Here is a 62,671-nt window from a genome sequence, read left to right as displayed (position 1 = left end):
CAAGAAGCTGTTACATCTTTGAAAGGGGATTCCATTTCAGCACAATGATAAACGACCAGCATACCAAGCAGGGGGAGAAAGACATTTTTAAAAGTCATCCTTTAAGTTGTTTACGGCTTGTGTTCATAGGATTTCTGAAAGCTTCCCAGCTGAATGATCCAGTCTTGCTCTATTTTCTAGCCTGTGAGAGAAGTATTTTGTTTGTGCCATGGCATTGCTTGTAAGCAGAACCATTTTCCCTTCTTCTTACCAACACCCAGCAGTGACCCGCTGATGAAGCTCAGCTCTCTCACCCGCTGTGCCTCCCTCCTGGTGCCCGATCCCCACAGAGTTCTCAGTGAGGATTAAGGAAAAGAGAATGCATTAGGAAAGTTTTCCACATGAGACTCTGGTAATGACTTGATTCCCTACAGTAACTCCTGGCACTATTAGCACAACTATTTCAAAACTAAACTGCATGTAATAAATCAACAGAACCTATTTTAGAGAACTCTAGGGATTATTAGAAAAACTGACAAACTTCTTTCTGTTGTAGCCTTTCCCCTACTTTCTTCCTTTTTTCAGAACAAAATGGGAAGAAAAAGGGACAAAGGCAACAGGAAGTTTAAGATGCATATTAAGAATATCCAAGATTTTTCAGTAGAGGTGATTTTAAAATTAAATTGTTTTAGAATAATTAGAAGAAAAAATAAGAAAAATAAATCAAATTTCTTTTCTTTTTTTTTTGAGTCAGCTCAAAGAATTGTGCTTATTCCCACTCCCAGAGAGCTGGTTCAGTTATGAATTTAGGAACATTTTGCCTTTGACCAATGTGAACTGCACACTGAGCTCCCTAGTCCAAGCTGAGGTGTCCTTAGCTGGGTGATGTCACCTCAACTCACACACATGTGAATGCTCTCTTTCCACGCACTAGATAGCCCTGTTGTGGTGTTGTCTCCATGGCATCACTGTAAAATACAAGTCTTTAAACAAATAAATCAATAAATGGGTTTGCTGAACCAGCTTCATTTGTTTATTCACCAAAACTGGAGTCACACCAAACTAATCAAAAATGTCCATAGACATAGTTAGCTTCTCCTAAGAGCCTTCTGCCTACATCTGAGAGCCATGGATCATGGATGGGAACATCACTGCTCCGACTCCTGCACGTATTCCCACTCTGTGCTTTGATCAGCTTGATGCTGAACTGGAAAAGCAACTGCTGGATGCACAGACAGACAGAGAGATCCTTTGGAACTAGACTGCCAGGAAACAGCTTCATTTTCCCTGCTGAACAACCTGGACAGAATTCCATTAACTCAGAATCTGAAGGATGGTTTCTACTGCTTTTCCTCAGCTTTTGAGCAATACATCTTATGCCATGGGGGGAACAAAAGGCCAGGAATAATTGACAGCTTCCAGTCGTGAGTTTAGAACTGTTTAATTTCTCTCTTATTTACTGAGATTTGGAACCTAAACCAGATGAATGTCACCAAACACACGTTGTTTCTATCACATTCTTAACCCTCTCTGGGTAATATAAATCTGTATTTTTCATCAGTCTGTGTGCACACACACTTCTCACACAGTAATTCACTGACCTTCCACCCTCAGAGAGGTGGAGGTAATGTATATACTCCTTACCCCATGTTTATGTTTAAATAATTTCTCACTCAGGAGAAATCTTAGCTTTGATTAAAGGAAACAAAGTAGAATAGTGAAACAGGTTATCTCCAAAACTCTATTGTTTGGATTACATTGTCTGAGAACACTAAAAGGGATAATTCAGATACATATTTACAGATTTTATTAAGTCAATAGACTTCATAGAGAGAGATGATAGGCATCACATTTTAAAAAATCCATATTAAAATTACAGAAATATAGAAAATGTATTTCATCAGTCACTATCAATAAATCACCCTGATGGCATTTACATACATAGTAATACATCACACCCAATTGAATACCAAACCATACTTTGGACGGAGCTGCTTGCTGGAATTTCCAGAACTTTTGATGAACAGGAAAAAGGCAGCCAGGTAGGTCGGATATTGTTATTTACAGCCTGAGGTAAAGCGCTGGTTTAGAGGCACTGACAGGACTTCAGCCCCTCCTGTGCCACAGAGGAGCCCAGCCTGTAAGGGCAGGAATTACTTTTCATGACTGTTCCAATGAAACCACAGGAAAACATTCCTATTTAACTGCTTTGGCTTCCAGAGCGCTGGTGAACGCCAGATCCATGGCACTGGCTGTCTCCAGAGCGCAGCCCAGGGCTCTGCAGCCTGCCCAGCTCTGAGCCTGCCACACGCTCCAAGGGCTTGACCCCGCTGGCACAGCTCAGCCTGGGCTCTCCAGGCCCTCTTACACCTTTTTGCCTCTTTTCTTGACTTCAGCTTTCTCCTCCCTCCCAAGTTCCCCTGTTGCTTTTAGGAACCATTTTGGGAACTCCATATCCAAAGCAACAGTCCAGGATTGCTTTGTTTTTCCTGTTCAAGAGCTGTCACACCTTTTGCCAAGGAGCCCTACCTCCTGCTCCCAACAGCTGTATCCCTGGGAAGCCATGCCTGAGGAACTGAGCTGGGAAAGCTGCTGTGGTGATAAACTACCTACAATATCTTCTGCTGTGATTTCTGAAGATGAGCTACAAAATCCACTTGCATCCTTGTGCTCTGCAGGGAGCTGCTGCAATAGGGGAAGATGGCTGATGCTGCTTTATCCTGTTAAATTGAACAGAGGAGCTCTATACCACACTGAAAAAGGGCTCTGAGTGCAAGTCCGGTCTTGTTCTGAACTCTTGGAAATCTACTTTTCCTTCATTTAATTGACAAAATCTGTAGATCATACGAGGAAGACAGTCCCTGCCAAAAATCCAACATCACTTTTTTTTAATAATACAATGGGAATAACCCCTCAGAACATATGTAATTATGGGAATGAGTCATTCCGATGGCATCACGTAACCACATTCACTGGGATTTGACAAAGATGAGGCCACATAAAACTCAAAATTATTTCATTTCAGCCCTGGTCAGGGCAGTGGTGCTGAGGAGCTGAGGCCACGTAGCAGAGGCGATGGAGAACAATCTGTGACCCTGTTGTCCTGGCTGGCTGTGGCAGACAGTGTCCTGCTGCAGCCAGTGGTAACAGAATGAGAAAAAGCTGAAGATTGAAATGGGGGTATGCATCAATATCAAAAGAAAAGCTGTGAGTCATAGAGCAACAAAACATCAGTGGAGCAAAATATCTGGCTCACATGTTATCAGATACACAATAAGCAGCTGCAGCCTCAGGGATGCTGCAAGTTAAACACCAACTGCTGATGTTAAACATCACTGGCCCCAGTGATAGAATCTGGGTCAGGGAATATGTGAGAGTGAGCAAAGTGCTGCAGGAAGGTGCCAGTTGGAATGCAGGTCCCACACATTTCAGTAGGATCTTTCCTTATGACAGAAAATCCAGGCTTGTAGCCCACCCCAATGGAGATGTGGTATGGCTGGGTAAGGGGCCTGTGCTCTCCCACAAATGCTTCCAGCCTGGGAATTCAGCATTCAACTCTGGGGCATCCTCAAGACAAGTTCTCCCTGCCACAGCCTCCTGCCCAAAGCTGGCTGGGTCTGTTCTCTCACAGAAAGAGACGGAGACTTTCTGGCTGCACCCCAAGATCTCCTGATAACAATAAAGAGGGAGTTTTCTTAAGGGAAAGGAGGAAAGAGTTCGGGAGAGCAGAGCAAAAGTATTACTCAACTATTTAGTCTAAAATTTTGAAAATCAAAAGGCTCTTCTGACAGATTGATATCGACTCTAATAGAAAACACACTTGTCCCGGGAAAACTCTTCTACATGAGCCTCGAGTCTGATAGCTTAAACAATTATCTACAATTTGGAATTGATTTTTTATGCCCACATCAATGTGTACTTTTTCAATGCCCAAGGCACAGATAATTCTATTAAGACAAAAACCAGAACGTGTAGGCTTAAGCCAAACAGCCTCCAACTTCAGACTCATTCTTACAAAACATGTCCCAAGGCCTGACTCATGGCTCCCTTGTACAGCAGGGACTCTACACCTCACAGCAAAACGCTGAAAATCATTAAAAGAACAAAATCCCAGCAGCTCTGTTATTGTTCTGGGTTTAAAGGAGCATTAGCAGCACCAGAAGGACATTGCACTGGCTGGGAACGGTCTGCTGCTAATAAGTGTTTAGGCAGGATGGGCCAGAGCTGTGTTTTGGGCAAGTATTCCCCAAGGTGCTGAGCTTGGCCCTAGTCCAAGCTCTGGTATCAATTAACACTGTTTCAGCTCAGCTTTGTTCATTTCCCCTAGGTGAGGAGCCTTCAAATTGCTGTTACAATCTGGCAGTAACATGAATGTGGGCTTATGCTTTGGACACACAACTTGCACAGATTTGACTTGTTAGTGCACCATCCATGCAATTCTTTACACGCACATAAAAACAGTGTTGTTATTGCTAATTTTTAAAATTCTTTGCCAGTAACCCAGAAAGAACAGCCCCGTGCGCCTGTAAACACCCACCAGCCCTGCCCTGTGCTCGAGTTGCTGCTGGGGCAGTGCCCTGTGGCATCCCCGGTGTCCCTCCGGCAGCCCCGGTGTCGCTCCGGCTGTCCCAGCGTCCCTCCGGCCGCCCCCATCCAGCAGCGAGAAGCAGGGAGCGTTCCTGACGCTCTCCCGAGCTATTTCCATTATGAGCCTGTGAACAAACACCATTTCCCAAACAATGGGGGCTCCCGTGCCAGCGCCCCCGCCGAGCCTTCGAACCAGCCCGCGGCCCCGGGCCGGACCCGGGCAGACCGCAGGCGCTCCGGGGCGGGCTCCGCCATCCCCGGAGACGGGCGGAGACACGGAGCACGGGGGGTACACGGGGGAACGTGGGGGACACGGGGGGACATAAAGGGACCCTCGGCAGGGCCGAGCCCACGCGTTGCCGTGGCAACCGGGCCCGACGATGCCGCCTGCGCCTGCGCCGCCGTGTGGTGGCTCCCGGAAGTGCGTCACTCGCTGCCGCGCGCCGGAAGTGCCGCGCGCGTGTCCCCGGCCCGTCCCGAGCGCTCCGGACCTGGCCCGCCACCGGCACCAGCACCAGCACTAGCACTAGCACTTCCACCGGCACAGGCATCCTACCGGCACCATGGTGAAGCCACGCTACAAAGGCCGCTGCTCCATCAACCCCTCCCGCGCCAGCACCAATCCCGGTACGAGCGGGGCCGCGGGCCGGGCCGGGCCGGAGCGGAGCGGAGCGGAGCTGATATTCTCTTGTCTCCGCAGATCGCGTCGGGGGCGAGGGAGGGAACAACATGCGGGACCGAGCTACCATCCGGCGCCTCAACATGTACCGGCAGAAGGAGCGGAGGTGAGCTCGGCTCGGCCCGCGGCGGGGCTGGGTCGTGACCTGGCCGCGTTCCCGGTGCCGCCAGCGACAGGCGATAAGATGCCTCGTTACTAGCCCGGTGTCGCTCCATCGTGTGCTCCGTAAGCCCGTGAGCTGGGGAGCCTGATCCCAAACCTGTTCCCAAACCTGTTCCCGAGCTCTCAGCAGTCGGGCGGTGTACCAGGGACACAGCTGGGAAACACTTGGTGCATCTGTCGTGAGACCCAAAACACACAGAATTCCCGAATTTCCCACAGCAGCATAGATCAAAAGCTCCCCCCAGAATAACTGAAGGGCCTCAGCTCCCCTCAGCATCTTCACAGAGGGTCCCCCTGTTCCCCTCTTTGCCACACTCAGGGATCACTGGCAGGAGAGCAGCACCCACCATGTCTGTGCCACGGCAGCTCTGAAAATCCTGTTTCACATCAATGTGTTTGGTTTCTTTTGCCAAATTTCCCACTGTTTGGAGAGCAGACTGGGAGAGGGGGTTTTGAAATATTGCTGAATTCAAACTGGGTCTCATCTTGCAAATCCTGTGTGGATGAGCCCTGCAGAGCTGGTGGGCAGAACTGGTTATAAGGCTTCATGAGAGAACATAGTGGGATTTGCTAGAAAATGCTCCTCAATGCCTTTTGCAGCCCCATGAGCCCTTCCTGGGCTGACACAAGCAGCTGCAGGGAGGGTCTGGCCAGACTGGAGTGAGACCAAGGGCGATGAGTGCCATCATTGCAACTCAGGTTGGACTAACTCACCCTCATGGAATGTGTGGCAGCACTGGCTGTAGGTGAAGGGTCTCTCTGCATTTTGTGTCTCTGGCCTGGTACACACAAGGGATGGAGAGGTCACTGCTGCCCTTTGTGCACTGACATATCTTCATTTGTCCCTTAGGAACAAACGTGGCAAAGTGATCAGACCTCTGCAGTATCAGTCAACTGTGGCACCAGGCACCGTTGCAAGAGTGGAACCAAATATCAAGTGGTTTGGTGAGTTTTTCCCAACTTCCAGATTTGGCAAGCTTCAAAACTATTGAGCTTTATGTGTTTAAAGGTGTTTGTTTCAGAATGGTAGTCTGAGAGCTGTGTGGGAAGGTGCTGAAAGGGAAGGTGAGGGACCCCTGCTGTTGTTGATGCCTTGTTGGGACTACCTAAAAACAGAGGCCAGACAAAATTAAACGAATAAAAACCAGTTCTGTTTATTGAGGGACATTTCAGGCACACAAAGCCCCTCCAGGGGCTGCACCCAAAATGGACCACAGGTCACAGGTTTCACACTTTTACATGTTTGGCCCATTTGCACATTGGGGTTAATCTCCCAGTTCCAGCTTCAGGTAATGAAGTCATTTACCCCAAGTTTGCTGCCCCCAACTCCCTTTTGTTTCCATCTCTGGGGCCTGAGGCAGTGAGGTGTCCTTGATTGCCAGGCCTGGAGAGGAATTGCTGTGTGTGACCCAAATGGGAAAGCAGCAGCTCACACTGTGTGTGGAGTTTGGAGTTATACACTAAAGAATTCTAGGGTTACAAGTAGATGAAAAATGTAAAAACTAAAATCTTAAGGCATCACTGTTACCCCTTGCCTGTACCTGTGCTTTGGGTCTGTACTTTCCACACAGTCCCCTAAGGGTAGTTATTTTGGCTCCTGTGGCTGTTCCTCATGCTTTGCCCATGTGTATGGCTGTTGAGTGTCCTAGAGATATTTGTAAAATTTCCTGTAAATGATGAGAAAGAAAGGGATTGGCTGCTTGTTTGGGCTTGGTGTCAAGTAAAACCCTTTGGGTTTGTATTTTTGTTCCTAAATGGAAAAGTCATGTTTTATTAGTGTCCTCAGTTGGAGCAGTTTAGATCAGGAATGGCCAGGTGCGATGTTTGTTTTTTACACTCAGGAAATACTCGTGTGATCAAGCAATCATCCCTACAGAAATTCCAGGAGGAGATGGAGACTGTGATGAAGGATCCTTACAGGGTGATCATGAAGCAGAAGAAGCTGCCCATGTCCCTGTTCTATGACCGGATCAAACCACATGTGGGTATCACTTGCTGTGCAGGTGTGTGCACATGGTGATTTACCTGTCAACAGTTGTGCTGCTTCTGCTCAGCCTGGGGAAACACTGGGTTCTGGAAGCCTTGGGAGGGGCAGCTGTAGTGGATTCCTTGGGGAAAGATGGTTCTGATTTTCTGTCACTTTGGGCATCAAGTGTGAGGGCAAAGAAAGATACATTATTTAATAAAAATTCTCATTTTCCAATAGGAAATTACCCCAAAAATTCTTTCCTGTGAGGGTTGGGAGGCCCTGGCACAGGATGCCGAGAGAAGCTGTGGCTGCCCCATCCCTGGCAGTCCAAGGTCAGGTTGGACAGGGCTTAGAGCATCCTGGGGTAGTGGAAGGTGTCCCTGCTAATGATAGGGGGTGGCACTGGATGGGCTTTAAGGACCCTTCCAGCCCAAAGCCTTCTGTGATTCTGTGATAGGTTATGATACTGTCATACTGTGATCTGATTTTTGATACACTGATCTGATCAGTGTGCCAGCTGATGTTCTAATGCCTCTAACAGGTCCTGGACCTTTCTTTGAGACTGCTTCACCCTGCAGAAACTCACATGATGAATTTGAACTCAAATACGTGCGATTTATCCTGTATCAGAAATTCTTCATTGCGCCTTCATTTCTAATACATCAAGTTTTAGTTATTGTTATATTATTTAGTTATTTTTTTTTTCACAGTGTCTAAACCATTATTTTGGACTATTAGTAGCTGTTTTGTCATATGGGAACTTTCTAAGTTCATGTCATAAGAACGTTATTTAAATTAGGGAAAAATTGTGTTAAAACATGCATTACAAAAACAAATAGCTGCTTTCAGCGATGGATTGTTTGCTGTTCCAAGACAAGCTGGCTTTCATTGCAAGCTTGAAAATCTACAGTTTTGATTGTAATTATCCCTGACAAAAATCTGAGACTTTGGCGAGATTTGTGCTCTTGTTAGAAAAACAAGAAATGATCAAAGATAGCAGCTGAATTTTCATCACAGTGCTTGTAATTGCATTTGACACCATTTATGGTGGAAGAACTGAAGCGTGGTTCATTGGCAAGTGCAGAATGTTTTGTTGCTTATTAAATATCCACTCTTGTGTTTCTCAAGGCTTGAGCTGGAAAACTCAAACATTGTTAGGGAAGTGCCTGTCACTTGTTAAAGGCTGCCAGGGCTGTGTTGAACTTGGGGCTCCTTCCCTGTGTGTCACGAGAGATGGGGAAAAAACGGTGCTTGGGGTTGTTTTTTTTTACCAACCTGTTTTTCTTCAGACCTCCAGAGTTCACATTCTTGACACAGAAACATTTGAAACAACGTTTGGCCCCAGATCACAAAGGAAAAGACCAACTCTGTCTGCAAGTGATGTGCAATCTCTGGTGGAGAATGCTGAGGCCTCAACAGAGTCTTATGACCAGGGCAAGGACCGAGACCTAGTGATAGAGGACACTGGTGTAAGGTGACTGGAAAGGAGAAATGATTCATTGTTTACATGTATGAAAAGCCAGCCTTGTTTTGGTAGTATCTGGTACCTCCATCAGTGCTGTTACTGTGTGAGGAGGAGGGGAAAGGAGATTATCTGAATTTGGGATTTTGGCTAAATACCAACTGTTACTTGGTCTTTGTCCCCTGTTTTGTCTGTAAATGGCTTAAGAGAAAAGTAGTAGATCCTGACCCTGTATCTGTGGTTGCTGATCTTTCTGGTGATGTTTTTCAGGGATGAAGCACAAGAGGAAATCTTTAAGAAAGGACAGTCCAAAAGAATCTGGGGTGAGCTCTACAAGGTAAATGGCAGTTGGAATTTGCAGCAGTCACATCTGTCAGCCTTTACACAGCTAGGGGCTTCAGCACAGCACTGAAATCCTGTACAGCAACAATGAGAAAAACTCAAAAAAAGTACATTTTGATTTCCAAATCTCTGCCTGACTGAGCTTGATTCTTGAGCTCTTGTCCTACAGGAATAAACATTCTTAAAACACATAATCTAGAAGAGGACTGTCAGAGTGAGGGTGTTAGTTTCTCTTGGATTCCTCTGTCTTCACCACAAGTAAAAGAATCATGTTTCCTTAAGTTTCTTTAGACTAAACTCATCTGGCATGTTGATGGGATCTTCTTGGGAGAGCTCTGACCCTCAGTTCTCCATGAGCCACTATGGCTGCCAGAGAAATGGAGACTGAGTGAATTGGGGTGGCATGAGCAGTTTGTGTGCTCTCAGTGACTCTTAGGTATAAAATGGCTTGACTTTCTGCTCTGAATTTCTGAATGCAGCTTAAAACCCTTTCATTTGGATCTAAAAGCACTGGGAATGGTTGAGCAAAACAGATTTCAGTAAGAGGCTGCCAAAACTGCAGGAAAAAGCTGTGAAACAAATTCACTTGGCTTGAAGCAAGATGTAAAATGACAGCTCCCTGCTGTAGTTGCTTTGTGGACTAACAGCAGGTTCCTGCTTGGTTGTGTGTTTCATATTGGTCCAGAAAACATCTTTTATACCCTGATCCATTAAGAAATGGCAGAAGGGAGTTGTTGCTGAATGGATGACAAACACTGGGAGTTTGTGTGCTGCAGCACTATAGTTTTCCCATTTGGATGTAGTGTTTTCTTTCCCTGGTGCATAAGAACAGGTAAAAGTCATTCAGCTGTCCAGGCTGAATTTGGAGGGGATTAAGAAGAGGAAAGAGTAGAGCATCAATGGATGTTAGTCTGAACTTCACCAGTCTGTGGGGAAGTAGCAGTTTGTGAGGGATACAAGGTTTTTAAATTAATGATGTAGTTTCAAATATGACTAGTTTCATTTGGGAGGTATATTTTGCTTTCTGCAAAATCCTTTACTTCTGTGTGATTTTTTTTTATTTTTCAGGTGATTGACTCATCAGATGTTGTTGTTCAAGTTCTTGATGCCCGGGATCCCATAGGCACTCGCTCCCCTCATGTGGAATCCTACCTTAAAAAGGAGAAGCACTGGAAACATCTCATTTTTGTCCTGAACAAATGTGATCTCATTCCTACCTGGGCCACTGTAAGCACAGTCCTGCCTGTTATTCTGTGGACCTTCTTCGTTCCTGTTGCGGCTGTGCTGCAGCTCGGTGCCAGTCCCCATGCTGGTCTGGAAGGCCGTACTGCAGCTGGGGCGCTGGGAGTTCTCTGCTTGCCTGCAGTTAAAGTAACAATTACCATGTAAATCTGTCCAAGTTTGGCCAAGTTGAGCAACACACGCCAGCCACAAATTCCCTACTTCCTCTGTCTGGATTTAACAGTTCAGCTGTTGTCTCCAGAGTGCACTAAATGTTAGTCTGCCTAGGATCCATATCCACCCCAGCTGGTTTGCTTTATGTCATTAAACTAATGAGTTTTAGCTAGCAGTGAAGGCGTTTTTGGGAAATTGTTTGTCTTTTATACAAACAATACTCAGGGCTTTTAGCTGTTGGATTGGGGAAGTGCTTCAAAGGTTCTTCCCTAGCAATGTTCATGGCCAGTTGCATTTGTGAGCCCAGTGCAGATGCTGTATCATCCTCTCTGAACACAGAGTGTCACTCTCCAGCCCTGGGTCTCTAACTTAGACCGTTTTGCCTCTCCAGAAGCGCTGGGTTGCTGTCCTTTCCCAGGAGTATCCAACACTCGCTTTCCATGCCAGCCTCACCAACCCGTTTGGCAAAGGTGCTTTCATACAGCTCCTCAGGCAGTTTGGAAAGGTACAAAACAATTTTGGGGATCTGTGGTTGGTTTGGGGGGGTTACTGTGTGTGGTCTTTTGCTTTGTTAGCATTTGGGGTTCAGGACTGCAGTGGTAATTCTGTCCCTCACTCCAAGATGTGAAAGCACATGTTATTTCTCACCAGTTACACTCTGACAAGAAGCAGATCAGTGTGGGATTCATTGGTTACCCCAACGTTGGCAAGAGCTCAGTGATCAATACCCTACGGTCCAAGAAGGTCTGCAGTGTGGCCCCCATTGCAGGGGAAACAAAGGTAGGAACATCTCTGTGTTAAAGATACAAATGTGATTGCAGGCAGAATTCACGTGAAATCAGCCTAATGACCTTGTCAAGTTCTGCACTGACCTGCACAGGTTGTGTGACCCTGAGGAGGGGCCAAGGGACAGTCCCTGCTCTGAGGCACTGCTCTGGCAGCATTCCCAAATTACCACTCTGCCATACTGCAGGGCTGTGATGGGAATGGTCAGCTGCCCTTCCTCCCTATCCATGCTCTCCTGGTCCAAATGCTGGGTTAGGCTCTGTTTGTCTGACTTCTGGTCTTCAAAAATGAAACAGGGACTGTGTGGAAGGTGCTGATGGGGAACTGCTGATCTCTTCCAGGTGTGGCAATACATCACCTTGATGCGGCGGATTTTTCTTATTGACTGCCCTGGGGTGGTTTATCCATCAGGAGACTCAGAGACAGACATTGTGCTGAAGGGAGTGGTATGTGTCTGCACTGGATGCTGGAAAGCTTTGCTTGTTGTCACTGTGATGGTCTCAGAGGGTTTGATCCTCTGCTGTGCTTTTTCAGGTTCAAGTTGAAAAGATTAAGAGCCCCGAAGACCATATCGGTGCTGTGCTGGAAAGAGCCAAAGCAGAGTACATCAGAAAGACATACAAAATCGACTCCTGGACAGATACAGAAGACTTCCTTGAGAAACTTGCTGCTAGGACTGGAAAACTGCTAAAGGTGCAACAGCTTCCTGTATCTGCAGGGTAGAAGAGCGTGTGGCCTGTTCTGAGCATGGGAAATAGCTCACAGGGCACAGGAGGGCTGTATGCCCTGAAAATATGGACATAAACTAACTGTTGCTGTTTTTTCTCAGGGAGGTGAGCCTGACTTGCAGACTGTGAGCAAGATGGTTCTCAATGACTGGCAGAGGGGCAGAATCCCTTTCTTTGTGAAGCCACCGAATGCAGAACCAGGTCAGCCAGGGCCCCAGGTAAGAATGTGAGGCTTGTGCCTCCTCTTTCCACATACTTGATTTTCCTAATGGTATTCACTGTTGCTTTTCCCAGAGCACTGTGAGGCTTGACCAGTGCATGTCCTGGGCTCTGCCCAAGCATGGTCCTTCAGGTGACACCTGAATTTGGTGAGGGCTAGGTAGCAGCTCTCTTTACAGAGACGTCTAAGTCATTGACTGCCAGAAATGTCATTAATCATGTTGTCATCTTAAGCTTTTTCCAAAGAGAGAAAATGGAAATTGTTCCTTGGAGATGGTGGGACAGACTTTGGGGATAAAATATCCTGCTCTTTCTTGCAGCCTGCTGTGTTGGAAGTGTCTGTGACAACCAGCCAAGATAATACTGAGGAGAAAGTCTCTGAGTTGGTGGCATCACGTGTGGAGCCAGCAGAAGAGGAGGGGAACAACACAAACAACGAAATCAGGCAGCTCATGTCCCATGTTCGGCAGAACTTCGGCAGGATTAACGTGGCACCTCAGTTCTCAGAAGAAGACCTGGTTCCTGTGGATGTGCCAGGTTTTGATGACACAGACAATGATTCCTCTGGAGAGGAGGAGCAGGAGGAGGAGGAGGAGAAAGAGAATGACCAGCGTCAAGATCCAGGAGAGGAGGAGTTGCAGGCTGCACCAGGTGCCCAGGAGAGCTCTAAAGCAGTTCTTAAAGCTTTGGAGGACAAGATTGCAAAATATAAAAAATTTTTGGATAAAGCCAAGGCCAAGAGATTCTCAGCAATAAGGTACCTGAATCTCTCCAATACACTGCAGGGGGCAAAAGGGTTGATGAGGCTCTGCTGTAGTTTGACTCCATTTCTGACTTGCTTAACAAGTCCCCCCGTGCTGCCACACACAAGTTGCCACAGCTTATCTGGCTTAGCTAAGGGATGTAAATTGGGTGAAGTAGCAGTTTGTTTTTGAAAGATTATTCCAAGAACTACTATTTACCAGTAAATTAAAAATGTTCTCACTTTTGGAAAGCTGCCTTTTAAATTATGGATTAGTTACCATTATCTTGGTTTTCTGAGTAGCAATACTGCATCCTTAGATCTCTCCTTGATGGTGAGTGATACCAAGGCTGGGTATGCCTGGGTCTTCGTGCATGTGCAGTGAATCCTAGCCCATACAGCAGGCCCAGTTTTACCAAAGCTCACCCACCAGCCTTGTGAGGATTAAAATTTCAAGGTTTAAGTGCTACATTTTCACTCTCATATAGCACACAAACACAGTAACTCCAGCAACAAGGGTATTGCAATATTCTGGTGCAAAGACTGGCTTTGATGCTGACAGGGGACTGGGATCTGCTGGAGTCTGATGGCTTCTCAGAGGTGGTCACTGTTTGTGTAACAACAATCTTTTATTGCTGGTTTTATCTTCCATAGAATCCCCAAGGGACTGAGTGACAAAGTGTTTGCAAAATCTGTGCAGAAGGCTGAAGAACCCAAAGAAAATGAAGACAGAGGTAAAACAAGATTAGTAGATGTTCTTAATCTACATTTGGAAATCCTATGAGCCAGAGGAAAAAATGGTATTAAGGGGAGAAGCATCCACTGGATCCTGCATGCAAGTTCTTTTCCCCTAAAACTGCTTAAATCTCCCTTTAGCTGACCCAAGGGCTGCTGGTAACCTGGTGTAGCCTTCCTATAAAACAGCTGTCTGTGTGATGGGAGATGTCCCTCTTAGTGAGGGAAGATACAGTGAAGGCAAATGTTGAGTTCCAACAGCCTGGGCTCCAAGCCAGAGCAGCTCCCCTTCCCTGGGGTGTTATAGGAAGGAGTGGACAGGGTTTGGGATGTTATAAAAGGAGAGATACTTCAGGCTATAGGTTTCTATGTGGCTTCAGTTGTTGTAGTCAGTTTGAGTAAAGGCACAATCAGGTGGGAGAGCCCTGTCCTGACAGGACTGTGGAATTCTCCTGGCTTGAATGGGGCTGGAGCAAACTGCTTCTCAAGAGCAGTTTGCACAGTAATAGCTGTGATTCTCTTGTGAGGAACATTCATGTTTTGGTAAAAGCTCTTAAATACAAAGGGAATGTGTTGCTCAAGGAGTTGAGATGGTGACCTCAGCCTGAAGTTCTTCAAACATAGGAGTGTTCTAGAAGATAACAAGTGCATGATCTCTGCTGTTTGCAGGCAGCACAGAGAAGAAAAGAAAGAGGAGAGAAGAAGAGAAAGGTGATGATGATGATGACCAGTTGGGTAAACAGCCTTGTAAGAAACTCACATCCAAAGAAGTAAGTGTGCTTTCCTGTATACACGTAAGAAGGGAAATAAGCTGGCTTTTTTACCCTTGGTGATACCACTAAAGAGCCTTTTGTCACAAAAGAGCTTTGAGACTTTGGGCATGAACAAAAGGGGAATGAAAACTGAATTCTGTTGTGAATGTTCTGTGACAACTTCTGTCACCCCTCTCTTACCTGACTATGCACGCCAGATTGAATCTTGTTTCTTGCTGGCTACTTCTGTAAAGACTGAAGTGAAGATTAACTCTCCTAAGAGCAGGGACGTGGGTTCCATATAGAGTCACATCAGTAACATTTTGTTTGAAATTATTTATTTTACTTAACTTGTGTGGAATGCAGAGTGAACACCATTGGAGAGTTGCAGACACCGAGGCTCTGGATGCTGGGAGTTTGCTAATGTGTTTTGTGTTTGCAGAGGAGACGAGCCGAGAGGCAGCAGCGCTCCAAGAAAGTTGGAGTCCGGTATTATGAAACTCACAACGTGAAAAATAAGAATAAGAACAAGAAAAAAACTGGCTTGGAGGGACAAAGATCAAAGCACAAAAAATACAAACATAAGCAATAGCTGCTTATTCTATTAAATTTTACATAAAACAGCTCTAGTATGTGGTGGCTTTTTTTACTATAAAACTTGCGGTTCCTGTTCAAAGCCCAGTGTGACCGGTCTGTCCTGGCCCCAGGAGCAGCATCTCTCTCTTTGTTTCTGCATCATCTGAAAGTTCTTTGTGCAGTTGGAGCTGATGGTATTTCCACATCGCCGTCCCAGGCCAGCAAACACTGCAGTAGCCAAACAGCTATTCCAGTGTTGCTCAGTGATGGGGTTTGGGTGGGTTTTTTTTCTGGAAACTGGCTTTATGGGGTTTTTCACATGACTACAGGGAATTCTCTGCCGTGTTCACTTGCTGTGTAACCAGCTGCTCACAGAGGTACCTCAAGCAGGGACTTCATTTGCTTCCATTAAGAAGTGAATCCATGACTGCCATTGTGCCCCTTCAATTTCACTAGGAACAGTCACACTCAGAGCTTCAGTGTCACCTGTACTCAGTTCCTGCTGATGGTTCTGACAAGGGATTTCCATGTACAGGTGACACCAGCCTGCAGGTACTCATGGAAATGCCCCCACAACACCTGTCGGAGAGTGAGCTGCCATTTCTTTCTTGGTGCACGTGACTTACTTTTCTTGTAGGCACTTTTCTATTGGTTCTGAATCTTCTACAACATTATCAAATTAATAATGTCAGGGAGATGTTTGCATTTGAAAATGTTTATTAGCTATTGCTTTGAAGGTCATTAGCACGTTACCAACAGGCAAATCCCAGACAAGTTCACTGTTCAAAGAGCTGACTGCTGAGATGGCTCTGAAGGAGGGAGTGGTAATTAATGAAGCTCTTGAATTTCAACTTGTCAAGAGAGAAAGAAAGAACACAGTTACACTGCCTGCTGTTACTGGTAAGTGAAAACTCAAGATCGTTTTAGGAAGACAAATCTTTGTCACTAATTGCAAGCTTCTTGCTCTGACAGCTCTTCTGAGCCTGCCTTGAGGACAACAAAACAATTAATTCTTTGCTGCAATGATGCATTCAAGTTGGGCCTGAAAAACAAATGAGACAGTGAGACAAATTAGATTCCCTAACCTAAAAAACAAGCCTTCAGTGCTGTGAAGGGCTAAATTTTCTGTAGGATGTTCACAGCAAGGAGCTGAGGGACACTGCGCCTGCTGCCAGGAGAGCCAGGCCAGGTTTGTTCCCCAGCAGTTCCATTCCTACATGTTTTATAAATTAGTTTGTCATTTCTGGCATGCACACTTGTTGCATTCTGAGGAGAACAGAGCTGGCCTTGGCTCTACGATGAGAGACTCAGTTTAGAATGTGAAGCATCAAGGGGGAAATTAAATAAAAGTTGTTGAAACAGTGGTCTGAATTCTCTGTTTTCAGGCTGGACTGTGTGAACTAAATTAAGTATTTGGCTCTCCAGCATTTGGAACACAAACTGACTCTGGGACAAGAGTAGCTGGGAACAGCAAGTTTTGTGATTACTGGGACAATATGATGCCAGTTAGTGGATGGATGGGAGCAGCCACCACAATAACCCACAGCAGTGGCACACAAGCACAAGTACTTCAAGGAAGAAACAGATTCAGGGGCAACACACATCTGACTTAAGATTTTGTGCCCTAAAACATTCCAGCACAGCCTCAAATGTGAGTTAAAAAGTAGGATCTGCAGGAAAAGCAGCTTGCTCTAAGGGAAATGTTTTTAGCTGTAGCCAGAAACATTTGATGCTGTTCAGGGTGACATTCTTTCCTCACTCAAAAGATGTGGGGTTTTTTTCCTTTTAAAAACAAAGTATGGAGCAGAACTTCTGTTCTCCCCAAAGCCACATGCACAAATAATTATCCAGTCCCTGCACAGTTTTTCTTGGGTAATATTTAATGTTGAATCGTGTGTTGTGTTACTAGGGCTTTAATGGTTTTAATGAGAATTTTACCACTAGTATTTGGAATTCTGGATTTTTACTGACCTTCAGCTGCTGGTTTGTCTGTTTGAGGAACAGAACCTCTTCACTGTGTTTCTTCTCTTCTATTTCTCGACGCTCAGTTTCTTGCTTTTCAATAGCTTCACATTTCGCTTTCTCTTCACTCACTTGTTTTTCCAGCTCCTTCTTTTCCTCTTCCAGCTCTGCAATCTTGGAAAAAAGTATGGATGTCTCAAGTTTTGTTAGCGAATAGTCAGTTTTCAGTTAAAATGGGATTGATGCCTTGTGAGGCTACCTAGAATGGAGGCTAGACAGAGTTAAAGGAATAAAACAGGGATTTGTTAAAAAGCCTTCAAAGGATACACCGTGGGCAGTACAATAGCCTGGCTGAGGCTACACACAAGATGCACCACAGATCACAAATTTGCACACTTAAAAGTTTTGGTCCATTTACATATTTGGGTTAATTATCCAATTACAGATTCAGGTTATTAATTCCCATCCTCCCAGTTTGCTCTCCTCAATTCACTGTTTATATTTTTTGGGCCTGAAGCTGCAACGGTGTCCTTGGTTCTCAGGCTGGAAAAGGATTTTGTCTAACTAAACGGTGAACTTGCTAACACTCTATATGAAGTTCAGAGTTACATCCTAATGCAGTACAGAATCTGAAAAATATGAGAGCTAAAATTTAAGGCATCAGGACAAACTGGTGTGTGGCACAGTCTTTAAACGTGTAGAACAAGCTTCAGAAGCGCAGCTAAGCTTGAGGACAGCGAGCTGAGCATTTTGATGGTCTTTGCTGCCATCCCATGGAAATGGAAACAATGAGTTTAAGGCTATAAAATTTGCTGTTTTCACGTACAGAAAGCTCCGTCACAGGGCGATGACCCCACTCACCCTTTCCTCCAAGTGGGCCTTGCCCTGCTCAGCCTGCAGCGCCTTGCGCACGCCGAAGGCCACGCTGCTCTCGTACAGTGCCTGGTAGGCAGACAGCGTCAGCTGCAGCTCGTCCCGCACCCGCAGCAGCAGCAGCCCCCGCTCCGCGCAGCTCACCGTGGTCTGCCGGATCAGCTCGTCTGCGGAGGAGCAACAGAGGCTGCAACGCCTGATCCTCTTGCCCGTTCCCTGCACCGCAGCACCGGGGACGCGCAATAATCATCCCTTTTATGTGGGGTAAAATAGGGTAAATATGGCTGGTGGGGTCCTGAGGTGTCAATGGAGTCGTGGAAGAGTAAAGATGGTTTTCAGAGAATAAAGGGGGTCTTGGACAGGTAGATGGGGCTCTGAGGGGAAAATGAAATCCTGGAAGGGTATTCCCTTAACCTGAGAGAATAAAGAGGATCCTGGAAAGGTAAATGCAGGCTTTTGGGGTTTATGGGCCTATATTTAGGACATGACATGTACTAGAGATGGTAATAATAATTGATTTGTCTGCAGAGAAGGAACAGAGGCTACAGTGCCTTTATCTGGGAGTGCTGGACACTGCTCGTCTCACCCACTCCTTGCACCACAAAACCAGGGACACATAATAATTGTCCTTATTACATGACAGTGTAAAATAGGGTCCTGGAAGGATAAATGTGTCCCTGCAGGGTCAGTGGGGTCCTAAGGTGTAAATGGGGTCCTGGAAGAGTAAAGAGGGTCGTCTGAGAATAAATGGGGTCCTGGAAGGGAAAATGGGGCCCTGAGGGGAAGAAAATTAAGTCCTGGAAGTGATGCCTTAAGCTTTAGCTTTGATATAGAAGGGTAAAGAAGGTTCTGGGGGAAGAAAGAGGGTCCTGGAAAGGTAAATGGGGGGCTTTTGGTGTAAATGGGCCCACATTTAGGACATGACATGTACTAGAGACAATGATAATTGATTTTTGTTATACTGCAGCCGTAGCATTGAGCGCAGCAGGTAAAAGCAGAGTGGTGGTGCAGCCCTTCAGGTAATGCCAGTGATGCCAATCCTCTAAAGCCCTAACAGCAAACACTTAAAAATGTGTAATGACTTCCTGCAGTTACGGGGGAACCTTCAGAGGCTCCAGCTCTCCAAGCCGTGGCTGCCCCTCGCCTTTGGGAGACCAGCGCTCCATCATTAGAGTGTGTGAGATACACACGGCTTTGAGTTACTTTAAATAAACTTGGTTTAAGCGCAACTCAGAGGATAACCAAGAGGATTTAAAGCTGTGTTTCACGTGCAGGCCTCTCCTGCCAGCCTGTCGTGTGAGCGGCGCTGGGCACGGCGGGCACTGACCGAAGCACTGCGTGTAGAGCTCCCGGCGCACGGGGCACAGCCCGGTCTCCCGGGCCTGCCGCTGCTGCAGCTGCCGGTCCAGCTGTTCCTGCAGCTGCACGACGTCCCGGCGGGTGCTGGGCGCGGTGGACACCTCCTGCACCCAGAGCTTCTGCGCCTCCTCCCACTCCCTGCCAGAGAAGCACCGGCCGTTACCGGAGTCACCGGGCGCCCGCCGGGCGCTGCCGGCTCCGGCCCGGCCCCGCTCACCGCGGCGGCAGGATGGCGTTCAGGAGCTCCTGCGGCTGCTGCGAGGAGGGGATGCTGCCGGGGGTTAGCGGGAGCGTCCCCTTCAGCGGCTGACTCTGCGGGAACAGGAGAGAGGACAGGCGCCGTAAGAGCGGGCAGGGGACCGCGGTAGCCTCGGCCCCCGGCGCGCGTATCCCCCTGCGTGCCCCCCGTCCCGCTCACCCCCGCCGAGGCCCTGTCTCCTCGCCGGGACACCAGCACGGGGGTGCAGTACCGCAGCAGTGACTCCGGCGGCGCCGCCATGGCGGCCGCGGCCCCGTCACCATGGCGACGGCACCGCCGCCGCCGCCGCGCGCGGCCCCGCGCAGGCGCAGCAACGCCCGGGCGGAAGCGGCGGCGGGCGGAAGCGCTGGCGGGCCGGAAGTGGCGGCACTTCCCGTCGGGACGGGCGCCATGGAGGCGGCGGCGGAGGAGCGGCGGCGAGAGCGGCGGCGGCGGCGGGAGGCGGCGGTGAAGGCCGAGCGGCGAAGCCCTCGGCGCAGCCCGTCGCCGCCGGGCGAGGAGCGGCGGGGTCCGGCAGGCCCGCGCGCGGGCAGCCGCGGTAGCAGGTAGGGAGGCCCGGCCGCTCGGCCCCGCTCTCGGCCTGGTCCCGCGCTCGGCCTGGCCCCGCCGCTCGACCCCTCCCGTTGTTCCGCAGGTCGCCCCGGCGGAGGAGCCGGTCCGGGCGGAGGAGCCGCTCGCCGCGAAGCAGGAGGAGCCGCAGCCACAGCCCGCACCACGGCGCCGTGAGGGTAAAGCAGGTGAGTCGTGCTCTCGGTACAGCGGCGCCCTGCGGTTCCCGGAGACTTGGCTGGGCCGGATACACAAGGCGCCTCTTCACTTGTCGCTTCAGACTGGGCCCTGCATCGTACCCTTTGAGCCCAGCCTGTGCCACAGCACAGGCGTCCCTGGGAGCTGCATCCTTTTCTCAGAGCAGGTTACCCTACCTGTTTCTGGTGCTTTATTTGATGCAATTTGTGGGAATCCAAGCAGTTTGGCAAGGAAATCTCTTCCACATTGTGTCAGAGCTGCACACACACATCCCAGTATGTGTTTTCCCAGTGTGTAGGACTGGGATTTTCTGAAAGGCCAAGGTAGATGTGCTGCTCTTTCATTCTGGTTATCTCTTCCAGGAGCGAGATGATCACTGTCGCAGGGGGAATGAGGAGCGGAAGCAGAGGCACCCATCAGAGCAGGAGCACCGGCAGGACAGGAGCGGTGACCGGGACAGGAGCAGTGACTGGGACAGACACAAGGACCACTCAGACAGAAAGAAGAACCCCAGTGACAGGCTGGGAGCTCGCGGCCACGAGCGGGACATGCAGAACCTGCGGGAGCAGCAGGCAGAGAGGGAGTTCTACAACGAGAGGAGGCGAGAGCACCGGCAGGGCACCGAGGGTGACGGCAACCAGAACGCAGAGCTCTGGCAGCCAGAGAGCAAACCCAAAGAAAAAGCCGCTGCAAACAAGGAGAAGCCAAGCTTTGAGCTGTCTGGGGCGCTGCTGGAGGACACCAACACTTTCCGGGGCGTGGTGATCAAGTACAGCGAGCCCCCTGAGGCGCGCATCCCCAAGACGCGCTGGCGCCTGTACCCCTTCAAGAACGACGAGTTCCTCCCCGTGATGTACATCCACAGGCAGAGTGCCTACCTGCTGGGCCGGCACCGCCGCATCGCTGACATCCCCATCGACCACCCCTCCTGCTCCAAGCAGCACGCCGTCTTCCAGTACCGGTGAGCAGCCTGAGGAACTTCGGGAGGAAGGCAGCGCACAAAGCAAACACCTTAGAATGTGTGGAGAGTTTGCTGTGGGCACGTTAGAAATGGAATTTATTGACTGCTGCAGATCATCCCAGCAGCAGGCAAATGTAGCTGAAATTCCTGTGATTTAGCTGGGAGTAGAGAAATCACATAGTGGGGTTAGACACAGCATGGGGTATGAGTCCAGGCTGGGATAACCCACCAGGTGTGATGGACAGTAAAAGCCTTTCAAGGAGAGGTTTGTTGGTTTACTGTCTCACACTGATGGCAGCCGTGCTCTGATGCAGAGGGGGCTCCTGCTGCTGCTGCCAGCAGTGTTCTCTTGGAGAACATCTGTCCCAATGCAGGAGTTGCTATGTTACATCCCCAGAGGTTTAGGGAATGATGCAGCCTCTCAGAATCTGCTCTGTCTCAGAGGTTCTTGTTGATCTCATTGGGCTGTTGCAGTCTTGTGAGGGATGAGTGTTCACTGCACAAACCCACCTGCTCACAGAGCACAATTTGTGTCTCATATGCTTTTGGAGCACGTTTCCTGTCTCTCTGGTAGTTCAGGCAGTGCTTTTGTTTTCCAGGCTGGTGGAGTACACCCGAGCTGACGGCACCGTGGGCCGCAGGGTGAGGCCCTACATCATCGACTTGGGCTCAGGGAACGGCACCTTCCTCAACAACCAGCGCATCGAGCCCCAGCGCTACTACGAACTGAAGGAGAAGGACGTGCTCAAGTTCGGCTTCAGCAGCAGGGAGTATGTCCTGCTCCATGAATCCTCAGATAAATCTGAGGCCAATGCAAAGGACGATGATGAGGATGAGGAGAAGGAGGAAGAGTCTGACAGTTAACAGATGAGGAAGAAGTTTGGGAGAGGCAGAGGAGAGAAACTCCTTCCAGTTGAATGGGACTGGGATGTGAACGTGGAGCGTTGCAGCACTGATGCCTCTTGTTGCCTTAAAGTCCTTTCTCTGTTGCTGGTCTGTTCCCATAGTTTGTTTTGGGGGCTTTGCTTGTTATTCATCTTTGATAGTTTTGCATATCAGGAAATACAGCTTTACTTCTATTTTATTTTTCCCCCAAGAAGCCGAAGAGCACCTGGACATGAAAGCTCTGGTGCTGGAAACCCTCCACAAGATGCTGCCAGACTCTTCTAGCAAACCATGTCAAACATAGCATCTGGAAAATTATTTTTACAGCTTGTTTTGTTATAGCCCTTTGAAAATGCTACAGACTGAAAGGTTAGTTAGAGAGTACCTGATGCACATCCTGTTCCGTAGTTTGCCAAATTTCTCTGCCTCCTGGGAGTTCTGACAGAAGAATTTACCCAGATCACTGCTAAAATGGCAGAAACGTCAGAAAGACCTTCTTGTATTTGTATGTTTTTGGTATTTAATTTGCCTCACGGTGATTGAGGGATGGGCATTTCACTGGAATTCTGCCTGGAAATCACAAGGGAATGTGAAACAGAAGTTAAACAGCTCCTGGAATTTCAGGTGATGAGACTGTGACCCAAGTTTCCTGTTCCCACACATGATGCTGAAACTGTCCTGGATGTGGAGTGTCTGGGTTGAAAGCTAGAGCCCTTATTTCTGACCCTACACCAGGGTTTGTGTCAGACAGAAACACCTTTGATAGGGTGACATGTTTTAACCAGTTTGCACTATTTAAGTTCTCTTTTTATAAAAACTTACCCAAGCCCCTTGTTTAACACAGTAAATAAGTCAGTGTTTAGGGAGAGAAGCACCAGTCCCGCTCCCTGGGAGTTGCAGAGTCTTTGGTGTCTCCTCCATGTTGCTTTATGTTCAATGTGAGTGTCCCACATTTTACTGATTCACCTGGGTGTTTGTGGTCTCACGTGTTCGTCCCTGCTGTGTACGGACTGTACACAAAGGTGCTTGTACACATTGATGGTGTAAATATGGGGCATTGCTGTGGGGTTTCAGATGGGTAGGATGGGGTTTGAGCAGGAGGAGCTCCTTTATATCTACTCCAAGGGTTTTTAAATAAACAGTTTGTAAATTTAGCCCTGATTGCTTTCAGTCGTAATATTTTTCTATTTCTTTTTTTCCCTCCAAAGAAATGAAGTTTCAGTACTGCTTTCTGTAGTAAAGAAAGCAAATAAATTAAAAACTGCACAGTTTGTATCCTGGAGAGGCTGTGAGCACAGGTTTGTATTGCTCCCCTTGGCCGGGCCTTTCTCACCTGAGTGTGGCCAGGGTGGCTCATTCTGTGTCCCCTGGGACGGTTCGCACAGGAACGTGAAGTGACAGAATTGATGTACTGCAAAAGTGCAAACTGGCCCCCAGTGTCACTGCAGAGGATCGGAGTGACATGGTTTAATAGGATCATAGAAAGGTTTGGGTTGGAGGTGCCAGGAAAATCAGTCCACAAACACCAGAGGTTCATGTCCAAAGAGGAGACAGAGCAGTTCTGTAACTTTATTCAAATAAAGTGAGAGGCCATGGGGCATTTCCCCTGGGGTATCTCAAATTTTTGGAGGATACAGCTTCCTTTTTACCCCAATTTCCTGGCCTCATATCCCTCTCTCTTTCCCCATTGCCTGAGGTACTTGAGAGGCTCAGACTTCCCAAATAGCCTGATACAGCCTCCCTTCTAATGTATATCCCCCCCCTTTTCCTTTTCATTGTGCCAAATTCCTGTGGAACTGATGGTTCTTCCCATTGTTTCTTTCATCTCTCAGGATCCAATTTTATTTATCAGCAGACCTACAGTACATCTGTAAAGACAAATCCCTCTCATTCCATTCGTCAGTCAGCGAAATCCTTCCCCCTGTCTATGTCCCAGCGCTAGTTTTATGTACCAGCAGAGTGGTTTATAAAGACAAACCCCTCATTCCTTTCAGAGGAGCCCCAAAGGCGGCAGAATCTCGGGATATCCGAATTATCCCGGCTGGCACAAGGACGGAATATGCCGATTTTTGAGGCTGCCACATCCTCGTGGCCGCTGTGCCCCCGCCCCTCTCTCCTCTCCAGCGCCCCCGGCGGCCGCAGCCGGCAGCGCCCGCCCCGCCCCGCGCAGGCCGCGCCGCCATGGCCGCGCTGCACGCCAAGGCCGGCGGGCCCCCGCAGATCCCGGACACCCGCCGGGAGCTCGCCGAGCTGGTGAAACGCAAACAGGAGCTGGCGGTGAGCGCCGGGGATGGGCTCGGTGCGGTGCGGGTGGCGGCGGAGCGGCTCGGGGAGCGGCGGGGCCGGAGCGGCACGGCCGGGCCTGCTCCATGCACGGCGGTGTTCCCAGCAGGAGACGCTGGCAAACCTGGAGCGGCAGATCTACGCCTTCGAGGGCAGCTACCTGGAGGACACGCAGATGTACGGGAACATCATCCGCGGCTGGGATCGCTATCTCACCAACCAGAAGTGAGTGGTGGAGGCGCTGCCCACCTGCCCCGCCCCCCCCCCCCCCCCCCCCCCCCCCCCCCCCCCCCCTCGCCCGCCCGGCCCCGCCATCGCGCCTGTCTCTGTTTCAGGAACTCCAACAGCAAAAACGACCGGAGGAACCGCAAGTTCAAGGAGGCCGAGAGGCTCTTCAGCAAGTCCTCGGTCACCTCAGCAGCGGTGAGGGCCGGGATGAGCCCTGACCCCATAGCCATCCCTGTGCCCACCCCTGTCCTTATCCCTGTCCCCATCCCTGTCTCCGTTCCCATCCCTCTCCTTGTCCCTATTCCTGTTCCTGTTTTATCCCCATCCCACTCTGCAGTCTCTTCCAGAGCTCTTCTCCGGGTGCCTGGGGGGTGGGAGGATGCCTGTCACTGCTGTCACTGCTGCCCCCTGCCTTTGTCTCTGCCCCAGACCCCCGGGGCCACACGGGGCCACGGGCACGTCAGAGGGAAGTGTGTGACCTGGGCTCCCTGCTTTGGGTATTGGGAAGTGAATCCCTGCTTGGCTTGACATCCTGTTTGGTTTTCCAGGCTGTCAGTGCATTAGCTGGAGTCCAGGACCAGCTCATTGAGAAGCGTAAGTCTGTCGTTTTTCTCTGAATTTGGGAAGAATTACGCTCTCCCCACCATTCAGCCTTGTCTCAGCCTTCAGATCTGGGCTGGACTTGGGCTCCTGTTCCCAGTCCCTGTGTTTGCTGCCCTCGGGCTGCTCTTGGCTGTTGACTTCCCAAGTTCCTTCCACACTCAGCAGGGTATTTTTTGTGTCTAAAAGGGATTGAAATTGGTTTGGTGCTCTTTGGAGGAAGAGGCTGGACGAGCTGAAGCACTGCATCGCTGTAGATGTGTCAGTCACAGGAGGTGTGGGGAGGGACTGTTCACCTCCAGGATACAAAACCGTTTTTGTGATCAGCAGCAAATAGGATGTGGTTCCTCAGTGCTGAGGAGCAGCTTCCTGTCCATCCTGCAGAGTTGTTTCCCAGGTTCTGTGGTTCACCTGGTGCTGCAGGGCTCAGGTGTCTCTGCTGCTGTTCTGGGGTTGTTTCTCCCAAGGGCAGCTCACCCTGGTGCTCACCTGGGTTTGTCCTGCTCTAGGGGAGCCAGGCAGTGGCACAGAGAGTGACACTTCTCCAGACTTCCACAACCAGGAGAATGAGCCCAACCAGGAGGATGCTGAAGAGCTGGATGGCTCCGTGCAGGGTGTGAAGCCTCAGAAAGCTGCTTCCTCCACTTCATCTGGGAGCCACCACAGCAGCCACAAAAAGCGAAAGAACAAAAACAGACACAGGTCAGTGGGACCAGCAGCCTGCTCACCACACCTGGACAGTTGGCTGGGGCTGGATTGAATTTGCTGCCTTAGGGGAACCAGTAACACATTGGAATAACAGGCAGCTGGGGTCAGTTGTTTGGGTGGTTTTCCTGGTTTTGGAACAGGAGGGGAAGGTGCTGAGGAAGATGAACAAGCAGCACAAGGTGCTCACTCCAGCTGTGCTTCTGGGCAGCTTCTCCAGCTCTCCCATCTCTCCCGGATAAAGCTTATTGCTTCCAGCAGGTCCTGACCTCCTGAGCTTGCTGCTTGGTTTCTGCAGAGCCCAGTAGGATAGGAATGCTAGTACTTTCTTTGAAGGAGGGTGGAAAGCAAATGGGAATGTTTTTGGGGTTTTGGACACTCCCTGTATCTGGAATTCCACTCCAGCCCCTTCCAGCTCTCATGTTCCAGCCAAGTCTCAGTGCTGGCATAGAGGAGTTGCTTTGTCACCTTCACCTCAGAGTGTTTGTTATTAAACTGACCTGAAATTCATGTGAAACAGATTCCTTGAACTCTTTTCTGATTGCATTTACCTGTCCAGCTCTGCCCCTAAGGCATAATGAGGGCGATGAGCTGGTCCCTGTGCCCTCAGCCGAGGCTGCTGGCAGTGCCAGTGCCTGTGAGCCAGGCCCAGAGGGAGAAAAACCGTGCAGAGGAGACACTGCAGAGCTGTGCCCCTCTGGAAGGATTGCTGAAGCTGGTGCCTAAGGATTTAATAGAAGTAATGGAGCTTCTAAAACTCTCTGGTGTCTGTGCTGGCTCTGAGCTGTTGGCTCTGCCTAAGGACAGGCAGGCTCTTTAAGGGACCTACCATGCAATCAAAGAAAGGGTTTAAAGTGGTAAAAGTTTACAAGGGGAGCTGGGGACAGTTGGGGTGGGGAGATGAGGTAGGTACAATGCTTGAAAAATTCTTAACTCCTTTTTTTGCCGTCATTAAGTGTTGAGTCATTAGCGTGTCTTTAATTCTTAGGTCAGAATTTCCTTCCTACAGCAGCCTGAATTGGGCAAATATCCAAAAGGACTGGATGTCCCTTTGGTTCCTCATGAGCTGGGAATCCAAAGAAGTTCAAATCTCTTTTTTTGCCTATAGATATTTGGAAGAAGTTCAGGAATAACACAAGAAACTACATCCGTGAACAAGTCCAGAGAAACAACCTGTAAAACTGAAGTACAGCTTAAGAAAACTGCCATTTCAAATAAATCATAGAATATTCTTCCTGGACAAACCATGGCCAACAACATGGTGGGGTGCAGGGCAGGAGCTGGAACTGGCCTAAATCCCTTTGCTCCGGTCCATGAGCCAGACTTTAGGGACAGGAGCTGGGGGGAAGCTCCCCCCCAACAGGTTGTGTGGCTCTGGGTTCCTTCACATCCCCCCTCTGCAGCTTTGGCTGCTGCTGCCAGGCCAGGCTGTTGGACAGAGGAGCCCTGCCCTACTCACCTGTGGCAGCTTCTGTGTTCCCAGGCCCCATCAGACACTCCGAGGGGCTCAGTGAGGCAGGAACTGACTGTTTGTAATGCTTAGCGGGGCCAGATAGATAATTAAAAAAGATTAAAAAATCGTTAAATTTGTCTGTAATAAAAGCTCTGTTAAAATTGTGATTGCTGTTACTGACTATCCCCTAAATTTTGGCAGATGACACAAAACAATTCTCAAGTATATTTAGGCTAAAAACAGCCCAGCAACAACCCAGTCCCTGAACGTGCAGCGAGGGCATTCCAGGCCCCACAACCCCACAGGTGCTCCAGCCAGACTTTTGGGTCTGTCCCCTGAGGGGTCTGGTATGAAAAAGAGAAAAATAAAAAGAAATGTTGGCTTTTCTCTTTATTCAGAAGCTCATCCATTTGCCAGCACGACTCTGGGCTTCACTCCCCCGTTCCTGGAGAACTGGGAGGGGCTGGGAAAGGGCCCTGCAGGAGCTCGGCCCCACTGGGGTTCCCATGTGGGGAGCTGGCTCAGCACAGGGACCTTTGGCCTCACGTGTGGGTGCAGAGGCTGTGCTGTCCCTCTGCTCCTGCCACACCACAGCAGGGCCAGAGTGGATGTTTTCTGTGTGCTGGGCTGTTTCCACAAGTGTTTGAGGGAGCCCAGCGCTGTTGGCTCAGTGCAGTCCTGGAGAGGGACTCCATGATCGATCCATCCTGAGTGGTGTCAGCCTTGGGCAGAGCTGTAGCACTTGTTTGAGCAGTGGGAAGGCACCAAACTGGTCAGCTCTGGCCAAACATGCCAGGTCAGCAGTGCTGGGGGTGTGGGGGGAGCAGCCCAGAGCAGGGCTGAGCACCAAGCTCTGTGCCACCTCTACCTGAAGCAGCTTTGCCTTGCCCTGGCAGTCCAGCCCCTCCCCAGCACCCTAAGCCTACCCTGCTTCCTGAGCCCTCACTTTGGTTTTCCAAGCCCTCGGGTTCCTCTTCTGCCCCTGAGTTCTGCCCTCTCTGGGTCTGGCAGCTGCTCCTCTTTCAGCTCCTAAAATCCCCTGCGGAAACCGAGCCCACCTCTGCTAACACCTCTTGTTCTGCCTCAGAAATCCGGTGGGGAGGGGGAGTCTGAATTGCCAACCCAGAGTGCTTTTTTGTGTCCAGCCCTCTGGTTAAGATTATCTGGTTAAGATAACCTGAAGAACTTGATGGTGTTTAAACAATGGCTTTATTATTTATTTTATTTTATTTTTTAGCAATCTCGCTAGGGTGGCTAATCAATTAATTGATTTAATTCATTAGTATATTAATTTCTATTGCTTTCTTCCTTTCAAATGCTGCCCCTCAGCCCGTCTGGCATGTTTGATTATGACTTTGAGTAAGTTTGACTTGAATTAGTACTTGTGCTGTGTTGTTAGTGTGTAGACACTGATGTGCCTTTTGAGACTTCGCTAACCCCTAGTTTATCTGTTTAATTGTAGGTATGTATATTAGGTTAGGCTGGGAAGTTTTTTTTAAAAACAGAAAAGCGTGATGGAGGTAACATTTTATTTAATAACTTCAGCAAATTATAAATTAACTTCACTCTTCTTTACCTTTCTGTTTCATATTTAAATAGATAAAACTTTTTAACTTAAAAATTTAGTTTAAAAACTGATTCTTTTGACTTTGCTGCTTAAGGAGATAAGTATAGACTTGGGTATTTCCTTTTGAAAAAATGCACTAAACTCAGTAACTTTGGCTCATATAATCCCTGTCACCCTAACTCCTCTCTCTATCCAAGTAAATAACACTCACACTATGTCTGGCTAATTACCTGTGGCATAGTTACACCTCTGGCAGATTAAATTAACATAGAGCATGCCTAATTCCCCTTGTTCACCTGCCTAAGTGCCCTGTGATTGATTGTGCCCCTTGATTAACTGTCTGGGAGTGGATGGAATCTGCTTTTTGGCAAATAATACCTCGATTCTCTTCTGCTGCTCTCATGCCCAGTAACCCTGGGAACAGCACCCTGGCTCAGCCAGTTGGGAATGGATGGATTAACCGTAGTCTCTGTTGTAGCTATGCCCTGTGCAGTAACTCTTGGTGTTGGGTCAGTTATTGACATGGACGTTTCTCTTGTCTTTCCAACCACAGGATTGATCTCAAGTTAAACAAAAAGCCAAGAGCCGTAAGTATCTGTGCTCTGTCTGTGTTTTCATTGCTCACTGGAGGGGCTGGCTGACTCCCAAGCTTTAAAAACCCTCCTGCTGCTGTCATTTGAGTTCTTACTGTCATGGTTGAGGAGTCACAGTGTGAGATCAGCATTGTCCCCTGCCTGTGACAGCAACTGAGCCCAGGTGGGCTGTTCTGAACCCGGGTCACAGATAACTCCTGTGTGCTTCTCATGGAAAAAGCTGCTTCGCATCCTGTTATCATTTCATGATCTGGAGCATCAAAAGCATCTGGTTTGAGTTGATACTCAAGGTTGGAAGGGTCCATCCTTTTCAATATTTAGCTACAAGAAAAAGATCTGTTTTGCCTGCAGCTAGTGGTGTGTGAGATGAGAGAGGACTGAGACCACCCAGCTCCAAGAGCAGAATTGGAGGTGGGAAGGTGTTAACGTGCATGTGCTGTCCTTTCTCTGCAGGACTACTAGAGCCATCAGTGTTGATGCACCTGGGATTTAGGTCTGTGACTCCCCACTGAGAAGCCCTGAAGCAGGATGGCAGCTGCAGCAGGAGTGACTCACTCTAAGGGACTTGGATGGGGGGAGGAGATCCTGGACCATGTATTTTGCGTCATTTTTAAGTCACCCAAGTTGCAGGAAGACAAACGTGGTGTAGTAGTTGCAGTAGTTCTGAATTCTTGACTGTTCTGTGCTTCCACATTGGTCAGGAACTTCCTGAAACGGCTAATACTGCTGCCCCCCTGTCACCTGCAGACCCACAGAGAGGCATTTTCTTTTCCACTGGAATTGGGGTAGGATTCAGTGTGTCCCATCTGTATTGTGAGACTTAGATTACTTTTGTTGCTGATATTTAGCTTTGCAGGTTTGTTTTTTGTTCTGTTTTTTTTGTTTCGTTTTGTTGGTTTTGTTGTGCTTTTTTTAAAGCTGAAGTGTATAGTTAGGAGTTGACTTTGGGTTTCTTTGTTTAGTCCGTGTAGTGGAAGGTTCTTCATTTTGTGGAGCAGCTCTTTTGCTTCTTAATCAAGCAGAGAAGAAGGTAGTTTAACCCTTTTCTCTTACTTTCATTTTGAACACCATCTCCCAATACTCCTCAGTGTGTTAGGTGCAGGAAGGGCCAGAGCTCAGAGCCAGCTCTTCGCTGTCACTGACTTTGGGTGGGTTCTCTTTTTAATACAAACTTCTGTCATTTGTACATAAACAATAAAACTTCCATGTTTGTCTCTTCTCATGGTTTATTTAGTCCAAACTTTGACTCCTGGTGCTTTTTAGTGTTCACCTGCCTTATGGTGACTTTGCTGGAATTCTTCCCCTTCCTTGTCCGATGGCCTTTGGGAGGTTCACTTGGTGCTTTCTGTGCTCGGCATAGCTGTAACCACGTTCTGCAGGGAGTGCCAGGCTCTGATCTGCAGTTGTTTGACTGATCTGGCTGCAAGACAGGAATGGGATGTACATGGTTCTGCTGGTGAGGGCATATTGCTTGCAGGGATGAGCTGGCTGGACTGTCCCTGGAGCAGGACAGAGGAGTGAGGGCCAGGTGCTTCTCAAAGCAGCCAGGTCAGAACCTTGGTGTTGCTGTTGAACTGAGCCTCGCTCAGAGTGGGGGGTTGCCTTCTTTATCAGTGCTGGGATGTGTTTGTGTAACCCCTGCTCCTGGAGGGAGATGTGGGAAAGGGGCCTCAGGAAAGGGGCCATGGGACAGGGCTGAGCCCCCGAGTGTGCATGGCTCTTGGAACACTCCAGGGTTCATGTCTTCTGCTCCCCTGGGGTTTGGGGTCCTCCTCAGCTCTCTCCAGGCACCAGGAGCAGAATTCTGATTTGGGCTGTGTGTATGTTTGGGGATCAAGGCAGCTCTGGTGTTGTTCCCGGAGGGATCTGGCTTATCCTTCAGGGAGCTGGCTCTGCTCAGGGACTGGTGGCTGTTTTCTTCATGGGACAGAGCAGCTTAAAGGCCAAGCTGCAAAGCTGGCCTACTTCTGTGGTTCAAGTTACAGGGTTTAAGTACAGGGGGTGGAAGATCTAGGAAACAGCATAAACTACAAGGCCTTGCTCCTCCATAGTTCTGGAAAACAAGAATTCTCAGTTGATGGTTTAGATTTCCTGGCCTCGGTATGAAAACAGTTCTGCTGCTGCTGCTGCTCCAAGTAGGGATGGCTGGAACACCTGGATTTCAGAGGCTGAAGTCTCTGCTGCACCTCTGACCTCAAGGAAAGCTGCCAGACTTTTTTGTGTGGAACATTTTGGAGAAGCAGCAGAGGGCAGGTGTAGCTCAGAGCCTGTGTGCAGTCAGGACCAGCTCCCCATTCCTGTGACACATTGGGGTGCTGCAGGGCCAATGGGGACATGCAGCCATTCCTGCCTCTGGCTGTGTTTGTCACCGAAGGAGGGGACAGCCTCTTCTGCCCGGCTCGATGTCTGATGCAGCAGCCTGAAGGGGGACATTGATTGGGGCAGAAAGAAATGGCAAATACTTGATTCAGTCAAAGGATCAGCTGTTCCCAGCTGGGTCCTGACTCCAGCAGTTGTGCCTAAAACTTCCATTTGACTTCTGAGCACTTGTGTTTTGCTTCCTGAAGAGCCTGAGTGACTGAAGACCCCCAGAATGGCCGGTGCCTGGGCACAGGAGTCAGAGGGAGCTGCACAGGCTTTACTTGAATGCTAATTAAAGCTAAAAGTAGTGGTTAGAAATGTATCCTGATTCCTTTGCTTGTGAACGATAAATCCTGAGCAAAGAAAAGCATAGAAGAGCAGCCACTGTCCTTGTGGACCCCAAAGGTGGAGCGTTAGGGAAACGCTAATCCCTGCAGAGCCTCGTCACCAAGAGGATTAGGCAGGAGTTCATCTGGTCACCGAGGGGCAGGAGGGGCCGGTGCATGGCTGGGTAAGGGGGCAGCGGGGAGGGGGCAGCGGGGATCCGGCCCCGCGGATCCGGCCCCTCAAGCGCTCCGGTCCCCTCTCGCCGTGCTGGACAGAGCCTGGCACGTGTTGGCATCGCTCATTTAGTGCCCGGGGCTCTCAGTCGCGTGTCCCGGCCCGCAGGAGCCATGGGCCGGCAGCGCGCACCGCCCGAGCCCGGCTGGAGGCGGCTCCTGCGCTCCGGCTGCCGCTGGCTCCTGTCGCTCTGCGGGACGGCGCTGCGAGGACTGCGGGGGCTCTGGAGCCTGACGTGGGTCCGTACCACACAACCCCTTCCCCAGGGACCCCCACGCACCGGAGCCGGGCGCTGCTGGGATGCAATCGCTGCAGCGCTGCGGGAGAGGGACCTTCGCCCCGGGCTGGTTCTTAGCCCAGGGCGTTCTGGGACTCCGCTCCGGACTCTGCGCTGCACAGGGCGGCTGTGAGCCCTCCTCTCCCCAGGTCCTGCTGATGTGCTTCAAGAGCTGCTGGGACGGCGCCTTCCAGGTCACCGAGCAGGTAACTCCCGCAACGGGAAAGGCCCCTGGCCGACCGAGCCCCGGGACACAGCTGAGCCCGGTGACAAACCCTGCTGGCACCAGGGGTGCTCCCCAGACAGGGCTGGTGCCAGGGGCTCAGCTGCCCATGGACCAGCAGTCCGTGTCCAACCACTGTCCGTGTTGGCTTCCAGCTCGGCACAGCCCTGCAGCTTAGACTAGAGAGGAGTGAGGAGGAGGAGGATGTGGACTCAGATTCTGCATGGGAGCCTGGACAGACAGGTGAGTCCCTGGCCCAGAGGTGTCCCTGGGGCTGGCAGGTGCCAGGGGGGTTGGCAGGAGCTGAGCTGTGGTGCCAAGGCAGTGGTGGGGCAGCAGTGGCATGGTGATGCCAGCGAGGCCGTGCTGCGGAGGCTGGAGGCTCTGGAGGCCGATGTCCGCTTCCTCTGCACCGAGCTGGGCGCTGAGAAGCTTCTGTGGAGCAGCCGCTTCCTGGAGCTGCTGCGGGAGCAGCAAAGCCTGCGCCAGCGGGTGAGTCCCCCGGGGGTCCTGGCCCCCACAGTCCCGTCTGACACCATAGACCCTCACACCCTGCTCCAGCTGCAGGAGCTGCCGTGGCAGTGGAACAGTGGTGACAGCCCCGAGCTGCTAGGGGAAGCCGAGGATCAAAGTGCCAGTGGGAGTGAGGGAGAGAGCCCAGAAGGTAAGGGCTGGGAACTGTGGGGGAGCACAGGGAGGCAGTAGCTGGGGAGGGGGCAGTGTGCTAATGGGCAGTATGGGGGATCCACCAGCTCCCACCTGGGCACTGGGTGGCACTGGGCAGCCCAGGGAAGTAGGTGCTGCGAAGGGTCCCAGCTCTCCGCATCTGCTCCCATCAGGAACCTGGCTGGGTGTTCCCACTGGTGTTCCCTCTCTCTCCTTTGCTCTTTTCCAGGATGTCAGTGGATGGAAGCACCTCGGCAACCACGTGGCTCCATCCAGCGTGACAGGCAGAAAATGTAAGTGAAGGTGTGAGCAGGGCCTCAGCAACCCAGGAAGGATCCACACATTCGGGATCCTGCAGGACACAGGCCAGGCTGCAGTCCTGGCTGTATCCCCGTATGTGCCTCCATCCCTTGCTGCTGGCTGGGCCCGGCCCCATCCTGCAGAACTGCAGCCATTTCCCAGGAGCAGGAACCAGCCAGAGGCAGGTCAGGACAAGCCACTGGCCCTGGGTCTGCCCCAGGACACATCACAGCCCTCCCTGCCCAGGGCTGCCCATGCTCCACGGGGGCTGGCTCTGGTGAAGCCCACCGAGGAGCATCCCCTCCTATTCTGCTTGTTGGGAGGTACTAGGAACAAGGAGTCTGGTCAGTGCCAGCTGCAGTCACCTTGCACTGGGGTGAACCGTTGCAAAACTCACCCAACGACGTCCTGATCGATGGCCAGATCCATCCTCTCCAGCAGCTGCTCCCGCACAACTTTGCAACCCTGGGCCAGCTCCTCCCAACAGCAGTCGAGGGCAGCCGGCTCCCCAGGCACAGCTGGCAGCCCCTTGCTGGCCAGAAGAGCTGGGCTGGGAGCAGCAGCACTGCAGGGAGCAGGGCTGAGGGGTTTGCCCAGTGCCCAGGATGGGCCCAGCATGGGGGGCTGCATCCTGCTCCACGCTCCCACTGTTCAATACAGGCAGCCGCTCTCCATCGATTGTGTCTGCCTGGTCTTTCCCCAGCAGAGCTGAGACAGGCGCTCCAGTGCCCTGCAGCAGCCCCCAGCACTTTGGGGAGGGGGACAGGATGAGCTGTGGCTGAAGCAGAGCAGGGATCAGCAAGCAGGGGCTGGGGCCAGGCTCCAGCAGCAGGCAGGATCGGCAGGGATCTCTCCTCCCAACGTGCCCGTGCAGCTCCCACATGCAGGGAACTGATGCAATGCAAATATCAGGGGCCTGACTCACCCTGCACCCACCTGGCCCCGGCAGGGTGGAGGTGGCACGGCCCCACGCTACTCAGAAATTCCAAAGTAAACCAAATCCTGCAAATGAGCTGATCTGGGGGCCCTATTGCACTGAAACCCCAGCCTTAAGCTAGCCCATCCCTCCTCCCGCAGGAATCCCAGCAGCATCCATGCTGAGACCATGGGAGAACCAGACAGCAATGTGACAAGGTCCTGTTTATGCTGCAGCCACCATTCACCTCTCTGTGGCAAGCCTTGGGCTGGAAATCCCCAGCCAGGACAGGGGCCGGGAGGCAGAGGGTGACATCAAGCAGCATTAACCACAGCCACCAGCTCTGCACCCCCATGGAGCAGCCCCTCACCACAGCACCCACACAAGGCAAGAGCCACGGAAACCTTTCCCCAGCCAAAGCCTCCTGACCTATTGCTTAACCTGAGGCTGTATTTACTCCAGCGCACTTGCACAGTGCTCCCCAGTGCTGGTCAGGGGCCTCAGTGGCTTTGTCAGGTGGGCTGAGCAGTTGCTGCTGCCCCAGACAGGGCTTTGGCTTCCAGGGGCAACCCCTGGCCTTGGGGAGCACCAGACTATTCAGGGCCCTTAGGAAAGCTTGGGAGAGAACTGAAAATCATGTGGCTGGAGAGCAAGTGCTGACAGCACCTCCACCACCACCCCATCACAGCCTAGCCTCCCCCCAGTGCCCTGGGGCAGCACTCCAGCTCATCCCCAGCACCTTTCCCTTCTCCTGTGTGCAATACTGACTGCAGTTAGCTTCCTGCAGTCCTGGTTCACAGGGAGGCTGTGCTGCAGCAATAGTTTGGGATGCAGGGCGCAGAGCTGCTGCCATGCTCGGTACATCTGTTCCTCTTTATGGGGAGAGCAGCAGCCGCAGCACTGGGGGAACAAGGGGTTGATGCTGAATCTGCTCCCATGGATAGCACATACATCACTGCACCCCCACCATGGTGCACACACCCCCATCCAGTTTCCCACAGCCTGCACAGGAACCTTTCCCATTCCTGCCTCTGAAAATGCTTTAAAATGTTGGAACTGAGTTAGCCACATCCTGGAAACCCCCAATGGGAGGAACCAGCTGAGTTCAGAAGGAAGTTTAGGGAGCAAGGACAGCATGGGGCAGTGGGGCCAGGGAGAGGTAAGCAAGCCCTGGAGAGAAGACTGGCCTGCTTGGAGGAACCAGCCTCACCTGAAGCTCAATACGAGGGTTCAGTGGCACACAGCTGACACGATGAGGGCTGGGAAGCCCCTGAGCACAGGAAGCCTTCAACAGGCCCATGTGCAACCTCCTTTCCTCCAAGCTGACACACAGATCTGACCCAGTTTGGCTCACCCAGGAACACAAAGCAAACACCCAGCAGTCATAGCAGGCTCTACCCCCAAGCCCCAGGAAGTGCTGAGCCAAAGGATGCACCCCAAAGACCCCATCTTAACAGCCCCAGCAGGATTGCCAAAGAACACAGGCAGCCAGCCCCACCACTCCTGACACTGAGGAGTCTGTAGAGGAAAAAATGTGCGGCAGCAACAGTTCCCATGAAGATTCCCATTTCCCAAATCTGGCACCACAGTGAGCTTGGGAAATGGGGACACAGAACTTTGTGTGAATGAAGGAGAAAATTCAGAGCACAGCAGTGGGACTGTGGCTGGGCTTGCTGGCTGCCCCAGCAGCACACACAGCAGTTTTGGGGGAGTAACTTCCACCAGATCTGTGCTAGGGCCTGACCCTCCCAAACTACTCCCTGTGCCACCAGTACTGTCACTGCAATAGAAACATCATATCAAAGTCAGCCAGCTCCAGCTCTTCCTCCCCTGGTTGTAATAATGAACCTCTGCACTTCTACTGATACCTTTAATTGTGTCAATACAGCTTTGAGAGACACATCCACCAGAACTAGAATTACCTATTACAGACACACTAGCCTCAAAACCCTACAGCATTTTTCAGCTACAGATCCCATTATTGACAGTACCAAACTCCTCACCTGGTTAAAGGTGTGCTCAGATCCCTGACATACCACTCCATCCCCCCACACCAAGCCACATGAGCTCTGTCACTGCAGTGATGTCCTCAGAGGTTTCCACTCCCACAGTCAGTAAAGACACTTCTGACTGTGAGGCTGCAGGTTTGTTTTGAAACACAGCTGTTCTCTGGGAGCACTTGCCTCCCTGGGTTCTGATTAACTAGAGTCACTGCCCTGTGGTAAATGAAGAGCACAAGTTTCAATACAGACCATAAAGTTATTTAACCAGCGAGATAAGAACATGCTGTGCTGCAGTGGAGCAGGTGGGAGGGGAACACAACGTCAGCACCGATATTCCTGCTGCACTTCCAGTCCATGACAAATCTTCAGAGTAAAACCTGGATATGTTACCATTCACATATTCCACTTAACATCTGACACAGATATACTGTAACTGGATAAAATATGTATTTATTTTCAGGCTGTACTGTGGAATTGCCCCTTAAAGGCAAACGCAGTCCATGCTGATTCCAAAATTGCTGAGTGTGCTGTGCTTTAGCACCTGAGACATCCACTGGGGTGCTGCATGAGAGCCAGTGCTGCTGCTCATCCCACCTGCCCTGCCAGTGCCTGCCCCGGGCACTGAGAGCCCCAGTAATGCCAAATAAACAGCAGACACTGCACATGCCCTTATCTGCCATAGCACATGGATGTTTTGGTCTCACTGCATCGATTAACAGCCGGTCAATAGCCAGCCCTCAGACTGCACAGAGATCTAAACCTGTCAGAGGAACCATGGGGAGGAAGGATAATTTCTCTTACTTCCCTAGTAAACCAACCAAAATGTTGAATGTTCCTCCACAAAGCCACCAGAGACCAAATATGTCAAGTCAACAGTTTTTATTTATATAACACAGCTCTTCTTTGCCATGGCTGTCACATGGCTATTCAGTACATGACTACACTGCATAGCGATACAGAAAGTTCAGCAAGTGTCAGCTGGGGAGTACAAAACATTAATCCTTTCATTGCAAGAGAGGCAGCAGATACCAGCATTCCACCAGAAGCCCAAACCCTCCTTGCCAAGTAACATATGGCTGAGGTGAGAACAGCATTGATTAAAGTTGCAATCAGCAAGGTGCTGAACAATAACATTAAAAAACATTTTTTCTGTAATTTACAAATATGCAAAGTATCAGGTTACTTAAAATTAAGAAGCATTTTGCTTACTAACATGAAACATTACTAATTTGTAATGTATCATTATTAACCAGGTATACAGGTTTCTGTGTCCCTGTGGTCTCATGGCACATGGTGCCAGTCTGGGCAGGTCATTCCTTGGACATCAGAGAGAAGAGCAGAAATAGGCAACACTGCTCCCAGGAGGGTTTCAGGACCAGCTGCCTTCCACTCTCCCCTTCCTAATTTGCCACTCAATAACCTTGGTTTAACCACAGAAGAGCGTATTGTATTTAGAAAACAACAACACACACAGATACAATGTGTATCAACAAATTAATTGCTTCTGGCCTGCAAGTGCCAGGAACATTTCTGCATCCCTTGCACAGCAAAATTCCAGGACCAGAACCAATTACTATAGCAATTGGTTTTGTATATTTAAAATCTTACAGTACCTATAATAGAAAACATCTTACAGAGTAAGAGGAAATTAAACAGGAACAGTCTTGCCAAATAAGTCTTATTCTACAATTCTGGATGCTGCTCTAATTAGGCACAGCCAAAGGGAACAGGGGAAATATTGGTGAGGAAGAAGATGAAGCAAAAGCTTTACAGCACAAAATATTAAAGACTCCTTGGGAAGGCCCTTGGCAGCAGCCCAGATGTGACTGCAGCTGTTCTATTGCTGTCTGAAGGCAAAAGGCACATAATAAATCCTTGTCAGCACTGTATAGAGCCAGCCTGGGACAGGGACAGTTGCAGAGCAGCACTCACAGCATGCTCAGCTCACCCACCTGCTCTGACACTGTGGCTGTCACCACATGCCCAGCAGCTCCAGAGCAGTGTCTGGCTACTCCTGAGCAAGGAGTATGCTCCTGGGAGCTGAGCAGCTCACTCGGCACTTGTGGTCCATGTGGCAGAATTACCTCACCTCAAGTGAGATAAGCTGAGGTGGCAGGGATGTGGAAAACATCATTCAAGAAGTGCACCAGTAAAACCAGTCAGATAAACCCACCTTCAGATTACATTAATAACCCAACATTTGCCATAGATCTGAATGGTGGGATTTAGTTAAGAGGCTTAGTCAGGACCTAATAACAGCATTGACAAGGCATTTGGGTACTCAGAAACTAGCCTTAGGCCACCACAAGGGCACAGCTACTTCTCTCACATCCAGTTATGGACAACTGCAGGAACTCGGGGTGTGCCAGACTCCCACAAACCCCAAAGGAACAGTCCTGCCCTAGAGCTGCAGCCTCCCTTCCGGCTTAGCAGCCCCTGGGGAAGGTGGGATGCTGGAGTGCCCTCACCTCTCTCACAGGCATGCGGTCATAGCTGGAGCAGAATGTGCTGTGAGCACACCACCAGTACTTCCAAAGGAATAAGGAGCACCTGTAGCAGCTGCAGAGGCAAAAGCAGCCCCTCAAGCACTCCCCATGCCTGGTTGCCCTTGGCACCTGCCTCACATACCTGGGTTCTGGGCCTTGTAAGTGAGGATCTCTGCTGCCAGCCTCTGGGGGTCCAGCAGCCGGGGGAAGCGGCTCATCACGGCATCCACCAGGTGTGGGTGGAAGATGCCGCACAGCTTGACGTGCACACTGGCCCGCTCCTCAGAGAACTGCTCCTCGGCAGCCCAGGGCCCTGAGTCCCCGTAGGCTGGCCCCGGGGCCCTCTGCACCGCGCAGGGGTCACGCACGCCAGGGGATCTCACCTGCGGCAGCGCGTACGGCTCAGACCAGAACTCCCGCGAGTGGGGCAGCACGGCACCGAACTCACCAGGCAGGCTGTACTGCCCCGCGGCACCCGCATGCACAGGCACTCCATAGCCTGAGAAAGAGTGGGGTGCTCCTGAGGGAGGCATCTCAGGGCTGTAGTGCAAGAAACTAGGACCAGAGGAAGAAGATTTATGGGAGCTGCGCTTGTAAGAGACCAGACCTTTCTGCTCTAAGCTGGGGGAATGTGGGTAGACGGGTCGCTGCCTACCACAGGTGCAGACAGCCACCTGCTCTGTGTGGGAATGGTCACAGTGACTGGTACATCTGTGAGGCCACATGTCAGACAGCTGGTTCTCCAGAGACCCAATGCCCGAGTCAAGATGCTCCTGAGAGATGTAAGACAGAGAGTCCATGGGAGGCTGCTGGTACCTGTCAGCGGAGACACTGCCTGACACACAACCTTTGGCCTGAAGCACAACGTCACTGGGCTTGGCTTTGTGGGCCAAGCTCTTCCTGTCTGCAGAGACCTTCTGTAAAGAGCTTTTGTCGCTCTCCGTGGGCACAGAGCACAAGAGCTCTGCCTGGGAACCCCGTTTCCCCTTTTTCTCCTCCTTGGCACTGGGACTTTTGGTTGGAGACAGCCTTGCGTTGGCACGGAGTTCATCAGCTAACGAGCGCTGGGGCTGATTGGTCCTTTCAGGATGGTAGAACTTACACTTAATTCCGTAAGTGCATTTTTTCCCTGTAAGGAAAGCCAGAAAATGGCATGTCCAGATGGATTTGACTAGATTATGAATGATACTTGCATAGACACCTTGTTCTTCACATAAAGAAGGCAGATCTTACCATAAGGGCACTGCTGTTTCTTGTGTTCTGGAAGTACAGGCTTCTTCCTGAGGAAGTTATCCAGGCTCGGGCCATGACGTCCTAAGGGATCATCTGGAGGCATAAACCTAAAGAAAAATAAATTTCAGTCAGAACCCGTTCATCTTTTTGAGTTGAGGTTTGGTTTCTTCTCAAAGCCTCCTATTTCACTGAAGATCAAGCTGAGCCCTACAAAGCTCTCCCATTTCCTGCAGAGATAACCCTCGTGCCACCCAGTCCACACCAGCACAAAATGCTTCCCTTCAGGCACAGAAGACATTCAGTGCTTGGTTGTTCAATGCTTGGTTGTTGACCAGAATTAGTACCTGGTGCTGAGCCTAAGAACTCTCCTGTGAGGAAATCACACACTGGAGCTGTCCTTGGAGCTCCTAGCTCCAAATCAGGAGCAGCTACTGAGATGCCACCAACTTCTTTTGCCTTTGTATCCTATAGCTTTTCTTTATTTCTTCACTAGCATTTTGCTCTTCTCATGTGTCACTTGCTATCACTTCATTAGAACAAGCCAGTGTGTTCACACAGATCTTTCTTAAAAGGCCAGGAAGATGTGACCATGGTGCTATGGAGTGGCTGCCTAGAACAGAGGCTAGACAGTGTTAGGAGAATAAAGTAAGTATTTATTAAAGGTCTTCAATAGCTTGGGCAGTGCAAAACCCTCACACAGGCTACACCCAAGCTGGAAGATGGTCACAAGTTTTTCAGACAGATATAAGATTGGTCTGTTTGCACATCAGGAGTTAATTGTCCAATTACAGCTTCAGGTATGAAGTCAGATTCTTCCAGTTCACTCCCCCCTCCCCAATTCACTTTCATTTATACTTTTCGGGGCCTGAGGCAGAGGGTGTCCTTGGTTCTCAGGCCTGGAAGGATTGTTTTGTCTGACCACAATGTGAAGAGAGCTTGCTAACACTCTATACAGAGCTCAGAGTCCTACACTAACGCAGTACAGGCTCTGAAAAAACATAAAAGCTAAAAACGTAAGGCATCAACCATACTTGTCATTAACAAAGGAATACATCAGCAGACGCTCCTCGATGAACTTCTTCCACTCGGGCCGCTCGTTCTGCAGGTCCCGGTAGGTGTCGTTGGACACGACGATGCCGTCGGACTCATGGGCCAGCTTCACGATGAACCGGTCATCATAGCACACCACGCGCTTGCCGCCGACCCGCCGTGACGGCGTGAACACCAGGATCTTCTTCTTCTCCAGGTCACGCAGGATGTATTGGTCTAGGGCAAACACAACTGTGAGCACACCTGTATAACTTTTTAATCTGGTTTTCTGATTCTGCTGCACTTCTTCTGCACTCCTCCTCACTCCTGGATTTCTCAGCTTCTCCAAGCTGAGCTCCTTCAGAATACTCCCTTACAGGGAGTTCTGCTTATCTCGGTTCTCCGGGTCAGGAAGAAAACTCCAAAGCTCGTTAGGATCTTGTTTCTCGTGTTTATTAGGATGTTATCACAAAGCTTGGCAGGTCTCTCCAGACCTTCTGCACAAGTTTAAATCACTACAGCCTGGTACACTTTGGGCTCTGATGGCACAAAATGGCCCCAAACTGTGCAGCCTTTTTATTTTTATACTTATCTAATTAACAATAGACATGTATATTATTTTTCTTAATGACCTGTGTGCTTCACTGTGGCATTTTCTATCCAATCACCTACTATTACCCAAAAACCTCTAGAAGAAAATGAAGAAGAAAGAAGGAAAAGAGACAACACTCTAAATCCTCCATCTTATCTTCTGCTTTCTAAAAGTTAGCTTAAACTCTAACTTTTTTACCCAGTGACTTAAGAAAACTCTCTACACACACTTTTAGCTTTTCTATCTAACTTTAACAGCTGTTTTCATGTATCACCATGAAAACATGCCCATAAATTTCATGCTATATAAAATTCAGTGTTCTCCTGGATCTCAGAGCCAGGCATCAGAGACAAGGGCACACACTCTGTGCCTCAGACTCAAACACACCTGGCACATCCTTTGCACATATAACAATGTGATAAATGAACATAAAAATTCAGGTTTCTCTGCAGCCCAGACTGTATTCCACACTGCTCATCAATGTTTGAGTTACTCAGAAACCTCAGCTCTCTGCAAGCTCCCCCCAGTTTGAATAATTCTGGCTAAATATGCTTCAGTTAAATACAAAGAACAAAGTGTCCCTTGTGTCCCTGCAAGACAAAAAAAAAAAATAAATCAAGAAATAAAAGACAAAAATTTAGGAAGCAGAGCAGTATTACATTCCTTGATTTCTGAATTATTCCAACTGGTTCAGGCAAAAGCTGGCTTAGGGAAGAAGTTAATGACTAATTCTCCCTGGTCAGTTCAGCTCATTGCAGCTCCTACTACTCAGACTTTCCATTCTGAAGTTAATTAATGACTTAGCCAGAATTCTGCAAGCTCACGAAGTGACAGAGCAGGCAGCCTGAAAAGCTACTTTTGGTTTTCATATTTTCATACCTGTTATGAGTACATCTGGTCTTGGCTGCTCCTTCCTCCACGATGGCACAAAGACTGTAATATCCTTGTGCCCCCTGTCCCAGAACCACTGGACAGCCAGAAGGATCCCTCGGCAGGAGAACACTTCTTTGTTCCCATGGCTGCAAAAGAGAAAATTAAGACTTTAATCCCTTCATGACTCAGTACACACTAGTCAGGCAATGCACAGAGCAAAGGGAGCTGGCAACAAGGACAGGCTTCAGGAAAGTGCTGAGGAGCACAGGCAGCAAACACAGATATTGTCTTGTGTAACAACACCCTCACTCAGACCTGCCCAGCACCCCTGTTCATTTCAGCACCTCAGGATACCAGTAAATACACAAATTTACTCACAGGGAGGGAGGGAGACAGCAGCTGGAACTGATGCAGCTGCTCTGAAACAGCCTCTGCTTCAACCCTGGACTTCCGATGGTTATTTTTAGCTCAGAGCACAATGTGATCCGAAACCCCTTTGTGCTACTCTGACAGCTAGTGCCAGAGGCTGCTTCCTGCCAGGGCGCACTGTACCCTCACTGGGGGTTTGCTTGCAAACTTGTTCTGATCGCTTCAGGACAAGAAGGTATTTTATATGCACTCTCACCCCAAGGAAAATGATTCATTCCATGATGGCTCAAAATCTCATCTACAAATGCAGTATTTGCACAAAATGGCAACATCTCCTGTGATCAGCTCTGGATGAGTGAACAGCTCGTGGCAGTTGGAGAACAAAATTTGACAACCTTGTCAGAAGCCACGTACTGATGCAAAAAGCTCCTTAATTATTCATTAGGTCATATCAATAAGTTTCCAGAACTTCTAGGAGGAAACTGCCCCTCCTGTTTTACAAGTATTTACAGTGCAATCAGCTCTTCTGTTGATAGTGGTTTTGGCAAGCTTTCAACACTTCTATTCCAGCGTGATATGTCACATTGTGGGGATCCAACTGCCCGTGCTCTGAGACAGAGTTCTGGGAAGATGCACTACACCAAAAGGAGAATTGCTTTCAGAATTCAGGAAGATTTTCCTTACCTGGAAACTCCCTGTTCCAAGTCTTACTCCCTCCATCTGGACCTGAATGACATTTCAGCTCCCACCCCCAGGCATCCCCTCACCAGAGCCAACAGTGGCACTGTTGCAGCACCACTACAGAGAAGTTCCACTTCCCCTCCTGGCCTCACCTTTCTTTGAAACTACAAAGAAAGTTGAAGAGCTGTACCAAAGTACTTATTCTAGAAGAACTAAACAGTTGGCAACAGAACTAACACCTAAAGACACACCTAACTTACCTCCAATAAGAATCCTGAATTACAGAAGGCTGACAATCACCATCAGAAGATGCTCTATAAATTTTCTCCAATATCAGATGGATTTAGCCATAAATAACCAGGCACAGGTTACTACAATTTTTCAGAGAAAAATATGAAAAAAAATCCTCTTCAGTGGATTTTTTTTTTGCTTGTTGGTTGTTTTTTATTTTTTGAGTCCCTGCTACCAACCACAAACCTCCAGAAGGCAGTGAATTGGGCTGATCTGATTTGGCAGCAGCCAAGGAAAAATTCCCTTAGAAGGAAGTAAAAGCTAATTTCCACTATGATTTGCATAAGTTTGTCAAGAGCTGTTGAGGGAGGCTGCTGTACACACTGCAAATGAATCAGCAGGGAACATCACACCATCAATACAGGAAGTTTCAGAATGGAATTCCCCTTCTAGCAAATTGCTTAAAAAAGCCAGACTGCTTCTCTCATGTCAGATCCTGGGCTCTGGCCTGCCCTGACTCACAGCTGCTGTGATTTCCCCTCTGCATTTTGGGGTAACTTTCACCAGTAAGAGGTTCCTCATTAACAAACACAGCAAATCCTGCTGTTAAAGCCCAAGCATTTATCCAAGGTAAACTTTGCTGACAGAGTCACTTATCAGCCTGGGCTCACAACAGGCCACTTTCCATAGCGCTCCCAGAGCAATGGAGAGAGTAGGAAGTGGAACAGGTTCTCTTCAGGGACACCAGGCATGGCTTTCACTCTCCAGCCCAGTTCCATGGCCATCACCATTCCTCATTTGCTCTAGCACTTGCCTGTGCCCCATCTTTCTCAGTTCTGTTCTCAGAACTGTCAGACAGGGCTTGGCGAAAGACACACCTGCAAACAAACCTCCACGCAGCACTTTCACCTCAGACAAACCTACTGCAACCCACAGGGCAGCTCCACCTGCACCCAGGGTTATTTTTTATAAAATCTGCATACACAAACATAAACAACAAAGAAGGCGGCTTCTGAGCTGCAACAGAAAAAAGCTTTCAGAACTGGGTGCATTAGATTTCAAGAGCCCAGAAGCCCCACTATACAGAGGTGGGAACACATTCTGCTGGGGTTGGGGTGAAGGTGAGCAGCGCTCACCATCATGGGATCAAAAGCCAGGGTGAAAACTGGGGGCATCACACCAATAAATATCCAGCCCTGAGATTCTGGATGCTTTATGGATACTGGGGCCTCTAGTCAGTGTCCAACAGGACCCGTTCCAACAACACTGGGACACTTGAAATGCAGAGGATGAGCCATAATCCTGCCTTGGTGACACCTTTGACATCTCATCATCTCTACCTTGTAGAAAGATTCACCAAAATAAAATAGGCACAATTGAAGCTCCATATTACAAAGCCTTCTCTAATTAACACTGTCATTATTTATTGAGCAACTTCCTGCTACGGAAACTTACACAAAGCCACTAGTTGAGAGGACAACGTCTCTTCAGTTATCCCCTCAGCGTTAGGAGGAAATGTCTGTCCCAGAGGAAGCGCTGCTGCCCTCATCATTGCCCCGTGACTGGCGGCTCTGGGCGGGCAGAGCAGTGGCAGACGGACCCGCACGGTGATGCTCATCCTCATGTGCTGGAGGAAATTATTACCAGCCCCCTTCCAGAGCCTTTCCAACTTCCCCCAGAAGCGGCTGCTTTGAGGGAGGCACTCAGCGCCTTTCTCCGAGCTCCGTGCGCCCGGCAGAGCTCACACCCCGACAGCCCCGCGCCCACCCCGGACGCACCTCATGGCCACGTTGCTACCATCGATAACGATGGGCTTCAGGTTGTCGCTCTCCGTCTCTTCGGGGCCGGGCGCGGGGGACTTGTTGCCGGCACCGCCCCGAGGGACCAGCGGGGCCTCTCCGGGCTCGGGCGGGGCCTCGGGGCCGTCCCGCTCGGCCGGGCCGTGCTTCACCAGCTCCCCCAGCACCGTGTTGGTGTCGGCACCCAGGCCCAGCTTCTGCAGTACAACGCGGATCTCCTCCGAGGAGTAGCCGAGTTTGCGGAAAAAATCCACCTTCAGCTGCAGCTCGGGGCCGTCCCCGGGCCCCTCGGGGCTCTCGCTGCCGCTCATCCCCGCTGCGGGCCGGGCTGCGGCCGGCAGCGCCTCAGGCCAGCCCGGGGCGACGCTGCCCGCGCTCATGGCTCCCGGCGGGGGACTCGCGACCTCCGCTCGCCGCCGGGACCTGTGGGGCGACAGCGGCGTCAGCAGCGGTGTCAGCAGCGGTGTCAGCAATGGGCCCGCACCGCGGCCCCCGCTCCCGGCCGGGCCCCCGCCCCGGTCCCCCCGCGCTCACCGGGCAGCTGCCACCGCCGGGCTGCCGCTGCCTCTCCATGGGGCCGGAGCGGGGCGGGCGGCGGCCGCCGATTTATACCGGAGAGCCGCGCAGGGCGGAAGGGCAGAGCGAGGGGTGGAGCGGCGGCCGCTTCCCGGCCCGCCCAGCCGGGCCCGCGGCGCTCCCGTGCTGTCCCCGGGGCAGAGACAGGGCCACCTCCGGGGGACGGGCTCCGACACGTGTTCCTTGCACCACCTGGGTCCCAGTGATGCAGGTGGCCGTGATTCAGCCAGCGGTGGCTTATCAGCCCGGCCGTGCAGAGGAGATATGCGCTGGCAGGAAACATCTGTCACCCGCCAGTACCTGTCCCGTGCCAAGCGCTAAACCGCACCTGCGGACCGTATGGAACTGCAGGGGTTAAAATCTACATTGTGAAACGTGCAAAAACTTCATATCTCTGACTTCTGATTAATCATGCCTAAACAATTTAACGAAGGTAGTTGCAAATTTGCTTCCCCGAGGCCATGTACCGGAGCCTAACTCACGAGCGAGGAACTCTCCCAGTTACAGGAATACATTTGCATTCATCTTCCTTGTGGTTACCCCGAAACAATCATTTTTCCTTGTCTCTGGCCATGTCTGAAACCGCACTGTGTGCTCAACAGTAACACACACAGAGCGAGATTCGGATCAGAGATAATCCTTACTCAGTTCTTAAGTAGGTACTTTCCCAATACTTCTTTCCCTTGGAATCTACTCCAGTCAGCATGAATTTAGCATTGTTTGTGTGCTTTTGCTTCCAGGCTAAAGTCTATTGCACCAGAAAGTGCCACAACTGTACTTCATATAGGACATACCCCAAGGAAGAGGCACAAAGCTGAATCTCCTGATTTACACAAAGCAGTGACAGCAGCCGCATGGCTCTAATTTGACGAGAGAGAAGCCAGTAGAGAGGGAGACTGTTGACTTCTCCACCCATAAAGTCAGAGAGAGTCACATGTCAGTCACACCTCAGATCTCCTTATGGGTGATTTTGACTTTTTTTTTTTTTTTTTTAATTTTTCACGTTTGCAAACTGCTTTGAACGGCTTCTGGGTTATTTTTTTTAATTTTATTCTTTGTTTGTTTTTTTGGGTTTTTTTTGGTACTGCAAGGGAGGACGGAGGCTGCAGCTTCTGAGGATACGAAGAATCGCAGAACAAAGCCTTTGCTGGGATCATGGGTGAACTGAGGCTCTTCACCTCAAGGCAAGAGACTCTGCTGGTTCTGGCCAGAGCTGTGCCCACAGCAAGGCAGCTGCATCATCCCTGTGCTGCGGGGGCTGTCAGCTGGCACTGCCGAGCGGAGCTCATGTCTCTGTCCCTCTGCCACACATCCGAGCCCACAGCAGAGGTGGAAGTCCCCATCGTAGCACAAGAGAGCACTGGGCTGTGCCAAGGAGGAACCTGTGAGACCGAGGGTAGGACAGGGGCTGGCAAGGGCAGATGTCCTCAGTCATTAAGAGCAGCAGGCAGCATCTCATCCTGCTGAGCTGGGAATTGTGGAATGCAAAAAGGGAACTAAAGCATCCAGGGGCAGTAGGGACCCAAAGTGCTCTATGACAGCAGGAGCCCTGTTCCATGGATGGGCTCAGTCCCTCACAGTCCTCCACCTCCATCCCCTTCTCTGCTGACTCAGTGTAAGCTTTCCTCCAGCCTGGTTCCTTGTTCATGAGCATCACATTTTTCTAGGGATTACCACCCCCATCTCCCAAATTTTAAAGGAAGAGCTTGTCCTCTGGCAGAACCTTTTATCTTCCACTCATGCATTTAACACAGCCAAAACAGGTGATATTCAAGGTTCCCATTATCTGCTGGTGGGAAAGAAGCTGGCCTTGTGCCAGCTCCTTGTGCCAGTGCTTTGTTACTCCTGCTAACCAGCCACTAACCAGCCTGCTAACCAGGAGCCCTGTCAGCAAAGTGGCCCTGGACCTGGCTGCTTCCCTATGGAAGCTCAAGGTAGTTAAATCACTTCTAAAAAGGGGCTAATTAAATCTCATTTATAAAAGCCTATGTGGGACCATTATGTTAATTAAAGACAATTTAAAGGGCCTTATTTAGTAGCATTTGGGAGTAAATTAAACTGAATTAAGGCCACTTTAATTCTGAATGAGAATTTTATGCAGAATTTTAATGTTCTACTTTAGACTTAGTTAATTCAATTTTATTTTCTTAAGAATTGTGTATAGACAAACCCTGAGCAATGGGATACCTACAAAGGCACCTGCTCCAAGCTGAGCTCATTCCTCAGCTTCTCCAGGAGCCAACAGGGTTGGGACTGGCTGCCTTGGGAATCTATGTGTTTCCAACAGCTTTGGTGCCCTAAATGCCTTGCTCATCTGTGGAGGCTCACCTTACTGCACTCACCTACATGTGCTTCTGGAACTGAATTCTCCCATCACCTGCAACTCAAGAGGCTCACAGAGCTGCCTCTGGATTTTCTTTTACACTGAGCCATATAATTTATTACGGAGGACTTAGCACATTCCAAAATGAAAGGAAAAACAAATGATGATTTATGTCCTTTCTTTGGAAGAGGGTCAGCATGCCTCACAAGAAAAGCTGAGCAGTAATGCTGTAAGTGAAGCTGAGCACCATCCCTTTATGGTTGTTTTTACAGCGCAGCCACTCAGTTTCATGGAGATGCTACCTGAGAGACCATCTGCTGCTCTGATTTGCCTTCATAAAGAAATCTCTGATGGCAGCACCATCATGGGTTGCTGGAGAAAGGTTACCAGCTGAGCAAAGCCCCAGTATGGACACATGCCCAGCGGAGGCACTGAGGGAAGGTTACTACCCCTCATATGTTGTGAAAGACTTCCTGGCCTCTAGACCCCGGTGCTGTGTGCTGCAGTGATTCCAGAGGAGAAATGAAGCTCAGGTCTTCTCAGAAACAAGGAAAATGTAGCAAGGGAGGACCAGAGGAGAAGCTTATCAAGAATGTACAGAGCTCACCTTTGGAGACTGTATACCTGCAGCCCATGTCACACTGCTTGTGGTCCTCCCAGTGCTGCCTTCACCCATGAGTATGGGATTCCTGTGCAGCTGCAGACAAGTGGATGGATTTTTCTCTGAAATATTCTATTTTGAATTTATTCCATGGGCTTTAAGGAGATCCTCATAAGCACTCTGCAGAGTAACTACTCCCTGAGTAGCCTAAGGGCTCCTTGCAGAGCAGGCATGTTTCTGAGCTCTGGAGGAGAGTGCATGCTCCCAAGGGACCATACCAAGGAAATTTATTTGGCCATCACTGTGTGCCTGACTAGACACAGCCTTAGGTACTTCTCTGAGTAAGCAGCGTTGATCTCTACCTTTGGTCTTAGTGATTGATGGCATTAAGTTATAGGATGAGCCTATCTCCTCAGTGACAGATGGATTGGGCACACCCTGACAATTTTTTTCTCATGCACTTTTGTCAAGGAAAAGAGCAATCCTTTGAGAGGTTTTTGGGCTATAAATATGTCATTGTTGAGGACTGAAGTGACAGAGACAGCAGAAGCCTCACCAGCACCAGGGCTTTCAGCTGGACCTGAGAAAGCAGTTCCTCCACAGCCCTGTGCCAGAGCCAGGGGGGAACAGTCCCATGTCCCTGCCCAGGATGCGTCAGGAGTTCAATATCTGGTGATACCCTTGCTTTGTGATCACCTCATCCCAGCATTGTGTCTTGCAGCAGTACCCAGAGCATCCTCAATCTAGCAGCACCTCACCAGGCAACCTCGGGTTTCCAGCAGCTAGGTCAAGAGCAGAGAGAAGCAACAAATTCAAGTAATAAATAATGCTGGGGAAAACCAAGCAATTGCGCAAGTGGCAATGACAGCAGCATTTATTGTTTTGCTAAGCTCTTCCCAGCTGCGGCCTCTCTGCTGGAAAATGTCAGTGGTCCCCTTATCCAGAAATATCCCTGCCTGCTCAGCCCCAGTTTAGTTTGGATGCAGTGTCTGCAGCTCTGGATTTGCTGTACTCTGACATGCCTGGGAGCATTCGCTATTTCAGAACTAAAAGAATAATAAAAGTTGAACAAACATTTCATGGTATTAACATAAGATGTTTGAACAGACAGTCACAGAATATTTTATCCCACCTAGACCGACGTGAAGAGCAGAAGATTTATGTCTACTGCTAAGAAAATACCTTCTAAGAAGTCACATCCATCTGGGAAGTGGGTGTTGTAAGGAACTGAAAGCAGAGCAGCAGAGTCTGTTCCGGGTGCCCAGGAAGTCAGGGGAGGATGTGGCAGCCCCTCCGAAGTCCCAAAGCCAATAGTTAACTCCTGGACAACCTTGTGGTCTTCTCTGCAAAGTGGGCTCATCATGAATCTTTCGGGACACAGGCTGGGTTTCCCCAGTGCTTTTGTTAGGAATGGGAGGTCCTCCCTCCTAATCACAGGTTGCCTTGTCAGGAAATGAATTTCCTCCTTCCAGGGGCCAGGCCAGCAGGGTCCATGGGGCTGTATGGTCATAGGGGCCATAGGGGCAATATGGTTATGGGGGCTGTGTGGTTATGGGGGTTGTGTGCTTATGAGGGCTGTGTGGTTATGGGGACTGTGTGGTTATGGGGACTGTGTGGTTATGGGGATTGTGTGGTTATGGGGGTCATGGGGGCCATAGGGGCCATGTGGTTATGGGGGCTGTGTGCTTATGGGGGCTGTGTCGTTATGGGGGCTGTGTGATTATGGGGATCATAGGGACCATAGGGGCCATGTGGTTATGGGGGCTGTGTGGTTATGGGGGTCATGGGGGCCATGGGGCCGTGCCGCTGCCTGCGCAATGTGGGGCAAAGCCGTGGGTCCCAGGGACGGATGTGTGTCAGCGGGACACCCAGACAAACAGCCGCAGCTCCGCTCGCCGCTCCGGTGATGTCAGTGCCCGCTCCGCTGTGACTCAGGAGGTAGCAGCGAGGTGGCAGCAGGGGCCAGGCTGTGGCTCCCACCTTCTCAGGCTAACCTGGAGAAGTTAGTTAGACCCACGAAGCGGGGAGGGCTCGTTCCCCGAGCCGGGCACGGCCGGACCGCGGAGAAGGGTGAGCTGTGCGGTACCGCAGCGGAGCAGCCCTCGCAGCAGTTGTACAACCTCGGCGGTGCAGCCGAGCAAACAGGACCCGCCTCCCCCTCCGCTCGCACTGCTACGGGAACAACCCAGCAGAGTGAGGCAAGACCGTGCTTTCGCTCCGCTGGACTGGGGATTTCCCCGCTGCGAGGCGAGTGCCCCTGTGGGGCTGCAGCAGAGCCGGGCGCTGCCCGCTGCTGGGAGCTGTGGGTTTCCGTGCTGTCCGGGCCACCGGGAGCTCCCCTGGCACAGCACGGTACTCAGGATGCTCTGCCTGGAGGCTTGGGCCACTGCCACCCCCAGCCCAAATCCTGGTGCTGCTGCTGTGGCCCAGCTGGGGAGCCCAGCCCGGCCCCAGCCTGTCTTTCCACTTTTACACAACCGTGTGCAGGAGTGATGCATTTATTGCAAAACAGCTTCTGGAGTGGAGACTCAAGAGACACGATATGCAGTGTGTGGGATCTGAGGTCTGTTTGTCAGACAGTTTCAGTTAAGACCTCGCCAGTCTTAACATCCTCCCAAGCCCACACACCTGATTCATAGCTGACATCAAGGACAGGGGCAAAGAAATGATTGCACGTTTGTTTTCCTCTTTGGGACAACTACCCCTTTTCCTAAGAATCAGATTTGCTTTCTCAGCCTTCCACCTAGAGGCTTAAGAGAGGCTTTACAGTTTAGTCTAAATGTTCTGATTTATCGTCTCAGCTTTGTGGAACGAGCATTTGGGATGAGAAGGATGATGAGATGCAGAAAGCAGGTTAATGACTGACCAAGGCTGGTTAGTGCCACTTCCAGTCCTGCTGGTAAATGCAGGTTCTTTGCTGGGCTTGTCTGTCCAATCTGATGTGAAGAAATGAAAACTTGTTCTTTGGTTTATAATCTTAAATTCTCTCTGCAGTAACTACCAGCAAATTCCAATTGCTCAGAGCAGGAGGTGGATCTGGTGTGCCTGACCCCTGTCCCTGTTTGCAATCCTGCCCCTTTGCAAACCTGGAAGAACAGCACATCCTTCTCTTCCTCCCTGCTTTGTGCAGTGTTTTTTGTGAAGGTGGAAAGTTGCCCATTTACCAGCAATAATTGCATTTTGGTAGAAAACACCTTTTCATGACAACAGGAGGCTAACTTTTGGTTCCCATTTAGGTTTGCTCTAACAGACACATTAATGTGCTGATGAAATTAAGGGAAAAATGCATGTGTGCATGCAACACCTCCTAAGAACCACGAACAGCAGTGACCCAGCAGCCAGTTCTGACTCCTCAGGAGGTGCCATGCCTTGCCAGCAGCCTCAGTTGTGGGTTTTGCTGTTATCACATGCTTCAGGCTGCTCCCGCACAGCCGCGATCCTCACAGTCCTGCGGGAGGCTCTGCAGAGCTGCCCAGCACTTCAGAGAGGAATGTTGTGGGGATTGGGGGACTAAAATTTCCAAAGAGATGTCTTTGACTATTCCTGAAGGGAGCAGTTGAGCACCTCCCATTGCAGTGCTGCTGGGCTGGCTCAGTGCTCTGAGCATCACCAGGTGACAGTGAAATGAAAGACTCCTGAGCGGTAAATACTGATCCATGTACATAAAATCCATGCCAATAACCTGTTGCAGCTTAAGGCATTTAAACAATTCTCTATCTTTTTGTAATTCTCTGTAAGAATAATTAAATGACCTTTAAAATGGCAGTGGGTGGAAAAATTGTGCAAAGCTGAATAGCAATTCAGCAACTGCTGAAGAACAGTGAAAATCAAGTAGAAAAAAAACTCACTTTGATGTAAAGGGAAGTAAAGCAATCAAGCCTGAAGCTGGAAGTTTGTTCTTCATTTGTGCTGATTTACAGATCCCATTGGGCAGAATAAATATGGGATCATGGAGCACCCAAGGGATCAGCGAACACCTGCCTGTGCACAGGTCACATCTGCTCCAGAGCAAGGGACAACAGAGTGGTGACAAGTTTACTTTGCCATGACCAGCAGCTGTTGCAGAGTGGTTGAAGCTGCTGAGGGCTTTGGTCCTTCTGAGGATCCCTCACAAGGAGCTGGTTAAATCCCTGTGTGTACTCACTGCAGGTCTAAAGACAAGGTTGGAGAGGAAGGAGCCAGTCCTTCTTCCCCGTACCCACCTGCCAGGCAGCAAAGGGCCCCTCTGCCCTGGTTGCTCAGAGTGCTGATGGTTTCACGGTGCTGGCTATAGCAGGGCTGGGGACACACGGGGCTGGGGGTGCACACAGCTGCAGGCAAGCAGTGATGGGTGACAGAGGGAGCAGAAGCACTGGTGGGTGGCAGAGGGCAGGCCAGGCAGAGCCTGCAGCGTCCTGGGAGAGGAGCTATTGCTGCGCTGCTGCTGTCACTGCCTCCTTCCTGGTATCGCCACTTTGCAGCCTTGTGCTGGATTTGATCCCTACAATACATGGGATTTATCTCTTTCACTTTCATGTGCCTTTAAGGAAACACCACTTTTTATCTCGTTTCTGCTGCTTTTTATCATCACAAAGAGTTTTTAATGAAATGAGAAAGCGTCTGTTTCTGTGGGCCGATGTGGCGTGGGTAATTTCAATATAAAACAAACAAGGCGGCTTTCAAAATTAAAATTTTATGTGTGGCATTTTCTCATTTAACGGAATGCACAAAGACGGGCAAAACCAATTAACAGGAGGTTGAGACTCAGCAACTGGCAAAATTAAACAACAGGACTCTGCAAATGGAATGATTTGTTCAAAGAAAGCTGGAGAAGGGGATGGAGAGGAGGGAGGATGCAAGGCTGTGATCAAAAATCCACTACCTCTTAAAAATAGATGCAAACAACCTGCTTCTTAACTCATGCTCCTCAGATGGGCTCCAAGAGCCCCACAGGCCAGGTGGAAACATTGGGGAATGACATAGCCTGGGAACGCCAGCTTTTGGGGAGAGTAGGGGATGTCCCAGGTCAGGGCTTGGATGCTGTGAGTGGCAGGAGAAGTTGGCTTCCAAAATGTCCCTGCCCCAGAGCAGCAGCTTGTGTCGGGTGCAGGGCTGTTCAAAGGACGCTTCAGGAGAGGGCTGCTTCCATCCCCAGATCTCCCTCTGCTTCCAAATCCCCTCCCACCAAGGAAAAAAACCAGTTCCAGGAGGAGTTAAGCTGGAGACAAGAAGGAAACCAGGAAGAGGAGACTGGAGGTGGCTGAGGCGGAGCAGAAGCAGCCTCTGCCCCGTGCACATGGTCCTGCTCCTGTGCAGGGCTGCGATCAGAGGAACACCGTGGGGGCTCCAGATGAACCATCTTAAAAGAGAGGCAGAGTGGAATTAAGGCTAATCACTAGCTATCAACCATCAGCCGGGGCTGTGCCTGCAGAGTTCAGGATTTACAGTCCCTGGGAGCCGACCTGAGCTGGGCTCTGATTGCTGCAATCACTGCAAAATGGGGCTGGGGCTTCTTTGCCTGTTTGTGATTGCAAAACGGGGCTGGGGCTTATTTGCCTGTTTAGCTCGTAATTTGTAGTGTGAAGTGCTGAATTCTTTAAGGTGGGGTGTCGGGACCATATTTAACTGGGAATTTAGGCCTGGTGGAGCAGAGCAAGGCTGAGTCTGGCCTCATCATACAGGTGGATCAAGATTTCTCTTTGGTGTGCTGCCCTTTGCTAGAGCCCCAGAGGTCACAGTGGGAGAGTCTGTCTGCTTGGCAAATGAAATGTGAAGCAGTGTTATTCCCTGTGCTTCCAGCTCTGCTTTCCACAGAGCAACTGATGGAGAAGTCAAAAGTTACTTGCCAATAAGGGGCAGCAGCCATCCAGCCCTTGCATGTGGCTGCTCAGACACATGTCTTAAAAGAAGATGCAATTCTTGGGGGGAAAAGTTGGGATGTGCTGACCACCCATAGCAGCCTGGGTAGGAAGAAATGATGCACTTTGCACCCACCAGAGCTAATGTGGCACTATTTTAGCCAATTTGTGGCTGAGTCTGGAGTTACCAGATGAAAGGAGGGCAGACCCTAGGCCTGGGTCTGCTTCCAACCAGCAGGAATTTTCTTCCAACAAGCAGGAATGCCAGAACTCTGGCAGCCACAGGTCCATCCTGGCCATGGGAGCACCTGGAGAGCAACATAGAGCTCCCTGGGGCAGGGGCTTGGAGCAGGAAGCTTCTGTGTCTGGGCAATGAAACTCCACTGAAAGGAGAAAAGCATGGCTGTGGAAAGAGAGGAGCAAGCTGCCAAACCAGGTAATCCATCTCCGGAGCGTCTGCGTCAAGATGATTCATGCCTTCCAATTTACTCCCAGCTCAAATCTGAAGTAAATCAGCCCAGACTGTTCCCGCCCCGTGCCGGGACACGGTGTCAGTGTGGAGAACATCCCATCCCACCCATCCATCTCGCTGGGCTCGCAGCTCCCAGCTCTAACGTGTGTCCTTCGCAATTAGAGCCAAACTGTTTGTTTGTTGATGGGTGACAGGAGGAGAGGAGGTGCCCTGGGAAGCAAGATGGAATGTGAAAAGGGATGATGAGAATGGATTTTTTTTTAATATGTTGCTCAGTTGCTTTCCTGCAGCAAATCCTTCCACAGGAGAATAGCTCAGGAAGAAGGTTATCAATATTAGTTCCCACCTGTAATAAGAAAGTTGTCCAAAGTCTTAATTACCTTTTAAAACTATTTATAATTCTCCTGTCTCCATCTGTGGCCTTTCTGCCAGTCTTGATATCTCACTGCCCCTGCCAGCAGCTCGGAGCCAACCCCAGTGGCACAGAGAGATGTGACCCACAGGGAGAAGGGGACATGGGAGCAGCTCAATGCACCCCTGTGCAGAGCCAGGGGGAATGGGGATGGCCCAAGACAACCCCCTGGACAGTCTGTGCTGCAGGAGGAGCTGCAGGAACAGGGATTCTGGCTGTTGCACTGGCACTCCACACTTCATTACAGATAATTTCTGCAGAGGGAAGTCAGAATGGGAGGTGCCTCATTTCCCACCAGCAGTGGGTCTATGTCCTCCCAAGCTGCTCCTGCTATCCACAGATCCTTTGCTGGAGGAACTGGACAAAGCAGGTTGTGGCTCCCTGTAGCCAAATGCCAGTGCACTCATGAAAATTATTTACTCATCTTCCTCTGTTATAATTGGAGCAGAGGAGGAGAAAAACTAGTTAAAATAAAGCTCGTAGGGTTGGTATAAGGATTAGGAGAAAATGCTTTAGGGGCAAAATAGGCTCAAAACTTTAAAGGGTACAAAGAAAACTTTATTAACAGAATAAAAAGAAGAATGATAAGAACTAAATAAACTTTTAGAACACCTTTCTCCCCTCAGTCCTTTCCTTCCCACTGACAACGTAAAGAGGGAAAACCTGGGATTATCATTCAGTTTACCACTTCTAAAAAGAATCTTCCTTCAGTTCATTTCATGTCCTGCAACCTGGGGCTCAGCCATGGGGTCTGGGTGTCACGAACAGCTCTGGCTGCAGCCCTGGGAGCAGTGACACCGCTCTGAGTCTGCTCATGAGCCAGAGACGTTTTAGGCACTAATTCACTTTATGATGAGAGTGCTGCTGCTACTCAGATTAAGTATTTATCTACTTGTTTAATGCAAATCAATAGCTGAATGACTGTTTGATGGGGAGGTGGCATCTGTGGAACTCTGCAGTCATTTATAAGTCGTGTTTTAATGGCTTTCTAATGAGCAATATCAGCTCCTCACCACTCAGGCCATGCATTGGGAGCAATGAACCCAAACACACTATCCCCAGGAGCTTTCCCTGTGTTCAATACACTCCTGCCTTCCAGTCTACTCCTTTCCCTGTGTCAGAGCAGCTGAGGGGCTGGGAAGAGCTGGCAGCAAAGCCAAGCCCTAGTGGGGTCTCAGCCCAGTATTGACATGGGCTGGGAACTGCTTTGACTTGTCCCTACAAGTTCTGCTCTTTGCAGGAGCTGTAAAAGTTATGCCTTAGAATCTAATTTTCATTTTGCTTCTATTATTTTGTGCCAATGAGTTTGGAAATTTTTGGACAATGGGACCTGCCTGTGTGGGTAAGGCAGGACTCTGCAGAGATCAGCTGTGTGTTGTAGGCAAGGCCAGCATCTGGGTAGGAAAAGAGTCTGGGAGTTTCAGATCCAGGCAAGGGAAGGACCTCAGAGAACCATCTCAGCCCTCTCTCTGCTCCATGCCCTGCCCAGTCAGGTCTGATGGACATTTTTATGGGTAGTTCCTAAAAAAATCAGTGGAGACATTTTAGCAGCCCTCATCCTGCAGACATGGTTCTGGATCTGTGCCTCCAAAGTGTCTGAGAAAGGGTCCCCAGAAGAACTAATTTCCAGCTGGGCTGGACTTTATGTACTCCAGCCATGTTTAATTTTCTGAATATTTTATGTTGCTGTTTTTGGTAGCTCTTCAAACTCCTAAAAAGTGAGAAGACAAACTTTTCCATCTATTATCTTGGGCCATTTTGCATCTGTTACCCCATGGCTGCAGTCCCAGTGCTGGAGGCACCATATGGCTCGCATTGTTATTAGACACAACATACACAAGGAGCAGCAGGACTGAAAAAATGGTCTGAAATTAAAATTCACCTTGTTGCTAACTGCAGAGTAAATGACTAAGCCAGAGGGACCAGGTACCACTGCAGTGGGCAGAGGGTGTTTGTTTCTCTGCTGAAGGAGCCCTGAAGTATTTTGATACTGTGTCAATTTAAAAACACATGAACTGCTCCACTTGTGATGCACTACAGCGCTGCCTCATACAGCTAATGAGAATGGCACAAATACCAGAGTGGTGAAACAGGCCCTAAATACTACTTACATTTTCCATGATGTGGGAAATAAGAGTGTCCCTGAAGGGAGCTCCTTCTGGGAAGTCCTGACACAGTGAAAATAATCTGCTCATGCAGGAAACATGCAATTAGAGAGGTACCTGGGTGAGTTGCCTGTCATCTCCAGCCTGCAGAACATGCCAGGTTGAGCTGCTCTTCATCCTCAGCAGAACATACTGGGGTGAGCTGCTCCTCACCCTTGGCAGAACAAGCCTCAGCCTGGTGTAATGGGACTGCAACTGGGGCCTCCCACGTTCCACCTCTGATTCCATCAGCAGTTGCTCTGCAGTGGGGTTGGGTGGGTGTTTCTCCATCTTTGAAGTGAGAAGATGGGCAGTGGGCTGTCACACTGCTCAGGAACAACCTGCAGTCCAGACCTCTCTGGTCAGAAGTAACTGCCTGAGCCCAGCCCATGCTGTCTGTGCTCCCCTCTGTGCCCAGACACGGTTCTCTGTGCTGTGCTTGAACCCTGAGCAGGCTGGGGTTTGACAACCAGACAGCAGCAGCTGGAAGACGCTTCCCACTAACGAGATCTCTGAGGGTTTCTGCCTTCACCCACTCTGCTCTCCTCCATCCTTGCAGTAGCAGCAGGGTTGGCACTGCCATCAGAATCTCCTGCTACCAGGGGCTCCCAGCTGCTCGTGGGGTGAATGGAATTTGCTCTGGAAGCTGAAATTCAGCATTAAAGGGTTTGTCTCCTTCTTTGAAGTTGAGGCTAAGAGCAGGTTAAAGCCATGGCAGTTTGGGTGGGAGCACACGAAAGCAAACTCCCAAGGTTTGCTGTCACTCTCCACTCTTGGCTAAGTGGATCCCAGGATCTCATGGATCCCTGCCTTCTGATGGGATCCAGGCCCCAGCAGTTCCCTATGGCACTGAGGGACCTCCTCATGTCCTGTGTCGGGTTCCATCTGGGCAGGACAGGGCTTGACTTGGATTTCAGCTGTGGTTTCCTGCACTCCATTTCATCCCTCAGCGTGGAGGTTTTTTTGAAGACTTGACTCGCAGCCTTCTTTGATCTCAGAATATTGATGTAAATATTGCATGATCCTGCCTTAGCCTCCAGGAAACCCAGATGTTCAATTGATCAGATCTTAACATCGTGTTCAGGAATCCTGAAAAGCACATGAAATAATAAACTTGTTCCAGCATGACGGTTCTCTATTCAGGATCAAAATCAGGGTTTATTCATTACTCCTGACAGCTATTGCAGGAGGCAGAGCAGGTAAATAAAGCAGTTGTGGGCTGGATCTGCATGAGCTGAGTGCAGGTCACACACAATTAATATTCAAATCAGTCAGATACAGAGGCATAAAACCCCCAGCCGGCCGGCTCACTGGGTGGAAAGCTGAGTAAGGCTGAGCCCAAGTTTTCCTAGAGTTCCTCATGCTGTTGTTTAGATAAGTTTAAATGAGCTGTGATTAAGCTAATTTCAAGCTAATTAACTCAGAAAGATATTCTCCACTTTTTAAAATTCTAAGTGGCTGTTCATTAGGAGCAAGCAAACGGGTGGGAGCTGCATCACTGCAGCGCGAGGAGCTAAATGCAGCACGAGCAGAGTCATTACTGAAATATGAATATTTGTCATCTAATTAAATGGCATAATTAATGGACTGTTATGGTACTGCTGCTGTGGGGATGCAGGCAGGTGTGGGGCATGGGGCATTCCTGTCCTGCCCCACTGCTGCCCTCCTGGCACAGGCTGGGTGCTGCCAGCCACACCTGGGCTGCTCTGGGGATGAGGTGGCACTTGGGGACCAGCCCTTGGTTGCCCCCAGGACATGGACCAGGAGCCTGTTGCTGCTGGCTTGTGCCCAGGGCTAAGGTCATGCACTCCCCACGCCAGCCTGCTCAAAAATCAAGATGGAAAATCCCACCCCAGCCCTGCTCTTGGGACACCATGATGCAGCTGCAGCCCAGCACTGCCAGGGTGATAAAAAATGAATGAAAACAAGACTGGGAGGAGAAGTGGTGCATTGGTCCAGGGAGACAGCTCTGTGTGGCTGTGAGCATGAGCCTGGCTGGGTTGTTGCTGGATCTAATGGCTTTTGCAGTTCAGTTTCTGGCTCACTGGAGCATCACCTGACTGAAGGCACAGAGGAAGGGCAGGGCCATCCCCACGATGTTACAGCCTTTGGTTTGGGCTGAATGAGCGTTGCTGCCACTAAGGCTGCAGCGGCTGCCAGGCAGGCTGCTTGGAAAAGCCTTGCAGGGAATGTGGGCTTCAGGGAGATCTCTCACCCAGCCTCCCTGCACCCTCATGGTGCCCCTCTGCCATTGCCAAATCCCCTCTGGGCTGGCAGGGGTGCTCTGGCTGTGCCTGGCCAGCCCTGCTCCCTTGGCACAGAGGCTGAGGCACAGCCACATGCTGGCAGGAGAATTCTGTGAGTAGCAGAAGGTACTCAAGTAGGTGGTGAGCCCTGCTTTCAAACCCCACAAAACCATAACACAGAGCATAATGCAGACACAAGCACTGTATCATCACAGCTCGTGAGTTTTCCTTTCCTGCCCAGGTCATTCTGCATTGAATGGAAACCAGAGTGCTCTTTATCCTTATGTCCTTCTCTGCATGGCTCTCGTTCCTTTAAGTGAAAAACCTCAAAATCCTCGAGCAGGTCATGAAATACAGTTACAATGGAGTGTGAGGCATTAGATTGAAGGATTGATCCCAGCAGCAAAGCCATTTCCCTCTATTGTGCACATATAAATGAAGCTGGATTGTGTTTTGAGCAATGAGCTGCCTCCACAGATGGCTCTTGGCACAGGGAAGGGGCAGGTGCACTCTGTGGTGTGTTCCCAGGATGCTGGAGCCAGACCTGTCCTCTGCATGCTCCTCTCTCACCCCTTGGGAAGGGCCAGGGGGACCATGCTGCTTCTGGCAGGACCAGGGTGGCTCAGCTTTGAATTTCCCACTGCCCAGGTCCTTCCAGCACCCCTCAGTGATTTATTGAAATTTCACACTCTATTTCTGAAATTTATACTGCTCTTGGAGCTGTAATAATTTATCCCTTCATTTCCCCCCAGGAGCAGGGGAGCAGAGCCATCACCCCCAGCAGCAGCTCCCTCATCTGCCTTGAGACTTTTTATCCTTTGATAGGTACAAATATCATTAACATCCCTCCAGAGCCTGCTGCCCCTTCTGTGTCCCTGCCAGGGAGGTGGGAGCTCATCTAGCCAGAGCTCTGAGAGCAGAATTGCTCCTCCCTCCTGAAACTTTCTCGCTGCTTGATGCTGCACTTCTTAAAATGGATTTGTCAGTCCCTACTGAGCCTAACTCCTTTGGGATACTCCCTCATGGGGAGTTCTGTTTATCTCAGTTCTCCAGGTCAGAAAGAAAACTCCAAAGCCCATTAGGATCTTGTTTTTCATGTTTATTAGGATGTTATCAAAAGACTTGGCAGGCCTTCCAAGACTTTCTGCACAAGTTCAACTAACCATAACCTGGCTCACCTTGGCTCTGAAGGCACAAAATGGTCCCGAACGATGAGGCTGTTTCATCTTTATATCCATTTTTACCCAATTAACAATAGACACGTGTATTGTTTTTATGTATTAACAAATAAGTTTCCTGTATCTACTTAAGTAACTAAAACTGCAACTTTCAACCAATCACTCTTTGTGGTCTTATAAATTTCAGAATCATGGATAAGAAGGAAGAAGGAGAGCTAAGAATCACACCCTTTTCCCTCCATGTATTAAACACTCTAAAATCCATATTTTTCACTTCAGTGACATCCTAAACATTATACTACTTTCTACTTAATTTTTTATAAATCCTGGTTTACCCAGGGATATTTGGAAGCCTTTCTATCAGTGACAGACAAGATTAATACCTTTTTGGAGAATAGGACAAACAGAGAAATGTTTCTCCATTTCTGGATTCCTACACCTCACCTCTGGCTCACACTGCAGGGACACAGCTCCCATGGCCAGGCTTTAGCTCAGCTCAAATAGAGCAGTGTAGCAAAAGGGGATGATAAATCAGTGCTAAAATCTCTTTTGCCTGACAACAAAATGATCTTTTCTAGCAAGAGAAGACCCTGTTTGGAACAGGCAGCAATGTGAGCTGCTCCTCTCCAGCCTTGCTCTCAAGTCTGCTCTGCCTCACGCGACCAGAGCCACTGGGTTTGTGCAGCTCAGCTCA

The 62,671-nt window shown here is 49.9% G+C and overlaps 6 protein-coding genes across 13 annotated transcripts; 4 read left to right on the top strand and 2 right to left on the bottom strand.

Moving 5' to 3' along the window:
- The first annotated feature begins 5,003 nt into the window (after window positions 1-5,003).
- On the top strand, window positions 5,004-15,162 carry GNL2 (G protein nucleolar 2). Of its 3 annotated transcripts, XM_015649418.3 has the most exons (16): window positions 5,004-5,193; window positions 5,267-5,351; window positions 6,258-6,352; window positions 7,249-7,388; window positions 8,666-8,850; window positions 9,109-9,175; window positions 10,249-10,407; window positions 10,967-11,080; window positions 11,227-11,355; window positions 11,703-11,807; window positions 11,896-12,054; window positions 12,191-12,307; window positions 12,629-13,065; window positions 13,705-13,784; window positions 14,455-14,555; window positions 14,980-15,162. In XM_015649418.3, the coding sequence occupies exons 1-16, from the start codon at window positions 5,130-5,132 to the stop codon at window positions 15,127-15,129; spliced, it is 2,187 nt and encodes a 728-aa protein (XP_015504904.1). In that variant the 5' UTR covers window positions 5,004-5,129; the 3' UTR covers window positions 15,130-15,162. The 3 variants fall into 3 exon arrangements, with proteins under 3 accessions (XP_015504904.1, XP_033375462.1, XP_033375463.1); XM_033519571.1 differs by lacking the exons at window positions 5,004-5,193; window positions 5,267-5,351 and having other exon boundaries at window positions 6,256-6,352; window positions 7,284-7,388; XM_033519572.1 differs by lacking the exons at window positions 5,004-5,193; window positions 5,267-5,351; window positions 8,666-8,850 and having other exon boundaries at window positions 6,277-6,352; window positions 7,284-7,388.
- A 650-nt stretch (window positions 15,163-15,812) lies between these two features.
- DNALI1 (dynein axonemal light intermediate chain 1) lies at window positions 15,813-19,854 on the bottom strand. The gene is made up of 6 exons (XM_015649419.3): window positions 19,726-19,854; window positions 19,525-19,619; window positions 19,276-19,445; window positions 17,937-18,115; window positions 17,085-17,249; window positions 15,813-16,155 (listed from the first exon to the last, which is right to left on the bottom strand). Exons 1-6 carry the CDS (start codon window positions 19,804-19,806, stop codon window positions 16,120-16,122), a joined length of 726 nt encoding a protein of 241 aa, XP_015504905.1. The 5' UTR covers window positions 19,807-19,854; the 3' UTR covers window positions 15,813-16,119.
- An 81-nt stretch (window positions 19,855-19,935) lies between these two features.
- SNIP1 (Smad nuclear interacting protein 1) lies at window positions 19,936-23,313 on the top strand. Its single transcript, XM_015649375.3, has 4 exons — window positions 19,936-20,111; window positions 20,201-20,303; window positions 20,676-21,274; window positions 21,874-23,313. The coding sequence occupies exons 1-4, from the start codon at window positions 19,957-19,959 to the stop codon at window positions 22,136-22,138; spliced, it is 1,122 nt and encodes a 373-aa protein (XP_015504861.1). The 5' UTR covers window positions 19,936-19,956; the 3' UTR covers window positions 22,139-23,313.
- Window positions 23,314-24,302: 989 nt separating this feature from the next.
- Window positions 24,303-30,816, top strand: MEAF6 (MYST/Esa1 associated factor 6). Of its 5 annotated transcripts, none has more exons than XR_001524907.3 (8): window positions 24,303-24,436; window positions 24,552-24,667; window positions 24,778-24,865; window positions 25,219-25,264; window positions 25,780-25,972; window positions 28,891-28,948; window positions 29,549-29,582; window positions 30,042-30,812. XR_001524907.3 is itself a non-coding variant. In XM_015649378.3 (8 exons), exons 1-8 carry the CDS (start codon window positions 24,341-24,343, stop codon window positions 30,048-30,050), a joined length of 612 nt encoding a protein of 203 aa, XP_015504864.1. In that variant the 5' UTR covers window positions 24,303-24,340; the 3' UTR covers window positions 30,051-30,816. The 5 variants fall into 5 exon arrangements, 4 of the variants coding, with proteins under 4 accessions (XP_015504864.1, XP_033375520.1, XP_015504865.1 ...); XM_015649378.3 differs by lacking the exon at window positions 28,891-28,948 and adding an exon at window positions 28,758-28,787 and having other exon boundaries at window positions 30,042-30,816; XM_033519629.1 differs by lacking the exon at window positions 28,891-28,948 and adding an exon at window positions 28,758-28,787 and having other exon boundaries at window positions 24,549-24,667.
- A 125-nt stretch (window positions 30,817-30,941) lies between these two features.
- On the top strand, window positions 30,942-34,655 carry LOC107214212. Of its 2 annotated transcripts, none has more exons than XM_015649376.2 (5): window positions 30,942-32,749; window positions 32,937-32,993; window positions 33,166-33,253; window positions 33,336-33,674; window positions 33,906-34,655. In XM_015649376.2, exons 1-5 carry the CDS (start codon window positions 32,624-32,626, stop codon window positions 33,971-33,973), a joined length of 678 nt encoding a protein of 225 aa, XP_015504862.1. In that variant the 5' UTR covers window positions 30,942-32,623; the 3' UTR covers window positions 33,974-34,655. The 2 variants fall into 2 exon arrangements, with proteins under 2 accessions (XP_015504862.1, XP_015504863.1); XM_015649377.3 differs by lacking the exon at window positions 30,942-32,749 and having other exon boundaries at window positions 32,757-32,993; window positions 33,336-33,502; window positions 33,572-33,674.
- Window positions 34,656-37,759: 3,104 nt separating this feature from the next.
- ZC3H12A (zinc finger CCCH-type containing 12A) lies at window positions 37,760-46,806 on the bottom strand. Its single transcript, XM_015649477.1, has 6 exons — window positions 46,723-46,806; window positions 46,168-46,611; window positions 43,115-43,254; window positions 41,646-41,880; window positions 40,615-40,721; window positions 37,760-40,510 (listed from the first exon to the last, which is right to left on the bottom strand). Exons 2-6 carry the CDS (start codon window positions 46,566-46,568, stop codon window positions 39,516-39,518), a joined length of 1,878 nt encoding a protein of 625 aa, XP_015504963.1. The 5' UTR covers window positions 46,569-46,611; window positions 46,723-46,806; the 3' UTR covers window positions 37,760-39,515.
- Window positions 46,807-62,671: the final 15,865 nt, after the last annotated feature.

The sequence above is a fragment of the Parus major genome, chromosome 23 (genome assembly GCF_001522545.3).
Source record: "Parus major isolate Abel chromosome 23, Parus_major1.1, whole genome shotgun sequence".
Taxonomy (NCBI): domain Eukaryota; kingdom Metazoa; phylum Chordata; class Aves; order Passeriformes; family Paridae; genus Parus; species Parus major.
Note: the sequence above shows the minus strand (reverse complement) of the source record. Positions and strands in the feature narration are given on the sequence as shown.

Excerpts from the sequence above, each read along its gene's own strand:
- GNL2 (XM_015649418.3), top strand. The coding sequence starts at position 5,130 with ATGGTGAAGCCACGCTACAAAGGCCGCTGCTCCATCAACCCCTCCCGC. Across the intron at positions 10,408-10,966 it reads TCATTCCTACCTGGGCCACT|AAGCGCTGGGTTGCTGTCCT; the intron begins GTAAGCACAGTC and ends TTGCCTCTCCAG. Across the intron at positions 14,556-14,979 it reads AGAAACTCACATCCAAAGAA|AGGAGACGAGCCGAGAGGCA; the intron begins GTAAGTGTGCTT and ends TTGTGTTTGCAG.
- SNIP1 (XM_015649375.3), top strand. The coding sequence starts at position 19,957 with ATGGAGGCGGCGGCGGAGGAGCGGCGGCGAGAGCGGCGGCGGCGGCGG. Across the intron at positions 20,112-20,200 it reads GCGGGCAGCCGCGGTAGCAG|GTCGCCCCGGCGGAGGAGCC; the intron begins GTAGGGAGGCCC and ends GTTGTTCCGCAG. Across the intron at positions 21,275-21,873 it reads CACGCCGTCTTCCAGTACCG|GCTGGTGGAGTACACCCGAG; the intron begins GTGAGCAGCCTG and ends TTTGTTTTCCAG.
- MEAF6 (XM_033519629.1), top strand. The coding sequence starts at position 24,341 with ATGGCCGCGCTGCACGCCAAGGCCGGCGGGCCCCCGCAGATCCCGGAC. Across the intron at positions 24,668-24,777 it reads CGCTATCTCACCAACCAGAA|GAACTCCAACAGCAAAAACG; the intron begins GTGAGTGGTGGA and ends TCTCTGTTTCAG. Across the intron at positions 25,973-28,757 it reads AAGAACAAAAACAGACACAG|CCCGTCTGGCATGTTTGATT; the intron begins GTCAGTGGGACC and ends GCTGCCCCTCAG.
- ZC3H12A (XM_015649477.1), bottom strand. The coding sequence starts at position 46,568 with ATGAGCGCGGGCAGCGTCGCCCCGGGCTGGCCTGAGGCGCTGCCGGCC. Across the intron at positions 41,881-43,114 it reads ACCAGATGTACTCATAACAG|ACCAATACATCCTGCGTGAC; the intron begins GTATGAAAATAT and ends TGTTTGCCCTAG. Across the intron at positions 40,722-41,645 it reads TATTCCTTTGTTAATGACAA|GTTTATGCCTCCAGATGATC; the intron begins GTATGGTTGATG and ends ATTTTTCTTTAG.
- DNALI1 (XM_015649419.3), bottom strand. The coding sequence starts at position 19,806 with ATGGCGGCGCCGCCGGAGTCACTGCTGCGGTACTGCACCCCCGTGCTG. Across the intron at positions 19,620-19,725 it reads GAGACAGGGCCTCGGCGGGG|AGTCAGCCGCTGAAGGGGAC; the intron begins GTGAGCGGGACG and ends CTGTTCCCGCAG. Across the intron at positions 19,446-19,524 it reads AACGCCATCCTGCCGCCGCG|GGAGTGGGAGGAGGCGCAGA; the intron begins GTGAGCGGGGCC and ends CTTCTCTGGCAG.
- LOC107214212 (XM_015649376.2), top strand. The coding sequence starts at position 32,624 with ATGGGCCGGCAGCGCGCACCGCCCGAGCCCGGCTGGAGGCGGCTCCTG. Across the intron at positions 32,750-32,936 it reads GGCTCTGGAGCCTGACGTGG|GTCCTGCTGATGTGCTTCAA; the intron begins GTCCGTACCACA and ends TCCTCTCCCCAG. Across the intron at positions 33,675-33,905 it reads TGAGGGAGAGAGCCCAGAAG|GATGTCAGTGGATGGAAGCA; the intron begins GTAAGGGCTGGG and ends GCTCTTTTCCAG.